The 72,089-nt window shown below is 36.7% G+C and overlaps 1 protein-coding gene, 1 non-coding gene and 1 pseudogene across 2 annotated transcripts in view; 2 read left to right on the forward strand and 1 right to left on the reverse strand.

Moving 5' to 3' along the window:
• Positions 1-4,015, forward strand: part of LOC141652067 (uncharacterized) — a 14,511-nt gene extending 10,496 nt beyond the window's left edge. Inside the window, exons 7-8 of the mRNA XM_074459719.1 lie at positions 3,512-3,639; positions 3,753-4,015. Of these exons, the coding sequence (XP_074315820.1) occupies positions 3,512-3,639; positions 3,753-3,777 (153 nt within the window). The 3' untranslated portion in view covers positions 3,778-4,015. The remainder of the gene's footprint in view (positions 1-3,511; positions 3,640-3,752) is intronic.
• Positions 4,016-8,043: 4,028 nt separating this feature from the next.
• On the forward strand, positions 8,044-21,413 carry LOC141651053 (amino acid transporter AVT1I-like; annotated as a pseudogene).
• Positions 21,414-63,171: 41,758 nt separating this feature from the next.
• LOC141654471 (small nucleolar RNA R71) lies at positions 63,172-63,278 on the reverse strand. Its single transcript, XR_012548030.1, has one exon. It is a non-coding gene; the product is annotated as a small nucleolar RNA R71 (small nucleolar RNA).
• Between the last annotated feature and the right edge of the window lie 8,811 nt (positions 63,279-72,089).

The raw sequence follows: 72,089 nt of genomic DNA on the forward strand, positions 1-72,089 counted from the left end.
CCACCTCCCTGAAAGCTTCTTCGGTCAGGTCCCTATACTGAGCACACATGCGTGGGAGAAGCGTGTTTTGAAGTGTCTCAATATCCTTCTCCCTTTGGGCAAGGATAGCACTAGTCTCCCTATGCGACTCAGCTTGGAGCCGATACGCCCTTTTCGACTCCTCCCTTTGGGCGACAACAACGTCGTAGCCGCCCTTGTACCTGTCCCGTTCCTCCTTCAACTTGGCGGCGGCGAGTCGGCGGCCTCTACCTTGGCCTTCTCGGCCGACAGCAGCTTCTCAATTTCCTCGACCCGCGCTTGTGCGGCAAGGAGGTCATGCTTAGCCTTTCCGGCCACCCCCTTTGCGGCAACAACATCGAGCCTCAGCTGCTCTATCAACGGCCCCGTCTCGGCCAAAGCCTTTTCTTGCTCCCTAATACGAGAGCCGACCAGATCGGACCAAATCCCAACCTTCTTGCTCAGCTTTGTACCCTCCGCTATGAGCCGGTCGTTGGATATCGACGCGAGTACGGAGTCGGCATTTTTTCCCGCCGTCTGCATAGGCCTCTTCTCAACTCGCCGCTCAGTAATTGGGACAGACTGCGCCGGTTGATCTACAAAAAATTCAACCAAAGAGTCCACGTCAACGTTCATGGACATACCAGAGAGCCGGTCATCAGGTATATCTAATGAGCCGGCTAAATCTGAGCCGCAAGTTAGACTGCACCGGAGGGCTTGCTCTTCTTGGCCGATTGATCCGTTTCCTCGCGGCTACCGGCATTAACATGAGCGACGGAAGCGAAGCATCGGTGGCATGGGTAGATCTTTTCCTCTTACGCCTAAGCGGAGATCCCTCAGCATCGGAATCCTCTCCATCGACAATGTCAACGACCTCCACCTCTGGTGGAGGCGGAACAGAGGTTGACACCGTCGCCGCCGTAGACTTGGCTTTTCGGACCCGGCGAGGAATGGCAGCAGCTACCTTGGCCTGGGCCGCCGTATCGTCCAAGCCCTTCAGGAGGTCAGTAGGCGACGGACGGCGGTCATGCACATCGACCTTCGGATTCTTCTCCTTAACGTTTCCGTCTTTGTCCAGCCCCATCTTCTCGAGGAGTTGCTCGACGAGTTCGGGACCAAAGTGCTCGTAAAAGAAACAAAGCAAAACTTAGACAAAGGGACATGTCAAGAAACAAACAACGAAAAACATTAAAGCAGAAATGGGCCTCACACCGACCCCACTCACCCCTGTGCTAGGGCGGTATGAGGCCGACATGGCAAAGCGGCTCATCCATCCGGATGACTTGCGTCGGGGCAACCAAACCTTCGGCGCCCCATCATCATCGACCTCGAAAAGCTTCAGTCTGCTTCTCGTCCTCATTAAGATAGACATTCCCGGCGTCCATCTTATTCTTGCCCTTGGGGATCATCTTCTCACGCTCCCCTTTGCTCTCGCACCGCAAGTTAACATGGTGCTCAAAAGACCGAGGCAACGGATAATCATCTGGGACCTCGACATACACCCACCGTTCCTTCCAGCCCTTGCAAGAGGTGAGCTTAGGCACGGTGAGATAGCCCGACTCGATCGGACGCTATACCACCCCCGGCCACCTTGAACATTCATTCGAAGAAAATGAATTCGGCGGAATAAGTTTACCGTTGGGATCACCCCCCTGAAGCGACACAGCCACACGAAGCCGACTATAGTCCTAACGGCCAAAGGGTGAAGCTGCGCCGCTGCAACGTTCATCGCCTGAATTATGGAAGAGACGTACATATTGAGAGGAAACCGGAGACCATACTCCAGGTGCCTCATATATACGCCGATGTGACCCGGGGGAGGGCAACAGACGGCCTGACCCTCCCCAGGGATGACAATGTTGTACCCCTTGCCAAAAAAGAAGTGCTCTTCGAAAAATTCGGAGCCAGAGCAGCGGACCAACTTATCGATAAAACCACGATCGGCGCCGGTAGTACAGGCATCGTAATGATGCAAGACTGTCGCCCTCTCCGCCCCGGAAGGATTCCTTTCCTCATCATCATCACCGTCATCCACATCGTCATCATCCTCCCACTCCTCCAGAACTCTGCGGTCAACTTCCGGGGAAGGAGACCTAGGGCCCCTCGACCTTAACGGAATTGCGGCTACCACCTCCTCCTCATCAAAACGCGACGGGGAACCCCCCGGCGCACGGGTACTGGGACCGGCATCAGTAGAAGACATGGTTCACAACAATTACTTAAACAAAACAAAAAGTTGAAAAGGTTTTTCGGTTTACCTTGAAGAAAAGTGCTACGCCGACGTAAAAATTCTGAAGATCGGAAGAGAGGGAAAGACTTGGAATTTTGGAAAGAAGAAAATTTTTAGAATGAATGAAATTGCTAACCAATTTCACTTCAAAAGTCTGGTATTTATAGGCAAAAGCCCATAAAGGAGGACCAATCAAAACGCAGCCCATAAAGCGTCAGCCAATCAACGAAGAGACACATGTCAGGCATGCGTACACGGAATGTCAATCGACGCAACAGTTGAATGTCAATCAATGCAACAGTAACCAAGCGTCTTCAACACGCCCCTTTATATCCCTTTGACTATTCATCTTCCTCAGCAAAATCCTAAAGTATCTGTTCTCCGCCGGCAGTATGACTAACAAAGCTAGGTAGCACCGGCCGGGGCAATCAAAAGTACACCGGCACTCTCAACCTTGAGTCCGCCGGCCAGTAACATCTTCTCTTCCACATTTGATGTCCATTACCCATCCATGTGGAGGGGGGATATGGTACGGCCTGCACGTAAGTAAGCCGAGGGAGAAGAAGTCGGGCGTAAAATTTTCACTTGCGCAGAATATACGCTCAACATACATCGGAGCCCATACCACGGCATAGACTACGCTGGGGGCAAATTGATGGGGCATATTCTGCACCCGCTGACCAAGTCAACATATTGAGTGGGGTCAAAGACATCCACAGCAAGCCAATGACTTAGACATCCCAGCCGATGCAGCCTTTCGGCTGCCGGCCACGGGTCTCGGCATGGCAACCTACCGGGGCACATACCCGCGTACTCATATCCAAGAACCCTCGGCATGGAGTCAACCAGGCTCGCCGGCCTGCCATGGGTCCCTCGGCCGAGGGTAGATCAGTCTTTCCACCTGCTACGCCACTTGGCCCACTTGGCCACTACGTGACAAAAGGTGAAAGTCTATAAATACTCCCCAATCCTCATTGAGGAAGGGATCCAGAATCTAACCTAAGAACCACTTAAATTGGTATTATCTCTCTCATCTCTCTACAATACACGTCATCAAGCTACATACTACTTAATCACAGTAAGTTCACTGACTTGAGCGTCGGAGTGAGTACGCTTGGCACAAAGCCAAGCCCTCAGTTTGCTCATTGTTGCAGGAGAGGCCGAGGAGAGCAGTCAAGGCTAGAAGAGGCATTATTCGACAAAGCTAGCGTGGTAAACAAACCTGCTTCGGAATTCATACCCGGAACAGTTATGTTGATCTTTTGTTTTTGATTAATATAATAGCTCTGGAATCTCATGTTTGAGAAAGTTGGGAAGGAAGTTGAGTTGGAAGTTGCTCGTGTTGCTTTGAAGATAGTTCAGACTCTTCGTGTGAAAGTTGGTGAAGCTTCGGTTGATGAGGAAACCTATAGGTATCTTTCGTATTTCATGTTAATACTTGTTTCAGTTTCCTTTATTTTATCTTGCTTGGATTGTTATCAATTTTATACACGGTGTAAAATTTTAACGAACGTCTTTTTGTCAGGTGGTTGCGATTCGATTATGGTTGAAGTTAATGACATTATGATAACCGTAGCCTGTAGGGATTTGACGGTAGTTATTATAGCTTTTGATGTAAATGTTAATGGAAGCTTAACCCGACTTTTGGCTAGAGATCAGATTTGACGGTTTGCTACATTTCCATTTTCAATTTGGATGTAATATTAATGTAGAACTTGAACACAATCTCTGGCTTACATTGGTAATGTATTAACGGTTCATGTTGTATTTGAAACACCTTTATGACTCGAGTAGGTCTTGCTTAAGGCCGTTTTAATTTAATACGCCTCACAAAGTCACAAGTTTCTTTTATTTGCAACTATATTTATTAATTCATTGTGAGAAGCCGTAAGCAATCATCCCAGGGAGAGAGGAATTTGTGTTTTAAAGCATTCATATGATCCTCCATTGGATTATGCATGAAAAGGCATATTTGTTTAACGGCATATGGAATATTGGGTCATTTGGATGTCAAGTACACTCGAGTGCAAGACTATGGTAATGGGAAGGGTTAAGGTAGGGCAGATTAGTGACAAGCCCTTTCGATGATTTCTTCAGCGTATTTCTTATGATAAGAATAAACCATGTTGAGTGCCCGAAATTCGAGCAAGTAGCTTAACGCAAGTTCTTTCATTACAAATTCCAAACTCAGCTTAGACATTATATTTTTTCTTTCATTACAAATTTCAAACTCAGCTTAGACATTATATTTTTGCAAAGTGCGGGCGAAGAAGGTTGTGAATGAAGAAAGATGTAGTTGGCAAATCGTTTGTATAATGACTTGCAGAGGATACAAACATAGTTAGGGTGAATACGATCACGAAAACCATAGTACGGTTTCATGTATATATCTATCACCACGTCAAGTTGATGAATAGACCACCATTTAGATAAGGCGATGCTTAGTACAATGCGAATAGTAGCCGGTTTCACCACAGCCTGCTAGGATAAATGATCCACCAGACCACCACAAATAATACCAACTTGTTGCATTTCCCACGTAGGCAGGCCTTATACCTTTAATCATAATTTTCTTTATGTTTAAAAATAAACATTGAAATATTGAACATAAGACATTAACATTAGGAGGTCGTGGTACCAAATTCCATGTCCAACATTGAAATATTGAACATAAGACATTAACTTGGAGATCTCTATGGTAAAACATTTTTAGTCTGATCGGCATAGGTGAGGCAGGGGTGTTTTGTTAAACGAACTTCATGACATATTATCACCACAAAAGTCCTACATCGGTTTATTATCAAATTCACGACCATGAGCTTATTTGCTCTGGCGTGCTCGTCTAGGAGTTAGGACATCATGGCTCCAATAATTTTAATCTTCTAAGGACAAATAATTAAAGACGTTTATGGCAAACCATCTTTTTTTTTTTTGATAAAAACCCGCAAGGGTTAATTCCTTACTATTAAATTATCACGTACCAAAGACATTAACCAGTTCGGGAGATCGACATCCCAACTACATCTACCAGCTACCCATGGCATCGCGTGAGCTAATCTGTGCGCAACCCTATTAAAGTTTCTACGAACAAAATCAAAGGAAACAAACTCAAAACAATTAGAAATATCCAAAATGTCTTTATAAATTAAAAACAGCTCGTTGCGCCCGCTGCCATGATTCTTCAGATCAACAGCCACCCCACAACAATCGCTCTCAACCACGACTGAAAAGATACATGCTCGCTTTGCTTCCTTGAGGCCCTGCAACACTGCCAAAGCATCGGCCATGGCCCGGGTGGCCTTCTATTTAGACCTAAAACTGCCCACGGACCATGGGCTAGTCTAAAGGGACCTAAAGTAATTTTGGGTCAGGTTTGTGCCATGCTTAGGGCCCATACCAGCCCACATTAATTAAAAGGAAAAATTAAGTTCAAGATATCTTAATGTCGTAAAATCATTTTACTAGGTCAAGTTTGTTTCAAGACCCAATGGACAATCTTGATGAGTTGAGTTTGTTTCGGATGACATTATACAAGTTGTACAAGTACAAAATACGAGTTTGTGTAATTATATACGATAAAACTTGGTTTCCGATGGCAAGTTTGTTTCCGATTACACTATAAAGCTTGTACAAGGATACAAAGTTTCATCTTATAAGGAGAACTAGCTTCTGTAATTATTTACAGGAAATTAATTTTTCTGAAATTGAGTCAAATCCGAGAGACAATATTTCAAGCCTAATTAGAATAATTGATGTAGGCTAATTGATCCGGCAGATCAACGATGGAAATCATGTTGAATAGGCCGCTACCCAACGACATAATTGAAAGTGTGGATCACAAGATAAGGCCCAAGTTAAAATGTTAATAGACCACTAGTATATTTATACTAGTGTGGATCACAAAATCAAGGCCATTGCGCGGTATTTAGAGCTAGGATGGGTAATTCTGTAATGTAATACTTCTTCCGTCTCGGTTAATTGTTGCTTTTTGATTTTAGCACAAAGACTAGGAAAAAAGGAATGAGTCAATTACTAAATGACAAGTGGAACAAATTGAGTGTGAATGGTCAATTGTTCATCAAGTTCATTTTTAAAATAGAAAAGAGAACAATTGATTGAAACACCCCTATGGAAAATGACAACAAATGACCAGGACAGAGGGAGTACTTCTTATGTGCCGGTTAGTTGTTTATCTTTAAAATAGAAAGGACAAATGAGGGAAGGACTAATTATTTGATGACAAATGGTCGAATGGACCAAATTGAGCGTGTGAAATCAAATTGTTCATCAAAAGCATTCCCAAAATAGAAAGGTAAACAATTGACAGAGATACCTAAAATATTTCAAAAAGTATAATATACGGTGCTAGAACTAGCTAGCTAAATATACTACAATAACTAGAATTAGGAAGAATATTCTCTATACTTACTCAACAAGTCTTCCTTACACGTCACAAGCTTGCGACAGATCAAATACAACCCATATGGGTAGATAAGACAAAAGAGAATGCTACTCCCTAGGCAATTTGCTTTTGTCATATCTCCCCATGTGCGTTGTATTTGATCCTTCGCAAGCTTGCGACGGATATGTCCGTCACAAATGAGAATTTGTGATACTTACTACTCATACAGCTGAATTATGATGGTTATGATATGTAACAAGCTCAAATCATTTACTTTCCTTGTATTGTATATTTGTATGGCAATATCGCTCGTGTGACAGCTTTGTTGCGTAACTAGTTAAGTAGAGAAATAGGGGAATAATCACAAGCACATATTCGAAGAACTCAAATCACCCATAAATCAATTAACCCAAGAATCAAAGTACGGACCAAAAGAGCGAGTGAGCTTACCATCATCAGATAGAGCGAAGAGGATGAAATCGTGATGCAACTAATTTTCTTCTGTAGTAAAAATCTACAGACACTTAAATTTGAAATTAATCAACAACCGAGCTCAATCCAAATACACCCCCAGATCATCTGAAACTGTACAAATAATAATGAAGATGTTCTTTAGGAATAGTATCCTATAAAAGCAAAAATTTGGTGAATTTCAAAATAGGTAATTCAACACAAGCAAGTACGAGACCCAATGCAAAAATTTAGACCTTGTTTCGATACAATGATCGAGGTAGGATTTTAAATTCGGAAAGAAAATGATCTTTTTCCCTTCCCTCGGCTTTTGTATATACAAACAGCGGCTAAAGATAAACAAGGCGCAACCGGAATATCCATCTAATCAAACATAATTATTCCAAAAAATAACCAAGAGTAACATCATCATTATCCTACGTAGTTACGGAGTATATTTTATCGTGGCTCCATGCATGCAAGGCTTGTTTCTGCCTCGATCAAGGAATCTCTAAGCATTAGCCATGCAAGTATGCAACTAATAAATATTATTCTTAATTAGCTACATACGTAGTAATTAAAATAATAATTAGTTACTTAGCTATTAAAATAAAAATAAAAAGTCATTAGATAAATCTTAAATTGACTGATGTTCTCAACTACTCTAACGTCTACGTTCAAATGATACAAAGCTCTCTATTTAAGTGGAAGGAAAATGGAAGGCCGCCATCGAGTGACACATAATTTGGGCGTCACCCTTTCACTGTCTCACATGGAGTGAATGAAGACCTCTTCAATTTAAAATGCATGTGAGAGAGTGGCACACAATTTGGACGTCACTCAGTGGCGCCCTATCACTGTCCAGGCTAAGTGGAAATATACAATTTCTAAAGCAAAGTTACAAAATCGAGTTAATCTAGCCAACTAATCGCTTTAATATTTATGATATATAGTTTTTGAAATTATGGAGTTGGAGGCAAATATTAAGCCAACTAATAATGAAGCCAACACTTCGTTTTTCAATACCTTGTTCAATGGTCTCAATTCTATTCTAGGTGCTCTTTCCTTCTCTTTTACATTCTACTTTTCTACTTTTCTACTTTACCATTTCTTTGTTCAATAATAACCTTGACAAACAAAATAACACTTGTAAGGAACGCTACGCAATGTAGGTCTCGGGCTTACCCCTACTTATTAATCGGAAGTAAATTAATAACCTTGACAACATTTTAAGACATGAAAAGTTGTGTTACTCAAATGAACTCGGTATAGTTCTTTAAGTTAGACAACAAGTGATCGAAACGATGAAATATTACTTCTGTCTCCCTTCGTTCTAGTTATTTGTTTACCTTTGATTTTGACATAAAGAACAAAGAAAGGGGAAGGGACCAATGATTGGATGATAAATGACCAGTATGGATGATAATCAAATTGTCCATCAAAGATATTTCTAAAAATAGAAAGGTAAATATAATTAAGTGTAACATTCTAAAAGGAAATAGATAAATGAAATACAAAGTATGCATGCATGCAATTACGTGCGTAAAAGTCAACTTATAGCATCACCTACTCACCTACTACGTAAAAGTTGACTTCTCAGTCGAGCGGATCAAAAAGAATTTTGGTAAATTTTCCGTATTAAACAAGTCATTTTTTCATCCATGGTCTATATGGTCAATATTTCAGTAACTATTGAACAAAAATATTTCAATTAGTGAAATTTTTCTATTGTATTAAGAGACATTTAATTTGACGGTTATAAAAACCCTTTTAATCAATCCAATTGAATATCATTTCGTAAGACACTAAATATCAATAGTTTTTAAATGAATATACTTAAATAAATATAATAGCTCTAAAATGCACAAATAGGATTATACAACCAGTTGTATCATAAACATTGTACAACCAAAGTATAAGAATATGAGCTTATATGTAATCTTTCTGAGCTAATTCAAAGTTTATGTTTTTAATGTGTAAATGGATGAGCTTAATACTTTTTAAAAAATCTCATATTCTTTAACATAAAACTCAGATATTTTATCACAAATCTCAGATTCTACACCGTACAACATATACAACTGGTTGTATAGTACATAAATTGCTCTAAAATGTGTAGACTATAATAATCAAGGCAACTATTATATTATACAGTAAAACAACAACTATTAATTTTAAGAACTTGGAATAAAAAAAATAGAGTATATACTTAATATTTCAAGTGTTACATGATTTTGGGTAAAAAATTTATTTAAAATTTTCTCCTCACGATCAATAACTAATAAAGAGTAAGGAAACACATTAACGGTATTTCTTTATCTTAACAAACCATTTTATATTATTAATGATTGTTTTACTACTCCTTCCGTCTCAGTTAATAATTTATATTTATTTTATTTTTCCCTCAACAAATAAAATAAATGTAAACTATTCACTAGATAGAGTAACTACTATTTTCATATTTTTTGATTATAAAAGACCAAATTTAATTGAGGGCTAAAAGAAGATAAAGAAATTTAAACACAAAAACAAAATACAAGAACAAAGGATGAGTACTTGCCACATATTAATGGTTTTAAGTTTTTAAACCAAAACAGGATAATCCACCTAATGAAAAAAATAAAAGAAAAACAAAAGCAAAAAGTGATAACACATTTCTTAGTGGGCGTACTACTTTCATTTTTAACTGCGCATTCTATTACTCTGTAGTATGCTACGAGTAAATTGCTTTTGGGCCGCACTACCCATTACTTATCCTTTTCTTGCGGAGCTCAATAGCCAGCTGGGGCCAGCCCTTGTTTTGGGCCAATGTCGGGGGGCCTGGCCCCGGCCCACTGATACCAAGATCCGCCGTTGTTCTCAGTTCTCACGTACATTCACAATAGAGATTTGTCAATAAATTTTTGTGCACTTGACAAATCTTTTTATTGTTGGGAATGGGGGTTGAAATTCATAAATGAGAATGGTTATGTATTTGTATACAGGTTTGTGGGATGACATGACTAGAGGTGTTAACGAGCCGAGTTTGGCCTTACTCGGCTTGTGCTCAAGAACCAAAACTCGAGCTCGAGCCGATCTCGAGCTTACATGAACTTGAAAAAAATGCGCTCGATATAAAGTTTGCGAGCTTTGACGCGAGCTCGAGCCAAACTCGAGCCCAAATCAAGCCTATATAAAATTGTATTTTTATTTTTATTTTTTTTCTTTCAATATTTTCAATAACAAGGCTCGAAAGTTATATGTAAAAATATTTGGCAAACTAGTGAGACATTTAATATATGTGATACAAAAAAAAAAATATATGTGATACAAAAATATAATCATGATAAAATATTTTTATAAAATATAAGCAATATTCTATGTAATCACACAAGTTCGAGCCGCTCAAAAGATTTTCGAGTCGAGCCGGCCTTTGCTCGGCTTGAGTCGTTAAGCTCTCGAGTCGAGCCCGAACCCAAGCCGAGCTTTGACCGAGCCAATCTCAAATAGCTCGCGAGCTGTCTCGTCTCATTATTACATGAATGTATGCAATTACATACATATATATACAACTACTATTATGCATGAATGCGTGCGATAAAATCAATTACATATGAATGCATGTAATTAGCTCAATTAATAACGATTATCGTAACGTATGAATTCTTTTTGTAAATGATAAACGTACAAATTACACACTGGCGATTCTATCAATATCATATGGCTTAGCCTCAGGAAGATGGTTAACCTTGATACTATTACTCGTCATCATTATTGCATCAACCTACTCTGGAATTCTCACCAAAAGATGCATGAATTTGTACCCTAACATCAAAACTTACGGCCAAATTGGAGAATTTACTTTTGGAAAAATCGGAAAAACAATTGTTTCCATTATACTATACGTCGATCTCTACTTAGTTTTAACATGTTACTTAATACGGTAAGATATTTCCATAAATCAAATAAGTATTATACTAATATTTAATTAATTTATTTTATGGAAATTAAATTGGTTCATTATATGGTGGAATTTACTTAGGATTCTGTTTCCACTATTGTCTCCCATAACTTACTACTCGCAATTTAGGAAACTGTTCAGTTGACTCTTTGATGGCAAGAGTCTATATAAGGGGAACATATTTACTCTGATTAAGCTTCATCAATCATCGGTAGGGTTTGTAAGCCAAGTCAGATTTGGAGCATAAGAAATTGGATTAGTCATTATGACGGATCAATTATTTCAAGCAATGGCTTGAGGTAAGTTATGAAGTCATAGGACAGCTGTGACTCTATGATGAGCTGTCAAGTTTATCTGTTGACAGTTGTACATAACAGAATTGCTAGTTTGTTGTATATAAGATACATTGTACATAGACATAATTAACTTAATACAATACAATCATTCTATTTACTCTCTCTCATCAAAATATCTTTTTTCTTCCTTCATCAATGGCGACCTTAAGCTCTATCAATGGCGTCCAAGATACTTCATCTACCTCAATTTTACATGGTATCAGAGCAGGCGAGGCCTGACTCTTGATATTTCATTTCTCCGCTGCATTTTTTCTTCTCAAATTCATCAAAAATCAAAAAAATTGGCGTTTTTTTTCTTTCAATTCATTACAAAATTCACAAATTTGTGCTCATTTTTTTTCCTAATTCTTTCATTCTAATTGAATCGATTTCTTCAAGTTCATTTCAGCAAAATGCCTGATTCAAGTTCGGAAATTAATAGTACGGATTACAGTAATCCTTATGATAATCCTCTTTTCCTCTCTAACTCCGATTCTCCTGGAATGAAGCTCACTTCGACTTTCTCTGGCAAAAAATTTTCTTCATTGGAGCAGAGGTATGGTAATGGCGCTCGCAACGAAGAATAAAGCTGGATTTCTTGACGGAACTACAGCGATGCCTTCACAAACCTCCGCGACTTTTCAGCATTGGCTTCGGTCTGACTATATGGTCAGATGTTGGATCTTGAATGTTCTAGAGCAAGGAATCAAGGAAACCTTCATCTCTGCTAAATCAGCGAAGTCTCTTTGGACAGATCTTGGCGAGATGTATGGACAATCGAATGCACCGCTGCTGTATCAGTTGAAGAAAGAACTCAAGAATATTTCTCAAGCTGATAATCAACCGGTTGTTGAGTATTACAACAAACTCAAGCGCAATTGGGATGAAATTGAAGAATTGGAGCCATATCCAGATTGTTCTTGTGGTGCTTTGTCAAAATGTGTGTGCAACATATTGAAGAAAGTTTTGGAGATTGCGTCCAGAGAAAAAGTTATTACTTTCTTGATGGGATTAGATGATGCCTATGAACATCTGAAGACTAATATTCTTTCCATGGATCCATTGCCTAGCATCACTAAGGCTTATTCACTGGTTCAGCAAATTGAGAGTCAAAGATCCTTGTCTAAATTTGTTAATACACAGGCAGAATCAAGTGCAATGGCTGTTAACAGGAGTAGGTCACAAGGACAATGGAATAAGTCAGGAGATAACAAGGCTTGGAATGTTTGGACCAGAGAAGGTTCTGGACAAAGCACAGGCCAGGGATCAAGTCAAGGCCAGGGATCAAGTCAAGGTTCAGGACAGGCTAAGAAAGGCAAGAGATGGTGTGACCATTGCAACAAAAGTGGACACACAAGGGCTACTTGCTTTATTTTACATCCTGAGCTACGAGAGCAATATAATGCAAGGTTTCCGGCTTCTGGTTCTGCTACAGCACATAATGCAAAAGCAGTATATCAGGAAGATTATCCTCTCACATTTGATGGTGAAGCTGTTACTGAAACAAAATCTTATGGTGGCAGTAGTCTGGATATGGATATTGATCCAAGGATTGTAGCTGCGATTTATCAACATATGGTTCAGATCAAACAACAGGAAGGGATGAAGACTGAACATTCTCATTCTGCAGTAAACTTTGCAGGTAATCCTCTAGTTACTAATGCTTTCACAACTGCAAAATCTACTGTGAATACTTGGATTATTGATTCTGGAGCAACAGATCACATGAGTTATTGCATTCATTTGTTTGTTAACAAACGGTATTTGTCTAAACCTATTACTGTGGGGCTACCTGATGGGACAAGTAAGTTAGTCACCATAGTTGGGAATGTACATATCAACAAGGATATTGTTTTGGTTGATGTGTTCTATATAGGAGATTTCAAACACAACTTGCTATCAGTAGGGAAGTTATTATCTACTTCTGGACTGTCATTGCGTTTTACTAAGGATGGATGTGTGATACAGGACCATCTCCATAAGGCAACTGTTGCTGTTGGAATAAAGGAAGATGGCCTGTACAAGCTGAAGTTACAAAAAGACTTCTTAGAGACTGAAGTAATACATAGTAGTTTGCAAGTTGCTGGAAATACTTGTAAACACAATAAAGGATGTAATTCTGAATTAGACCTGATGCATGCTAGGCTAGGTCACACTTCTTTGTCTAAAATGAGACATTTATCTTCTGTCAAATGTGGAAACATTGAGAAATTTGAATGTGAAACATGTGTGTTGGCTAAAATGCATAAGTTGCCTTATAACAGGAGCAATTCTCGTGCTCTTAATGCTTTTGATTTAGTCCATATTGATCTATGGGGACCTTATAGAAGGCCCTCAATTACAGGGGCTACTTATTTTTTGACACTAGTAGATGATCATACACGTGTGACTTGGACGTTTTTGTTGAAAGATAAATATCAAGTGTTTGGTGTTGTTAAGGATTTTCTTGTTCAGACACAAACACAATTTGGAAGGGGAGTGAAAGTGGTCAGGAGTGACAATGGAACTGAGATTGTTCAGGAGAGTTGCTCTAGGCTATTGTTAGATAAAGGTATTATCCATCAAAAGAGTGCACCTGACTCACCACAACAAAATGGTAGGGTAGAGAGGAAACATAGGCACTTGGTGGAAACAGCTAGAGCCTTGTTGCTGTATGCTAATCTCCCTAAAAAATTCTGGGGTGAGTGTTTGCTTGCAGCAACACATATTATAAACAAGTTACCTAGTTCAGTGCTGTCCTGGAAGATTCCTGCTGAGTTGCTGTTTAAAAGACCTACTTCTCATGCAGAGCTGAGGGTAATAGCCTAATAGGTAGTCTTTGTTTTGCTTTATCTCCAAAAAGAGCACGAGACAAGTTTGATCCCAAAGCTAGGAGATGCATTATGGTAGGATATCCTTTCCAGCAGAAAGCCTATAAACTATATGACTTGGAAAGTCACAAGATCATTATCAGTAGGGATGTCGTCTTCCATGAGTCTGTTTTGCCCTTCAAGGATATTTGTTCTCATTCTGATGAACCTTCACAAGTTCCCACATCTGTACTATTTCCTGAACATCAGTGTGATGAGGAAAATGAAATTCTAATACCTACTAAGAAGTTTCATTCTCCTTCTACACAAAATGGAGACAACAATTTGTCTTCAATTCCTTCTACAGTAAACCAGCACAATACAGATATTTCCAACCCAGAAATTATTAACACCTCTTCTGGATTGACACAAATACCAGCAACTGTCATTTCAAATACATTACATGATGAACTTCCTAGAGTTTCTGTTAGAGCTGTTCAGAGACCAGCAAGACTAAATGACTTTGTCTGTCCCATCTTGCCTCATAGACATCAAAAAAATACAACCGAGACTGTTGATCCATCTGTCTCTCCTCATACTTCATCCTTCTCAGCTCATCATGTGCTCCTTATTCCAGAACCAGCTTCTTATTTTCAGGCTAAAAATGATCCTAACTGGGTCCAGGCTATGAACAAAGAGCTGGCAGCTTTAGAAGAAAATGGAACATGGGAAATTACTTCTTTACCTCATGGTTTTAAACCCATTGGCTCTAAATGGGTTTATAAGGTTAAATACAAACCTGATGGGAGTGTGGATAGATATAAAGCTAGACTTGTGGCTAAGGGATACAATCAAGTCCATGGGAAGGATTATAAGCACACTTTCAGTCCTGTTGCTAAGTTTACCACGGTGAGAGTATTTCTTGCTGTTTCTGCTGCTCAAAATTGGCCAATCCATCAGTTAGATATTAATAATGCTTTCTTACATGGTTTTCTTGATGAAGAAATTTACATGACTCCTCCTGAAGGGTATGGTCCTTTAGTTCCTGGTCAATTTTGCAGATTAAAGAGGTCCCTATATGGACTCAAGCAAGCCTCTAGACAATGGAACCTAGAGTTGTCTAGGCTTCTCATTCAGCAAGGGTTCACTCAATCAAAGAATGACTACTCTTTATTTGTTAGGAGTATTGCAGGAAAGTCTACTTTGGTTCTGGTTTATGTAGATGACCTGCTAATATCAGGAGATGATGCTGCTTTTATAATTCAACTTAAACGTGCTCTGGATGCAACTTTTACCATCAAAGACTTGGGGTTAGTCAAGTATTTTTTAGGATTGGAAGTACAGAGGACTGATCAAGGTTTATACTTAAACCAAAGAAAATATGTTAATGACATCTTGCATGATACGGGAATGTACAACTGTAAGCCTACTACATTTCCTCTTCCTAGAGGTTTACAACTATCCACAGATGTTGGAGATATTCTTTCTGATCCTGAGAAGTATAGAAGGCTTATTGGGAGGCTTCTATATCTTAATCTTACCAGACCTGACTTATCATTTGCTGTTCAGCACCTTAGTCAGTTTCTAAGCTCACCCAGACTACCACATTGGCTTGCTGCCTTACATGTGGTAAGGTATTTGAAGCACACCATTGATGCAGTACTCTTCTATCCTACTGATAATCACTTTACCCTTACAGCTTTTTCCGATGCTGATTGGGGTACATGCACCTACAGTTGTAAATCTGTAACTGGCCAGTGTGTTTTTCTAGGGAAGGCCTTGGTGTCCTGGAAAACTAAAAAGCAGAAAACCGTCTCTAAATCCTCGGCTGAGTCAGAGTATAGAGCCATGTCCTACACATCTGGGGAAATAGTTTGGTTACAAAGATTGCTGAAGGATTTTGGTATTGAAGTGCCTACTCCTATTCCGCTGTTTTGTGACAACAAAGCAGCTCAACATATTGCTGCGAATCCTGTTTTTCACGAGCGTACAAAGCATTTGAATATCGACTGTCATTACGTTCGTGAAAAAGTGCAGGAAGGCTTAATTTTTACTACTCACATCAACACAGGTTCACAGCTTGCAGATGTTTTGACGAAACCCTTGGGCCAACAACAACATATGTTTCTTTCTTCCAAGCTGGGCTTGTTGTTCGAGACACCACGCCCATCTTGAGGGGGGGGGGGGGTATGAAGTCATAGGACAGTTGTGACTCTATGATGAGCTGTCAAGTTTATCTGTTGACAGTTGTACATAACAGAATTGCTAGTTTGTTGTATATAAGATACATTGTACATAGACATAATTAACTTAATACAATACAATCATTCTATTTACTCTCTCTCATCAAAATATCTTTTTTCTTCCTTCATCAATGGCGACCTTAAGCTCTATCAATGGCGTCCAAGATACTTCATCTACCTCAATTTTACATAAGTAATCGATCTCTTTTATCGCTTCCGCATTCAGTTTATACATGTTCATTATGAGACTAGAACATGTTAATTTTAGACGATAAAACTTACAAATACTTGATGGAGATAACCTCCATAGTATCTTCCCAGGAGTAAAAATCCATGTGCAAGGACTACACATTGCTGGAAATCAAACCTTTGTGATTATAATGGCGGTCGCGTTGTTACCGACAATTTGGCTAGATGATTTGAGGATGTGCTTATGTTTCCGCAAGCGGGATTGTAGCTTATGTTGTTATACTCGGGTCGGTTTTATGGGTTGGAGTATTATTTGACGGGGTTGGGTTTCATAACAAAGGTGAACTTGTGAATTGGAAAGGAATTCCTATGGCTAATGCCTAATGGCTGTCAGCCAGGGCGGATCCAAGCATTTTCTACTAGGGTTATACTCTATAGCCCTAGAACTTTTCACGAATACAAATTATTACAAGAGCATGTTAGGTAATAATAGTAAATAGCAAAGATGGTAAGTGTGGTGTTCATGTGCTTTCTGTCCAAGAGGTAATAGGTTCGATTTTTCTAATCAACCTTTTCAGTGTTCTCTCCTTTTTTTAACATTAATGTATATTTAATTTAATGCTCTTTTTTTCTCAATCTTAATATAGTTGTTTGTATTCTCTCTTTTTTTTTTAATTTTAACCTTATGGTGTGTTTGGGAACAAAGATTATATTCTTAAATTCAGATTTGGACCAATTTATATGCTTGGCAAACCTATTAGATTTGGATTTCCAAATCCCTACCAAATTCAAGTAAGGCTTAAATAAACTCATTTGAAATCCACTCTCTAACCCCCCTCATTTCAAATCTTTATTTCACTTTGCTAAATTTAAAATGAGACATTTCAAATTAAATTCTTGTTGACAAACACTCTCTTAATGTATATTTAATTTAATGCTTTTTTTTTCAATCTTAATATAGTTGTTTCTATAATTATTTCATCACAATGCTCAAACGTGTACTCTTCCAAACAACTAGCATAAAAAAACCTAGACATGAGTATTATATTTTTGTAAATACACTTTCGTAAAATGTTGAGATAGATTTTAAGAATAGAAAAATCGTTTTACAAAATTTAGAGGTAATAGGTTCGATTCTCCTAATGAACTTTTTCAGTGTTCTCTCCTTTTTTTAACCTTAATGTATATTTAATTCAAGGCTCTTTTTTTCTCAATCTTAGTATAGTTGTTTGTGTTCTCTCCTTTTTTTTAACCTTAATGTATATTTAATTTAATGCTTTTTTTTCCAATCTTAATATAGTTGTTTCTATAATTATTTCATCACAATGGTCAAACGTGTACTCTTCCAAAAAATAGCATAAAAAAACCTGGACATGAGTATTATATTTTTGTAAATACACTTTCGTAAAATGTTGAAATAGATTTTAAGAATAGAAAAATCGTTTTACAAAATTTAGAGGTAAATATCTGAAGAGTCAAGGACGAGAATACCTAAGAGGGGGAGGGGGTGAATTAGGTGTCCAATTAAAAATTTTAAACTTGAATTAAGCTTCTTTGAAATCTAGGACAATAGACTAAACTGATATGGACAATACTTTAAATGATAGAGGTGTTTATACTTAGAACTATTTGAGTTAGAAGTATATACACACGAATTCAAATTTCAAGATATGTCACAAGAAAGTCGATTGGTAATGATTTAAAAGTATGAATGAAAGAGTATTTTTTCTTCAACTTAACAATGAAGATATTAAGTGAATACTTTTTTAAGTTGAATACTCTTAGCAATGAAAATCTTAAGTGAATCCCTTTTAAGTTGAAAACTTGAGATACTTAATCGTTTTAAGTTCACAAGATTGAATCAATCAGTGTCCGAGACACAAGATTGAACACCGTGACACGATAGATTGCGAGATAAACAATAAATAAATAAGGAGAACAAACGTAAAAGTAAATGAACAAACAAGACGATGTTTAAAAAATTGGTTCAGCCTCTACTCCGAGGCCTACGTCCAACCGTTATTTTATTGCTTGTTTAGAAATTTACTCAAACAACTAAACCCCTTACAATGAAAATAACTCGCCAACCTACTCCGGTTGCATTTGCTTGAAGCTACTCCGCTTCAAGACTTTCACTCGCTCAAAGCTACTCCGCTTCAAGACTTAAGTTCTATCTCACAGGTTTACAGAGTCTTTGAATCTCAATCGTTCACTTAATGAACATGGAGATCACAATTAAGACCTAAACACGAGAATCATGGAACAAGCTCATATGCCACAGTGCAGCGAACTGATACATGGAGATTTACAGCCCTTTTGAAAAACGTTTGAAGACTTTTAAAATTGAAAATAATTTTGCAAATAAGTTGAAGAACAAGAGCTGATGTTTTGCAAAGTGTTTTAACAATTAATTCTCATAAAAGTCTTGGGTAATAAATGATGCAAAGGCACCCTATTTATAGTGGATTTGATCATCTAAGTAGTACAACTTAGGTTAATTAAATCCAATATTAAATAGATAGCCTTTGAGTGATTGTAAGTGTTAGGCTATAGGCTTGGAGCACAAGTCATTGATCAAAATCAGAAAACTCTTCCCAAAACACTCAACATGTGACATTTTACCAAAATGGCAAAAAGCATTTCTAGCTTTAAAACTTTGACAAGTTCAACTTACCATTTTAGTAAAAGGTAAATGCACAAATCTAGAGGATTAATCAATGTGGATTTATGACTTAAAATTTCAGATTTAAAACTTCAACACATTTGACAAGTGACAACTTACCACAAATGGAAGAGTGCTTTAGTACTTGACTAAATCAACTTTCCATTTATGTAAAAGTAGATGCACAACTTTAGAGGAGTCACATGTGAGTTTTGCAAATTGATTTTTTTCAGATTTGTTTTCAAACTGGGATAATTCAAATGTAAAATCTTTGAGAATATGAAATTTGTAAAGATTTTGACACTTAAACATTTCGAATAAAAGTCCCTCCATACGGTAGTATCGTAAACCACATCGCGCAAATTAATCGTTGCATGGTTTTGCAGCCACTTGACGTAAATGAGAATGTTACACTTACTCTTACATTTTTCGACTTAATGCTAGGATCATATCATTGTCTTGACTTCTTGTTAACTTCATCTTGATCATGTTAAGTCGTCTTTGAGAGTCAATTTGATTGCTTCAATCACTAAGCATTTGTAATCGTTTACAACATTTGACTAAGGCTAAGGGATTTCTTATCATAACTTTATCTTGATCATTCTTGAATCATCTTTGGAAATTCATTGAGTGCTTCAAATGCTAAACATTATAACTAAAAAGCAAACAATTAAATAACAATGAAACTTGGCATCATCAACCAAGTGTGTTCTAACAATATCATAGTTCGTTTATGTATTTTATGTTGGTGACTAGACTTCTATTTTACCAAATAATTAGTTTTAGGATAATTTTTTATTTATGAAATAAAAACAATCATTTTTTTAGGAAAAGTGTAATTTCTTGTACTACCTCGTATTTTCTCCTCATTTTACTTTCCACGATCTTTAGTGCCACATTCTGAGCGTTTTTGTCTCCATCTATATTTAGTAGTAGTTTTTTTTGTCGAAACTATTACTCCCTCCTATTCTAGATAACCCTCCCTATTCATGGGGGACACTAGAATTAAGGAGATGGATTAAAATAAGGTAAAACTAGTATTGTAGTGGGGTTAGGTAATTAGAAAGAGGGAAGATATTGTGGGGTATTATTGTGGGTAAGATGATTAAAATAAGTATTATTATTGCGTAAGTTGATTAACATAAGTATTGTTGTGGGGTGAAGTAGGGTATTGTTGTGGGGTGAGTTGATTAAAATAAATATAAAACTTACTAAATAAGAAAATAGGGAAGGTATTGTGAATAGATGAAAAATAAAAGGGGGAAGGTTATGTAGAATAGGAGGGAGTATTTTGTAAAAAAATCTTTTAATAATAGATACGAAAATTTTGGTTTTATTTCACACTTTTATATTTACAATATATATTCACGGCCAAAGTTTTTTTTTTTTGACCCCAAAATAATGTGAATTGGGAATAAAATATGAAAATGGGAGTAATCCCCTATTTACTAAAAGAATAGGTGAAGTTTTCATTTTTTCCGCTTAAACCATATTTCCAAAAATAAAGCGTAATATTTTTATCATATATTATAGGTATGCAAGGTGATTATGGCATAATCTTTTTAATATTTGAAACAGTCTATATTATTTCACATTCTACATAAATTTATCTCCTTTATTGTATGATAAAAAACTGTATTCGTTTTTTGTTAAATAATTGTATGATGAAAATTCATTGACTTTTAATGATAAGAAGTTGAACAAAAAATAATAGTAAAAATATTCTAGAAATAACATCATTAATTTCTCGGTAAAAAGAAAATTTTCATTAAAATACTCATTTCATGACTTTTTACAATTTTAATTTTTATTGCTCAAATCAAAATAAAGTGATGAGAAACATAAAAAATAAGTGAATTGTCAATTTAAATTCCATAAATAATACGGAGTACACTAAAAAGTAAAATTTTATAAATACCGTGCATATATTGTACGGGAGCTAAACTAGTTCTATACAAAAAGTTATGGCTCGGTCACCGATCACTATTTCACCCGGATAATACAGCTAACAAGCACCGACTTTGTCAATCTAGCCCTAGGTACTTTTGAATCCTGGTTGTTCATGTTTTGTTATAGTGCTAACCCTGTGTATCCTACCTTGTACACTTCCATGCATAGGAAAAACCATTTCTCAAAGGTACGACTTTTTTATTTACTTCGGTTTAGTTCAGCTTAATTTTGTGGATAAGTAACCTAAAGTAGTAAATACCATCAGTACTATGTAGTATTCCGCTCTTCGCGCGATCTGTTTGAAAATTTTACTATTATAATTGAGGAAAAATAATATGGTTCATATATGACATTTAATATCTTTACTTATAAATAAAAATAAATACTTTATCAGCTCTTATTTTCTTAGGTTTAATTTCAAATGTTTTACAATAAAATACATACAGTTTTAATTATAACTAAGAAGTGATAGTTAGCTATTCATGATAAACATTATATAAATAATTTTGTGACTTATCAAATATCATATTAATTAGAATAAATGTATTCGAATAATGCTACAATAAACATGAAGTTCTTAAGTTAGATCATTTCACGATACGTTATGCTCCAAATCAATTAATATTTGTTCAAAAATTGTGAATATAATTTGATGCATTTTTAAATTTTTAATGTATAACGTGTGATATTTATGTATCAAACATATATGGTCAAAGCTCAACTTATTTAAATGTTTTGGTTCTGTATCTCTGTCTTGCATAACAATTTAATGAAACATGTAAATAATCCAAATACAACTGTCTGACATCATAATATAAACATTTATTGCTGTAAAACATGAGATTATTTAACTCCTTTCTTCCATCTAGAGGTGACAATTATTGACCCAACCCGAAAACACGACACGAACCTGATACGAAGTTAGCGGGTTAGGGTTAAGACTTTGTGACCCATTTAAGTAATTGGGTTGACACGGACACGATACGAAACTTAAATGGGTCGGGTTAGGGTTGAGCTCTTTTGACACGAACTCGACACGAATAACCCATTTATTTAAAACTATCATAATATATTTGAATTTAATCAATAATCCAACCAAACAACATAAAAATAAACATTTTCATTCATCATTTTTGGGATAACAGACTATAAAGCTTAGCTTATCTTGTTAGTTTATTGGGTTAAACGGGTTAAATGGGTTAAAAATGACCTGCTGAAAGATAAATGGGTTAAACAGGTCGGGTTGGGTTATAGAAAAATTAAATGGGTTGGGTTAGGGTTGAGACAAATGACCCGTTTATGTAATTGGGTTGGGTTAGGGTTGGGGTAATGGTGACCCGTTTAAAGTTGACACGGACACGAACACGACACGACTCGATCTGTTTGCCAGGTCTACTTCCATCTATCATAACCTGTTAATCATATGAACATTCTTAAGCATAAAAATCAAAAACAAAATAATGTTAAACCGTATTTATACCCATGTTAAATAACTTGAATAAAAATAGTTATCACCTAATATGCTTTAAGATGATTTATAGTAGATTAAAAAACGAAAAATAAATCATTAAAAAAACCGAATTATACTGAAGAACATCAATGAAATCGAAAAGTAAAACCATTAAAATGGAAGAAATGAAGGAAGTGTACATCGTTTTTCGATGAATAAATAACTTCAAAATTTAGGTTTAAGAATGAGCATCAAAATGGAAGAAAATCACATACCTCTTCAATCTTCATATTCGTATTATTTTATGATAGATCTTGAAAATTTAAATGAGAATTTTTGTATTATTAGAGGAGAGATAAGAAAGACATACTCCCTCCTATTTCCTTATATCTTCCCCTTTCTTTTGGGCACAAAAATTAAGAAAGAGGAAGAAAGAAGAAATAAATTAGAATAAAGTATTGTAAGTTGTGAAATTTATAGGTGAGAGAAAATAATAAAGAATGAATGATGAATAAAGAATAGATAGAGTAATGAGAGTTGTTGATTTTTTAGGAGAGAGAAATTAATAAAAAATGAATGAAACTTACCAAAAAAGGAAAGAAGGAAGATAATCAAACTTGTGTGAAAAAGGAAAGAGGGAAGATAATAGGAAATTGGAGAGAGTATTTGTCAGAGAAAAGAAGGAAGAAAGAGTGATAGGAGTTGTACATCAGAAAAAGAAGAAGAAAGAGAGAAATCTAGGAAGTATAAAACTAACGCTATTTTATTTAGATGGGTTAATGGTATGCAAAATGGGTTTTACTTGACCCGTCTTAACATTTTAGACGGATCCTTCCGTCTAAAATAAGAACTTGTACTTCCTTATTTTCGGACTTTGCTTCACCATGACTTTGCTTCACCATTATTTTCTTCCTTAGTCTATTTTCATCTTTAATCTTACTGCGACATATTCTCGTAAGCGACATACGAGTCACATACTAACAATTCTCCACCTTGACTCGGACTGTCGCATTTAGCAAACGACTTCCAAATCACTCGACCACTATACAAGTCACTCAAGTAGACTTATATCTACCATGTTCCAGCAAATTGAGCACTCACACTAGAACATCATATGCTCCACCTTGAGTCTATAACCATCCAATATACCTTGGACTGGGTCTGCCATCCAATAAGCCCTGGACTAGGCCTGCGTCCATTTAGCCCTTGACCGGGCCGCTCAAGGATGCTCCACCTTAAGCTCAGCACCCCAAAGGGTTAGGAACTTCTTTTGTTTTATGAACACTCTTGCTAAATTTAAATCTGTGTTTCTTACCAAACACACGCTGCTCATTAAACTCAAGGTTACTCATCTTGACACCGTTAAGAATTTCCCTCTTGCATAATATTTTTATCCCTCTATCACCCATATGATCAAGCCGCTTATGCCAAACCTTAGTCTTCTTCTTGAGATTTACGAATGCACAACTTGCAAAAATAGTCAGTGTTTCACCTTGTAATACATACAAGGAATTTTGTTTGACACCTTTCAGCACCAAACTAGAACCCTTCGTGACAGACAAAATCTCTCCTTTACTTTGGAACTCATATCCTAAATCACTGAATAAACCAAGTGATATAAGATTCTTCCCTAAAGCTGGAACCTGTCTCAGATTAGTCAAAGTACACTTCTTACCCTCAGCAGTCTTCATCTTGATTGACCCAATACCCACTACCTCACAAGTAGCATTGTTACCAACAACAACGCGACCCTCGTTAAAGGAATCATAAGTATTAAACCAATGCTTGTGTGGACACATATGATAAGAACACCCCGAATCTAGAATCCAACGATCAATAGGACGAACAGAATCAACCACAAGTGCATAGTCCGCCTCAGAATCGTACTCCAAATTCTTACTTTGAACTACAGCTGCATTAGACTTAACTTTCAACTTACGACAACTAGGTCTTTTATGCCGGGTTCTTTACATAGATAACGGATAACAGAATTATCAGCAGTATTGGTGTCTGGAATATTAGCCTTAGCCTTTTTCTTCCGAGCTCCACTCTTTTTAGTATTATCAACAACTAAACCTACCTCTGATCCGTTTTCTAAGTCAACCGTTGATTTTTGTCGCAACTCTCTAGTGCAAAGTGCTGACTTCACTTCCTCTAGGGTCAATGTTTCTTTGCCAAGAACAAAAGAATACACAAAATTCTCATACGACGCAGGTAAAGAAACCAGCAAAATTAAAGCAGCATCTTCATCCTCAATCTTAACATCTATATTACGAAGATCTAGTAATATAGTATTATATTTGTCTAGATGATCACGAAGTGACATACCTATTTGCATCTTGAAAGAGAACAGACGTTGTTTCAGCAACAACTTATTGGTGAGCGACTTTGTCATGTACAAACTCTCCAATTTCTGCCATAACCCCATTGCAGTCGATTCATCGACTACCTCAGTTAGGACATCGTCTGACAAACTCAACAAGATCGATGAATGAGCCCTCCCCTCCATTGTTAACAAGGCAGGATCTTCAGTCTCAGTCACCCTAGGTTCAGCTTCAGTCGTCGTCACCTTCATGGAGAAACCCGACGTCAAGGGTTTCCAGATGCACCGCTCCTTTAGCAAAGCCCTCATCTTTATCTGCCATAGTGCAAAACTATTCCTCCCGTCGAACTTCTCAATCCTTATAGTGTCAGTTGCCATCTTCTCCTCCCTGGATCTCTTGTGCCAATTGTTGTGCGGAAGCGATACGGAGTAGATACAAAAATAAAAGACACGCAAGATTTACGTGGTTCGCTATCAATGCGATAGCTACATCCACCAGGGCGAGGGAGAATAATTCACTATGTCAGGAGAATTACAGATTACAAAAGATAAGCACAGAGTTTTTCTAGATCTGTCTCTTAAAACTCTCAATGTTTGCCTCACAAATCTCTTCTTAAAAAATAACTAAATTAGGGTAGAGTTTTATATTAAGCTACCCTAACAAAGATTATTCTAATTAGGAATTAGGAAATAATAAATAACAAACTTAATAAACTAAGTCGGAAACCCACGTTTAATGACCAAAAAGTAGGGCTGAGCATCGGTCCAAGACTGGACCGGACCGGACCAAACCGGACCGAAGACCGAAAATAATTTTTTTGTGGACCGAAGACCGGACTTAAAACTTTCGATCTTGGACCGGACCAAACCCGAAATATACGGTCTGGTTCGGTCTTGGACCAAAATTGACCTAAAACTAATTCTTTCACTATTTCGTGTATGATAATTACATTTAAGTTTCACTAAATTAAATGTCGATGAATAATTAGACGATTGTTTTTGAGAAAAAAAAATACTCAATATTAATTTATAATGTCTTGTGAACATAAAATGGTAATTTAGTTTATAATGTTCTAATGATAGTCTTTAGAAACATAAAATTCGGTCCATTTGGTCCGGACCTAAAATATCCGGGTTTGGTCCGGACCGGAACGAAGACCGAAAACTCAAAAAATGAGGCCCGAGGACCGGACCTAAAAAATTCGGTCCAGGTTTGGTCCAGACCAAATGGTCTGGTCCGGTCCATTTTATCGGTCCGGACCTGAACTTGCTCACCCCTACCAAAAAGCCATTAAACTTGGAAAAGTGTAGGGACCCACTAATTTCCAATAACAAGGTCAAATAAACGCGTAGAAAATAATGTACTTCCTGTATTTCTCACGAGCCACGGATGTAGTACGCGACACACCCGTTATTCGGATTTTGCTTCACCATTATTTTCTTCCTTAGTCTATTTTCATCTTTAATCTTACTCCGACATATTCTCGTAAGCGACATAAGAGTCACATACTAACAACTAGAACCGAATCTCCCAACCGGCATATCTCTTACCCCTTCAATTCTGAATAAAGAAATGTCACAATCTCTTTTAGCGGCCACAAACACCGCATTATGCTCGGTACTAGTTGTGCAAAGCGGACGAGCTTTGACAACCAAATTGGACCACTTAGGCAAATTACCATGAGCATTAGTCATGATAAAACCATGTTTCACAGCAAAAGCCGTCTGTCTAGTCTCCATTGACATCCCTCGAAATCGCATTTCATCGTCAAAACCCATACAATGGGTTTCACAAAATTCGTAAAGTTGTTCAGATTCATATTTTGTTAAGTAAATTTGTTGATTATTATGGTTAATATGTGGAAAATGATAAGAGTTTTCTAGTGGGGAGTTGCTATATAAAGTCAGGACAAAAGGGTAAGTTTGGGTAAAAAAACAACGTTCGACTAGGTTATATAACGAGAGTAGTTCTACACTAATAGTTCCACACTTTCACACTCCAACTTTAGTTCAATGAAAGTTAATGGTAGACTACAGCAGAAAAAGCTGTCGATATTTTAATGCTTTATGTGCACGTGAACTCTGCACTAGATTGTTGTTTTAACTCGGTCAAGTATAGAACGAGCTAGGGCAAGTCTTATTCTTTCGGCAATTTTTTTTTTCACAAATCATAGATTATGACGAGATAATCATGTAAAAATTGGTTGATTTTGAATTCCGATCTAGGAGTTATGTGCAATTGAGTTTTTTTAGAGCGACAAAAAGAATATGTTGTGCATTAAAATCATACATAAATGGTATAATGTACACAAACTTAAAAAGTTGGGTACCATATACAAAATGCCAAATTTCGAGGGTACCACTTAAATTTTCCGTAATAATAAAAAAAGAAAAAAAATAGAAAAAAAAAATAATAACAATAATCGCTACAAAACACTAACAAACTTAGCAATATTCGTGACAAAATAATAATAAACTGTGACAAAATTTTGGTAAATTGTGGCCATATATATATAACAATAAATATATTTTGATGATATATTATGACAATGTACGTATTGGTTAATAATATTTCTTTTTCTTAAGTCTCTTTTTGTCCTTAGGGCCCAGTGTTATCGCAAATTCGACCTTGTATAACACCACCACCGTGATAACATAACTAGTCCCGTAAATTTTACGGGTAATAAAACTAGTTATTATTAAGTTAACGTGTGTGTATACAAATATAGGTCGAAAATTTTGTCTAATCTAAGTCCTTAGGTCGAAAATTTCCTCTTTTTTTTTTAATAATATTTTCAAAATTCTCATAGACTCAAAACACATTCTAAACCCTCAAAATAACCCAAAAAATTAAGTTTGGTAAAATTATAGCTCTTCATATGTCTTTTATCTCTTTGGAAATTTCTCCACTTTTTATTTTTCTCTTTGTAGTTAATCTAAAGTATGGCTTAATTTTACGTAACCTTTTTTTTTGTTATTGCAGAAGCTTTATTTTTGACTAAAATATTTCATACTGGCTTTGAGGAGGAATTCAACTTACTCCATGTAAAAGCTCTCAACTTCTTCTACCAATAATTTCTCACAAAATTTTCAATCAAAAAGCTTCTTCCTTTAATTTTGTTCATGTTCTTATTTTTTAATTTTGTAAATATTTATTTTACAGCTTTTTACTTGGATTTTTTACCTTAAAATTGTCTCCATGTAAAAGCTCCAATATATATACCGATTACTAACAATAAATTCAATTTATTTTTTCCAGAAAATGGAAAGAGGAGAGAAGCGTACTTTTGATCAAATCGAAGAGTCTTCGGCTGTTGTATATGAATTATGTACTCTCCTTATCCATATAATCACCAAATTTTACGTATCATTTTGCTTTTGTATGGTTTAATTAAAATTAATTAATAATACAACGTTTTACAGCTGAAAACGAGATTAAATATCTCCAAAAATCTGCTGAGGAACATCCATGTTCAATGGTATTGATAAATTGGATCTCAAGACCAAGACTGCTGTACTAAAGGCAGCGCCTTTTGTTGTTTCTTTGGTTTCTTTTACCGGTAACAAAACTAAAATCTTTAATATTTGGTATATTTGTAACATTATTTTGATTGACAAATTTTTTAACTCCGATGACCTTTTGTTTAGGTGAAGAAGTTGTATCGCAAGGTTGCGGTGCTATTATCGAAAGCGAGGGTAACACTTTTACCGTAGTGACTTCTCTAAATCTTGTCCGAAAGCCATCCGATCCCGAAGCCGAATATGGTGAAAATACCTTGGCGGAAAATTTAAAGGTAAACCGGTTTATTACTAGTGTTAATGGGCGTGTATTTAGAAGTTGTAGAACCAAACCATTTCAGATATTATTTTTTACTTACGTGCAGCAACCACAAATCCCGTCTTGCGCTAATTGTCTGTTTTAATTCTTTTTATAGATTGTTATCCATGCATATGATGACAAATCGTAACAAATCGTACCTAGGAGAAGTTTTTTTTGCTATGATTTCTACTTCAACCTGCTGATTATCAAGTTTAGGTCAGATAACTCGTTTCCATCTGCAAAATTCATGATGATTGATGATGATGATTCTTGTATAGAGAAAGGAGCTTCATCGCGCCGTCATTCCCCGAAAGCGAAAACTGGAGATAGCGTGATTGTCTTGGGTAAATATTTCAATGAGCCATTCAATTTCATGGCTTCTCCGGGAAACCTAAGGTATGTGCAAATATATGAAAAGTTGTACAGAGGAAAGCTTAATTTTCATTGATAACAATTAGCAATATTTATACAACATATAGAGTAAGGAGAATACAATTGCCCTAGCACATCTAGCCGTAGTACAAGTAGAGCAAATACAATAACTAAAAGATATGATAAAAATATATTTACATAATATTATGATGTAATATTCTTATCAATATACTCAATTCCCTACTTGTTTGATTTGATTTCAGTTTGCAGCGGTTTGACCGTGAGGAATATGACTGTAATGAGTTGTTGACAATTAGTTGTCATTTTAACCGGGTATAATCATTTTCTATCCCTAATTTTCTATTTCGTCTTAGTTGATTGCAAATTTTCAAACCGTGACTTACAATTTCTTTCTTACGGTTTTTTTCAAGAAAGTGTGGGGACGGACCCCCGATAATCAGCTGCTCTGGAGAATTGATTGGAATAACATTTTATCATCTAGGTCGTTCTTCCCCTATCTTACCAATAAATGTTATTCATAGGTGGTGGTGCCTTTTCAAGAGCTGCGCGTATTATTTGTTGCCATTACACTTAAACTCTCATTTAGACTTCAAGTTTTATGACGACATATACTGACAAACTAATATTATCTATATGACAGGGAGTTTCGACACCCATCGTATGGTTTTGATAGTAGAAACTTGCATTTAGCTACACTAGTCACCCTTGAGAAGTTTATCAAGTCTTTCTCGGATATTTCCAATGGTGTCCTTGTTGAAAAGGTAGGTAATTCGTGTCTCATTTCTTAATTTGGGGCATCCTATATAAGTTCTTGTGTTTGAAGTGTTGCATATTCATGCATTTGTGCTCTAGATAAAGTTTTTAGTGTCCATGTTCGAACTCTGATGTCAAGTATCCAATGCGGGTTAAGTGTGCTGAAGCTTAGGTTAGAGTAACTATAGTGGCATTGCATTGTTTAGTCTAGAAAGTAATATGGGATAAAGTGTTCTTGTGTCCAAAATTATCTTGCAAATAAAAATCTTTCAATGTGTCGGGATGGGTTAACTTTGATCGGCAGCTGTAGTTTTAGACTTCAATGTTGTATTCTGTTAGCTTTCTGACTGCTAGATTATTATGTACATGAACTATGAATATGAACCGTGCAATGTGACTACTTTGTCTAATGTAAATCTATGATACTATCACATGATAAGTTCTCATTAGATGGGACTTTTGTTTCTTGACAACAGAGCTTATTGATCTGTTTTTTTCACCAGATGTGGCACCATGCTACGGTGGCCATGGTTTTAACTCCTCATGGTGTCTCGATCTCTGAGTTGCAGAATCAACATTGTTTGTTATTTCATATTGTGTTTCACATTGTTTGGATGACATGTTCAATTTTTCTAATGAAACTTGGGATATTGATGTACTTGTTTCATTCTCAGTTGGTATTATGCATTGGCGTTTGTGTTTTATTTCCTTTTTCAGTTTATTCTAATTGAATGGTAAAAACTTTCTCAATAATGTGGATATTAATAGTAAGCAACAACAAATCTGTTTGGCAAATAAAATCAAGCTGGACGTTGGTCTCTCCCATTTTGTGCTTACTACCATACACGAGGTAAGGGGTTAACCATTTAAGTTGTGCTTCCGAGTTTTCAATTAGAATGTCACCCAACATCTTGTGTGCTCTGACATATCTTATTAAAAGACTGACAATCTTACTCAAAACCTGCTTGAGTGCTTGTTACTTTTGACATTGATGTTAGATGCCAAGTATGTAAAATATAAGAGAAGGTTGTATTGTATTAATATTCACAGTGAAAATTACAAGGCTATATATATGCATAGGAGAAGATACTAGAGCCATAAACTAAGGAATAAAATAATTGACTCCATAATATTAGGAGATATACATGGCAACTAATAACCAAATATTGACTAATTATGTACTGGAAGAGAAGAGTTGTTCTCCTTGATTTGTGCCGGTACTTGTTGATTGGTTTGACTAGATATTGCATGATTATCCTTAACACTCCCGCCCAAGATGGACAGTCGTAGACGGAGTCCAATCTTGGATGAAAGCTCGAGAAAACGGGGTTTGTGTAGGGGTTTTGTTAGTGTATCAGCCAGCTGATCTGAACCATTAATGTGTTGAACATGAATTGCACCAGTCCGAACTTGTTCTTTGAGAAAGTGGAAGGAGAGTGTAACACTACGGATTTTTATAAGCTAAGTACTCGACCGAGTAGAGCCTACTCGGCCGAGTAGTGTCAAGAGGGTAGTTTGTTTGGGTTCTGCCGAGGAATACTCGGCCGAGTATGGTGAATACTCGACCGAGTAGAGGATACTCGGCCGAGTATACACTTTACTCGACCGAGTATTCGGCCTGACGGGTATTATTTCCGCGATTTTGGTTAAAATGATTAGAGGATATATATCATCGTTCGTCAGTTTCTAAAATCATTTTCTCCCCAAAAACATAAACTGCGTTCATTACCCTCTAATCATCTTCATCAATTCCAAGTCAAAGGCTGTCGATTGTGGCTTCTAGCATCTCATCCCGTGTCAATCGCCGTAGTAAGTGTCTTATACTTGTTCATCTATTGTCATTCTTATAAGTTATCAAACCCTAATTTGGTTAATTTGGGGGTTTAGGGTTTTGGTCATCATATGTCGTTGATTGTTGATTATCGTTGTTGTAGGTGATGATGTGTTACTAGTTGTACATTTGTATGATTGATTGCAGCGTAGCGGATTGCGAAAAGGTAGGGTTTCCCTACTCAGTTACTGTTAATTGATTTAAGACTGTGCTTGAGTTGTAATTGTTGTTATCTGCTGATCATCGGAGTATGGGTTATGTGATGACGGTGGTGATGTGGTTGTGTTGTGACGGTAGTGGTGTTGTGGACAATTTGTGATCTTTGTGGTGTTGTGTGATTGTGTTGGAGTCACTTGCGGGACTGGCTTCACACCCTAGTTCGCCCTCCGTGGAACCCGTCACGGGAGGGGATGTGCACATTAAGGGACAGGGATTGTTAGTCGCTCGTTGATGAGCTGGACTAGGTGGGGATGGGATGCGGTCACCCACTGGCGGCGAGGATTATCTGTTGCGATGGGTAATCTGGCAGGGCTACACACTTCGGTATGTAGTCGGTTACTGTGTGATATCGATGATCAGCTGGTGGTAATGATTGTTGTCCTATATTGATTGAGTAGTACTGACCCCGTGTTGTTGTTTTGTAAAACCTGCGGTGATCCATTCGGGGATGGTGAGCAGATTGTGACAGGTGATACATTTATTGAGCTTGGGGCAGTCATGGGAGAGTCACCACGCTGGATTAGATGACACCATCACGAGCCTTAGTTATTGTTTTAGTAGTTGTTGCCATTTGGATAATTCGTTTATTAGATTTTGGAGATTATGTAACTTTTATAATTACCGTACATTAATAAATGTGTTTGGACTGTTGCTTTTGATATATACTAACCTCGGGCAACCGAGATGGTAACAACCTTTCATGCTGGGGTAGTCCTGGTAAGGTACCTTGGTATGAGGGGGTGTTACAGAGAGAGCAATGTGCTTCATACGAGAGTGGAATACCGGATTGGCGGAGTAGTGAGTGGCAGAGAGAATACCGGTCGAGTGAGTATAACCGAGCTCAGTGAGAATGGAGATGAGCCAAAGGACTTCGGATGTCGTGGCAGCAACAACCCGGAATTCGGCTTCGGTGGAGGACTGCGATAGGGCTCGTTGCTTTTTGGAGGACCATGAGATGAGATTTGTACCAAAATACACTAGGTAACCTGTTGTGGAGACATAGTTTGCGGGATCACATGCCCAGTCCGCATCACTGTAGGCATGAAGAGTGGGTGGGGTGGACTTGTTGAGGTGCACACCGAGATGGAGTGTGCCATTTAAGTAGCGAAGGAGCCGCTTGAGAGCCGTCCAGTGAGATGAGGTAGGGTGAGTGAGGAATTGGGCGTGTTTGTTAACGGAAAAGGCGATGTCAGGTCGAGTGAGTGAGAGGTATTGAAGACTTCCAACAATGGCGCGATAGTCAGAAATATTTTCGATTGGTCTATGGGGTTCCTTGACTAAGGGTGGATGAGTAATCATGGGTGTGGAGGCAGGGGTGCTTTCGTGCATGTTGAACTTGTGTAGTAGGTCGAAAAGGTACTTTGTTTGGTTGAGGTGGAGACCATGCTTGGTTGGGGTGACCTCTATGCTGAGTAAAAAGGAAAGGGGACCAAGGTCCTTTAGTGAAAATTTGCGAGAGATTTGGTCGATGAATTTGCGAATATGAGATGGGTTGGGACCGGTGACGACTATGTCATCAACATAGACAAGGACATATAAGGTGGTGATAGAGGGGCGTAGTATGAAAAGGGACGGGTCAGAGACAGAATTTCGAAAGCCAAGGGAGAGGAGGTACGACTTGAGCTCGGTATACCAAGCTCGGGGTGCTTTCACAAATTTATTTTTTTTTCTTTTTTTTTTTTTTAAAAAAAAACAAAAATTAAAATGAAACTAATCTTATAGGAGTAATTATTAGATCGGAAAATCCCCCGCCGGTAGGCATCGCCTCATATTTTGCCCACCGGTAAGAAAGCGGAAACGGATTTTTAGAATTCTCGAGGAAGAGGCTCTGATACCATGTTAAGATTATAAGGAGGGAGAGAATTGCATAAGGAAATGTTATTATTGATTGATGATTCTGATTCAATACAAATGCATATATATAATAAACCCTAACCCTAGATAATAGGAGGCCTTAATGGGCCTAATATCCCAATAGATTTAAAATTAACTGGATGGTGCAATTCCGACTGGGCAAAATGTCCACTTTCTCATTGTTCTGTTACGGGTTGGTTCATGTTCTTGGGTTCCTCCCCCGTCTCCTGGAAAACTAAAAAACAACCCACGGTATCGCTCTCATCGGCTGAAGCTGAGTACCGTGTCCTCCGAGCCATTACTTGTGAGATCACGTGGCTTAAGGGTCTGTTACACGACTTGGTTGTGTCTCACCCTAGCCCGTTTTCGATTTTCAGTGATAGTAAGTCTGCTCTACACATTGCTCAGAATCCGGTGTTTCACGAGCGCACTAAACACATCGAGATTGACTGTCATTATGTTCGTGATGCTATCAAGTCTGGCCTTATTGCTCCGTCGTTTGTGTCTACCAAAGTCCAGTTGGCTGATGTTCTTACCAAGGCTCTTGGTGTTTCTCAATTTGTCTCTTTAATTAGCAAGCTGAGCATTTTGAATCCCCATGCTCCATCTTGAGGGAGGGTAATAGAGTCTAATATAGAGTCCTATTGGGTCGTGTGAGGCCAAAGTCCAAGTCCGTCTTGTATTATAACCCTAGTTACCTACTTACCTATTGTACTATATATTTACGATATGTGGAATGGAAGAGGCAGACAATTGATTAACAATCTTAACAGTTTTCAAAGATTATAATGCGAGTTGGCAGGGATGTAAGTTGGTGATGTGATATTTAGCTGTGATGGAACTCAAGTAAAAGGTTTCTTAGAGGTATATTATACATAATTTTTTCTATGTTCTCAGCATGTTGATAAGCACATTATATATTTTTATGTTTGGTTATGTTGACATTTTGTTTTTGATTAATATAATAGCTTTGGAATCTCATGTTTGAGAAAGTTGGGATGGAAGTTGGGTTGGAAGTTGCTCGTGTTGCTTTGAAGATAGTTCAGACTCTTCGTGTGAAAGTTGGTGAAGTTTCAGTTGATGAAGAAATCTACATGTATCTTTCATATTTCATACTGAATACTTGTCATTTCAGTTTCCTTTATTTTATCTTCTTGCTTGGATTGCTACCAATTTTATACACGGTGTAAAATTTTTACTTTTTTTTGTCAGGTGGCTGCGTTTCGATTGGGGTTGAAGTTAATGATGTTATGATAACTGTAGGGATTTGACGGTAGTTATTATGGCTTTTGATGTAAATGTTAATGGAAGCTTAACCCGACTTTTAGCTAGAGATCAGATTTGACAGTTTGCTACATTCCCATTTTCAATTTGGATGTAATATTAATGTAGAACTTGAACACAATATCTGGTTACATTGGTATGTATTCACGGTTAATGTTGTATTTGAAAAGCCTTTATAACTCGAGTATGTCTTGCTTAAGGCCGTTTTAATTTAATACATCTCACAAGTTTTTTTCATTTGCAACTATATTATTAATTCGTTGTGAGAGGCCGTAAGCAATCATCCCAGGAGTGAGGAATTTGTGTTTTAAAGCATTCATATGATCCTCTCATCCTCCATTGGATTATGCATGAAAAGGCATATTTGTTTGACGGCATATGGAATTTCTTAAGGTAGGGCAGATCAGTACCCATAGCTTTGCACAATGCCACACCAGTGACCGGCCTTTTCGATGATTTCTTCAGCGTATTTCTTGTGATAAGAATAAACCATGTTGAGTGCGAGTGCCCAAAATTCGAGCAAGTAGCTTAACGCAAGTTCTTTCATTACAAATTCCAAACACATCTTAGACATTATACTTTTGCAAAGTGCGGGCGAAGAAGGTTGTGAATGAAGAAAGAGTGGTTTCACTTGCTATGTGTGAACCCAATAGCGAAGATGTAGTTGGCAAATCGTTTGTATTAAGTTCGTGGAGCTTGCTTGAGACCGTATTATGACTTGCAGAGGATACAAACATAGTTAGGGTGAATACGATCACCAAAACCATAATACGGTTTCATGTATATCTATCACCATGCAAGAAGCATTTATCAGGTCAAGTTGATGAATAGACCACCATTTAGATAAAGCGATGCTTAGTACAATGCAAATAGTAGCCGGTTTCACAACTAGCCGCTAGGATAAATGATCCACTAGACCACCATAAATAATACCAACTTGTTGCGTTTTCCCACGTAGGCAGGCCTTATACCTTTATCATAATTTTCTTTATGTTTAAAAATAAACATTGAAATACTGTACGTAAGACATTAACATTAGGAGGTCGTGGTTAGAGGTGGCAAACAATGACACGACAGGAAAACATGACACGAACCCGACACGAAATTAACGGGTTTGGGTTGAGACTTAATGAGCCATTTATGTAAGTGGGTCGACACGAACACGACACGATATTTAATTGGGTTGGGTTAGGGTTGACCTCTCTAAACACGAACCCGACACGAATGACCTGTTTACTAAATTAATCCTAATTTTTCTTAATCCTCCATCACATAAATATACTTAAACTTTCAAAATATGGACGTGACACGAAAACAGGACACGAACCCGACACGAAATTAACAGGTTAGGGTTGAGGCCTTATGACCCATTTATGTAAGTGGGTCGACACGAACACGACACGAGATTTAATTGGGTCGGGTTTGGGTTGGAGGGATTGTGACCCGTTTACAAGTGACACGAACACGAACCCGACACGATCCGATCTGTTTGCCAGGTTTAGTCGTGGTACCAAATTTCATGTTCAACTGTTAATTAGAGCTTTATATACATCTAACATATATTGCCAATTTCCAATTTGGGTCACGAAGAAGGGCCGACATAGGTTGTTGGTGAAGGGTGTTTCGTTGGGCTGTTGGTTATGTGACCTGGGATATTTGGTGGGATTTGGTCGATCAATGGATGGACACCATTCAAAGAATTATATGTATGTGGTTTGGGTTTGTTAAGTGAGACGTGCGTGGTTACATGGCTAGCCTAAATAAACACGAGGTGTAGACGTGGGTCGGAGTTTGTGTATAGTTGTGCTAGGAGTTGATGGACAACTAAAAACTTGGAGATCTCTATGGTAAAACATTTTTAGTCTGATCGGCGTGGGTGAGGCAGGGGTGTTTTGTTAAACGAACTTCATGACATACTATCACCACAAAAGTCCTACATCGGTTTATTATCAAATTCACGACCATGAACTCATTCGCTCTGGCGTGCTCGTCTAGGAGTTAAGACATCATGGCTCCAATAAATTTAATCTTCTAAGAACAAATAAAGACGTTTATCGTAAACCATCCTTTTTTTTTTGATAAAAACTCGCAAGGGTTAATTCCTTACTATTAAATTATCACGTACCAAAGACATTAACCAGTTCGGAAGATCAACATGCCAACTACGTCTACCAGCTACCCATGACATCGGGTGAGCTAATCTATACGCAACCCTATTAAAGTTTATACGAATAAAATCAAAGGAAACAAGCTCAAAACAATTACAAATATCCAAAATGTCTTTATAAATTAAAAACAGCTCGCTGCGACGATTCTTTAGATCAACAATTACCCCACAACAATCGCTCTCAACCACGACTGAAAAGATAATGCTCACTTTGCTTCCTTGAGGCCCTGCAACACTGCCAAAGCTTCGGCCATGGCCCGGGTGGCCTTCTATTTAGACCTAAAACTGCCCACGGGGCATGGGCTAGTCTAAAGGGGCCTAAAGTAATTTTTGGTCAGGTTTGTGCCATGCTTAGGGCCCATATATACCAGCCCACATTTATTAAGAGGAAAAATTAAGTTCTAGATATCTTAATGTCATAAAACCATTTTACTAGGTCAAGTTTGTTTCAAGACCCAATGGACAATCTTGATGAGTTGAGTTTGTTTCCGATGACATTATACAAGTTGTACAAGTACAAAATACGAGTTTGTGTAATTATATACGATAAAACTTTGTTTCCGATGGCAAGTTTGTTTCCGATTACACTATAAAGCTCGTACAAGGATACAAAGTTTCATCTTATATGGAGAACGAGCTTCTGTAATTATTTACAGGAAATTATTTGTTTTGAAATTGAGTCGAATCCGAGACACAATATTTCAAGCCTAATTAGAATAATTGATGTAGGCTAATTGATCCGGCGGATCAACGATGGAAATCATGTTGAATAGGCCGCTACCCAACAACTCGTAACATAATTGAAAGTGTGGATCACAAAATCAAGGCCCAAGTCAAAATGTTAATAGACAACTAGTATAGATCCCGCGTCATTGCGCGATATTTAGAGTTTTTATTTTTTTTAGTGTATTACTTATATTTTTTAAATTTGAACCTTGCTATTACTTAATATTTCACTCCATTGTATTTTAATATGAAACAAAAAAATTGAAATAAAAAACTAATTAAAAGAATTAAGTTAAATTTATACTATTGCTTTTGTCATATCTCCCCATGTGAATTGTATTTGACACATCGCAAGCTTGCGACGGATATGTCCGTTACAAATAAGAATTTGTGATACTTACTACTCATACAATGTTTCTTTTGCAGGAGTTTTGTAAAATTAATAACGATATTATTACCGAAAAGGTCTTATTAGCTTAGCGTAGTCATTACAGTTGAATTATGATTGTTATGATATGTAACAAGCTCAAATCATTTAATTTCCTTGTATTGTATATTTGTATGGCATTATTATGAACTAATGATGATGTAGTGCTGATGTAAGCACTAGAGTAGTTAGAAGACAGTTGCTATATAAGAGCATCCACATCCAAGAGGATGATTTTCTCCTCTTATATTTTCTCTTTCCTTCTCTAATTTGGACACATCACTTTCACCCATATTCCACTATTTCCATCCTCTTCTTTTTACTCTTCTTAAAAAATCTCCACATCAAAGAGGATTCTCTTATCCTCCTCTCCCAATTTTTTTATAAGCAAAAACTAAAAAAAAAATGAATTATATGCCACATGCTAAATAATGAATGATAAGTGGTACAAGGCCAATGTTGATATCTCTAAAAATAGAGGAAGTGTTCCTCTTCCTCCTTCAAAGAGGATATGTAACAATGGTTCCACATTGAAGAGGATATCCTCTTAGATGAGAGAGAGTGTTAAGAGGATGTTTCATCCTCTTCAATGTGGATGCTCTAAGCAATATAAACAGAATTATAATAACAACTTCTCTCTCTTACTTCTCTCTATAACAAACTCTCCTAAATCTTATTACCGAAAAGGTACATCTTCACAATTATCGCTCGTGTGACACCTTTGTTGCGTAACTAGTTAAGTAGAGGAAATAGGGGAATAATCACAAGCACATATTCGAAGAACTCAAATCACCTTTGTTGGTAACTAGTTAAGTAGAGAAATAGGGCCATGGGGGAATAATCACAAGCACATCTTCGTAGAACTCAAATCACCCATAAATCAATTAAATCAAGAATCAAAGTGCGGACCAAAAGAGCGAGTGAGCTTAGCATCATCAGATAGAGCGAAGAGGATGAAATCGTGATGCAACTAATTTTCTTCTGTAGTAAAAATCTACAAACACAATTAAATTTGAAAATAATCAACAACCGAGCTCAATCCAAATACACCCCAACCCCCAGATCATCCGAAATTGTACAAATAATAATGAAGATCTTGTGCTTTAGGAATAGTATCCTATAAAAGCAAAAATTTGGTGAATTTCAAAATAGGTAATTCAACTCAAGTAAGTACGAGCTGAGGTAATAGAACAAGCTAGTGATGCTCTAACGGAAAAGACATAAAAATTTAGACCTTGCTTGTTTTGATACAATGATAGATCGAGGTAGGATTTTAAATTCGAAAAGAAAATGATCCTTTTCCCTTCCCTCGGCTTTTGTATATACAAACAGCGGCCAAAGATAAACAAGCAACCGAAATATCCATCTAATCAAACATAATTATATTCCAAAAAATTACCAAGAGTAACATCATCATTATCCTACGTAGTTACTCCCTCCGTTCCGGTCATTTGTTGTCCTTTGGTTTTGGCACAAAGATCAAGGAAAGGGGAGAGCGCAAATTACTAAATAACAAGTGAAATGAATTGAGTGTGAATGATCAAATTACTCATCAAATTCATTTTTAAAATAGAAAGGACAACAAATGACTGAGACATCTCAAAATAAAAAAGGATAACAAATGACCAGGACAGAGGAAGTATATTTTATCGTGGCTCCATGCAAGGCTTGTTTCTGCCTCGATCAAGGAATCTCTAAGCATTAGCCATGCAAGTATGCAACTAATAAATACTCCCTCCTATTTCCTTATATCTTCCCCTTTCTTTTGGGCACAAAAATTAAGAAAGAGGAAGAAAGAAGGAATAAAGTATTGTAAGTTGTGAAATTTATAAGTGAGAGAAAATAATAAAGAATGAATGATGAATAAAGAATAGATAAAGTAATGAGAGTTGTTGATTTTTTAGGAGAGAGAAATTAATAAAAAATGAATGAAACTTACCAAAAAAAGAATGAGGGAAGATAATCAAACTTGTGTAAAAAAAGTAAGAGGGAAGATAATAGGAAATTGGAGGGAGTATTATTCTTAATTAGCTAATACGGAGTAATTAAAATAATAGGAAAATAATAAGTTACGTAGCTATTAAAATAAAAATAAAAAGTCACTAGATAAATCTTAAATTGACTGATGTTGTCAACTACTCTAACGTCTACATTCTGGTCACGTAATTAAACACAATAAGATACAGAGCTCTCTATTTAAGTGGAAGGAAAATGAAAGGGCATCACAATACATGTGAAAGAGTGACCCCAATTTCAACGCCACCCACTAGCTCCCTATCTTTGTCCTGGCTAAGTGGAAATATACGATTTCTGAAGCCAAGTTACAAAATCAAGTTAATCTATGTACCAATTAAAAACAAATCGAGTTAATCTAGCCAACTAATCGCTTTAATATTTATGATATATAGTTTTTGAAATTATGGAGTTGGAGGCAAATATTAAGCCAACTAATAATGAAGCCAACACTTCGTTTTTCAATACCTTGTTCAATGGTCTCAATTCTATTCTAGGTGCTCTTTCCTTCTCTTTTACATTCTACTTTTCTACTTTACCATTTCTTTGTTCAATAATAACCTTGACAAACAAAATAACACTTGTAAGGAACGCTACGCAATGTAGGTCTCGGGCTTACCCCTACTTATTAATCGAAAGTAAATTAATAACCTTGACAACATTTTAAATGACATGAAAAATTGTATTACTCAAATAAACTCGGTATAAGTTCTTTAAGTTAGACAACAAGTGATCGAAACCGATGAAATATTACTCCCGTCTCCCTTCGTTCTGGTCATTTGTTTACCTTTGATTTTGACACAAAGAACAAAGGAAGGGGAGGGGACCAATGATTGGATATTAAATGACCAAATTGAGTGTGGATGATAATCAAATTGTCCATCAAAGATATCTCTACAAATAGAAAGGTAAATATAATTGACCTTAACACTCTAAAATGAAATAGATAAATGCAATACAAAGTAAATGATATGGAGGAAGGGAGTATATAATATAAATAGTGCCCTTGTGAAGTTTTACTCCCTTAATAGTATTCCGTAAAAGGAAAATGAATCTTCTCCATTTCCTTCCCATTTTCCCTCTTAAACTCATTTAATAATATTTTTCTTACCAAATCTTATTATCCCTTTATTTTTACCCATAAATTTTAAATCGTTTGATGATACTAGAATACGATCTGGACCATCGAAAAAAATGGCCTCTCCGTTTCTGGAAAAGTAGAAAAACTCTCCTCCCGTAAAAGTATGAATGCATGCATGCATGCAAATATGCAATTACATACGTAAAAGTCAACTTATAGCATCACCTACTCACCTAGTACGTAAAAGTTGACTTCTCAGTAAAGGCGGATCTTGAACAAATTTCCGGGGACCAAGTCAGTTTTAAGCTAAACTGATTTTTTTTTTTTAATATGCTTCAAAAGAATATTGGTAAATTTTTCGTATTAAACAAGTCATTTTTTCATCCACGGTCTATATGGTCAATATTTCAGTAACTATTGAACAAAAATATTTCAATTAGTGACTTTTTCTATTGTATGAAGAGACATTTAATTTGACGGCTATAAAAACCCTTTTAATCAATCCAATCGAATATCATTTCGTAAGGCACTAAATATCAATAGTTTTTAAATAAATATACTTAAATAAATATAATAGCTCTAAAATATACAAATAGGATTATGCATCCAGTTGTATCATAAACATTGTACAACCAAGGTATAAGAATTTGAGCTTATATGTAATATTTCTGAGCTAATTCAAAGTTTATGTTTTTAATGTGTAAACTAGTGTAGATCATCGTGCTACAACACGATATTTTTTAGTTTTGTTTTATAAAGAGACATTCTCATTAAATTAATTGCATAAATAAACTGTACCTTTAATGTTATAATGTACTAATATAATCTTAGTAAGAGGTAGAAAATAAAAGTTTATTACAATTAAAAAACACTTTAAGTTAAGTTATTTTTGTCTTAAACTATTTTACTTTACTATAAAAATTAACTCTATAATGCTATATCATTGCATGAAACTAATTTAATGAGCTTAATACTATCTAATAAATCTCATATTCTTTAACATAAAGTTCGGATACTTTATCACAAATCTCAAATTCTACACGGTACAACATATACAACTGGTTGTATAGTACATAAATTGCTCTAAAATGTGTAGACTATAATCAAGGCAACTATTATATTATACAGTAAAACAACAACTATTAATTTTAAAAACTTGGAATAAAAAAAATAGAGTATATACTTAATATTTCAAGTGTTACATGATTATGGGTAAAAAAATTTGTTTAACATTTTCTTCCTCACGATCAATAGCTAATTAAGAGTAAGGAAACACATTAACGATGTTTCTTTATCTTAACAAACCATTTTATATTATTAATGATTATTTTACTACTCCTTTCGTTTCAGTCAATAATTTATATGTACTTTATTTTTACCTCACCAAATAAAGTAAATGTAAATTATTCACTAGATAGAGTGAACAATAATTTAATTAAGGGCTAAAAGAAGATAAAGAAAATTAAACACAAAAACAAAATACAAGAAAAAAGGATGAGCACTTGCCACATATTAATGGTTTTAAGTTTCAATTAGTCTTGCTGAAGACGGGTTGGAGCAAGTGACGGATAATGCTACTCACAAAACGGATATGGGGACAAGGTGGAGCACCCCCATGTGTTTCCCTCTCTCCTTTATTTGGGTCATTTGTGAGAGAAAATGATATACGTCACTCCAAAGTGACGAATACGTGCCGTCACAAATGAGAGATTGTGTTTAAGTTTTTAACACCACAAAACGAGATAATCCACCTAATGAAAAAAAAATAAAAGAAAAACAAAAGGAAAAAGTGATCACACATTTTAGTGGGCGTACTACTTTCATTGTTAACAGCGCATTCTATTACTCTGTACTTTTGTAGTATGGTACGAGTAAATTGCTTTTGGGCCGCACTACCCATTACTTCTCGTTTTCTTGCAGAGCTCAATAGCCAGCAGGGGCCAAGTGGCCAACCCTTGTTTTGGGCCGATGTCGGGGGGCCTGGCCCCGGCCCACTGATACCAAGATCCGCCGCTAATCTCAGTTTCACAATAGAGATTTGTTAACAAAGTTTTGTGCATTTGACAAATCTCTCTATTGTTGGGAATGGGCTTTGAAGTTCATAGATGAGAATGATTACGTATTTGTATACAGGTTTGTGGGATGACATGACTAGAGGTGTTAACGAGCCGAGCTTGGCCTTGCTCGGCTTGTGCTCAAGAACCAAAACTCGAGCTCGAGCCGATCTCGAGCTTACCCGAGCTTGAAAAAAATGTGCTCGTTATAAAGCTTGCGAGCTTTAACGCGAGCTCGAGTCCAAATCAAGAATATCTTCTTGTTAATATTTAGTCAACATGTATAATTGTATTTCCTATAATTTAGTAGATATCTTAGGAATGATTAGATTGGTATTCCTTGTAATTAGGAAAGGATTTCTCTGACTCTTTGTACAAATACCAACGTAATTACGTTGAATGAATCAAGCACAATATTATCATCTTTCACATGTGGCCATTTGACTTGAACAATGTTACTAGATGTCTATTTTAAACAATAAGATAATTTTTTTTTAGCGAAAACGAGAAACATGTTACCATTTTTTTGTTAACAACCATGGTTGTATGATGATGATAATATGTTATCATTCTGTAGAACTATGTAGCCAATTTTGTTTTTGTTAAAATAAGGTAACCATATTATAAAATCAGACAACTGTATTATGTTAACACTTTTGTTGGTCATGTTACCAGTTAAAATTGTTGTTGTATATCATGGAAATAATATTGTCATTTGACTTGAACAATGTCACCGTTTTTTTTTTTTTTTTTTTTTTTTACTGTTATCAGTTATTAGTTCTCTCGATTATGAAACCACATATTTGATATATGTGAGCATTTTAAAAACAGTGACCAGTGACTTTAAATTGGTTTTATATGTGATAAATTGGTGATGATTTATACTTTTCTGTTGAGTTTCAGCTAAGCAAGTTATGTTATCATATTTTTGGTTATAATACCGATAATCTTATTTATACTTTTTCGCATTATGTACTAAATTCTAGGAAATATAATTGGAAGGGTTGAGCACTTTGTCATTTTTTTTCGTTTTATGGAACCCATATGTATAATACATTGGTGAACAATAATATTGCAGGCCTGTGTTCTTAAATGGATGGCCACTAAACGAAATTTGGAGCTGGTTTCTCGATTCCACAACGATATGATGAAGGATTTGGAAGCTTGTGACAAAGTAGTTGTTGATAGTGTGGTGCAACCGGAAGGTGGTGATAATGGTGGGCAACATATGGGAAGCGCACATAGGAAGGCCTGATCAAAGCTGGGGTGGGGATGCCTGGTTGCAAATGTTTTTGGGGGTATTTATGCATCGTTTGAGATGTTTTGTAGACATAATTATATATTAGCATAATAATGTTACCATTTTAGTGAGACTTTGTATCCATTTTACAATATATGTATTACAATATGCAACCATATTAGTCAGAGAATGCAACCATTTTATGATTATGTTTTAATTAGATTTGGTTAAAATGGTAACATATAAGAATACAAATGATAACATTGGCGCATGTATATAAAATGTTACTAACTTAGTCAGGATATGTAACCATTTTACAATATGTTTGATTTGATTGGAAAGAATCTTAAAATAATGACATATATGAATACAAATGGTGACATGAGAGTACGTATATAAAATGTTACCATCTTAATCAGAAGATGTAACCATTTTACAAAATGTTTACAATATTTAACAATATTAGTTAGAATGTTACCATATTACTGGGTATATGTAACCATTGTACAATATGTTTGATTAGAATTGAAAGAATTTTAAACTGGTAATATTTAAGAATTCAAATGGTGACATAGGAGTATGTGTATAATATGTTACCATGTTAGCCAGAATATATATAATTATTTTACATTATATTTGATTTGATTTGATTTTGGGCGTTTGTTTGCATGTTTCTATAATTTATAGTCATTTTATTTCTGAACATAAATGGTAACATAGTAGACGAAGGGTGATGAAATAAAGCATCAAAGACTGATGTCGAATATCTACCGTTAGACGTAATTTCCAAAACATCAATTTCTGATCTAGCTCGTAACAATGGTCACAAAATAGATTGTACTGGCCACAAATAAATTTTTACGCCATTTTATATAACTCGACGGTTAACACTATTTTAACAACTTTCGAACCTCAATAAAAAACAATATTAAATAAAAGTATCCCATAAAATTTAACATGTGATTATAATATATACATCAAACCAATAAAAATATAGTGACAATTTAATTAATCATGATAACAATTTAATCAAACATGTGAATAATCCAAATACAATTGTCTGACATCATAATATAAACATTTATTGTTGTAAAACATGAGATTGTTTAACTCCTTTCTTCCATCTATCACAACCTTTTAATCATATGAACATTCTTAAGCATAAAAATCAAAAACAAAAGAATGTTAAACCGTATTTATACACATGTTAAATAACTTGAATAAAAATAGTTATCACCAAATATGCTTTAAGATGTTTTATAGTAGATTAAAAAACGAAAAATAAATCATTAAAAAAACCGATTTTTTTTTTTTTTTTTTTTTGGTGAAAGAGAAGCGGGGTTTAACCCAAACAAGAAAAAACAGAAATTAAAAACAAGCTAACAAACTAAGAAGCACTACATAAGACCGAACGAGGCCAAGAAACCCCTCTAGCATTCTGCTCCAGCAACGTGAATAGCTGACCTGGGATGTTTCCACCCTCAAAAATTTGCAATCGATGATCTTGCGCAACTCAAGGTTAGCCAACCAATCCGCACAGCTATTCGCTTCTCGATAAATATGTGTAATCTTTGCTTCCCATGCCGAGTCTTGAATGAAAGACTTACAAATACGGATCATATGAGAGAATGCCGTAGGGAGTGCTTCCTCCGCCTTCATAAACCCCTCTATGACAAGAGAATATGTTTGGATAAGGATTCTTGGAAAATTCCGTTCCAAAGCAAGTGCCAAACCTCGTTTTAAAGCCATTAACTCGGCCCTTGTGACTGTAGCAACACCCAATTTTTTATTAGCAAAAGCAATAAGTACCTATCCGGAGGAGTCCCTAATTATACCTCCAGCTCCCGACATCCCCGGATTACCCTTTGACGCCCCATCAATATTCAATGTAACCCACCCAAATAATGGTGCAATCCAACGCACCATCACTTCCTTCCTCCTATCCGTCATCCCAATGCTAATAAGGTCCTTCGAGTCCTTTGCATTAACCACATCTCAAACTCGCTGCATAATTATCGAATATTTATTAGTGGGTATAACCTGCGCCCTATCAAACACTCGACAATTACGCCACCTCCACAACCACCATACCACAACCGAGAATGTCGTTGGCCAATTGTCCATCGCTACTTGTCTTCTAGGCGTGATGTTCAAAACCACTCAGTTCCGGATAGTCCCTGCTGCCCAGAAACCCGACAACCAAGTCAAAGAGAAGGATTGCCATACCTTCTTTGATGCAGGACAGTCTCTCAAAATATGCAGTGCCGACTCCTCAATACCATTACACATCATACAACAAGGATCTTCAGTAAACCCACGACGATCACGGTTAACATTTGACATAATCCTATCATGTAACAAAAGCCAAAGGAACAGCCTCATGCGCTGGGGAGCCCAAGTTCTCCACGGCAAGTTCCAGAACGATCCCGTTTCAGCACATGGTGTATCACGTATAAGTCGAACATCAGACTTAATTGAGAAAAAACCCGACGCTGTTTCAGCCCAATAAAACTTATCCGTATTATCATCACCAGGCAAAACCTCAAATGAAGCCATAGTTTAGAGTACATTATTTGGAAAAAAAATCCGCAAACAACTCCCATTTTCAACCAGTCGACATGTCCCACATATCAACCACTAAAGCATTCGAAATTTCCTCTGGAATAATCAAATGCGTATGCGTCTCTGGGGGAGATTCAGTAGCCCATTTATGTTTCTAAAATAAGGTATTATGCCCATTGCCAACCGTTGAGCCCAACCCTTTCTTCATAATATCGACTGCCTCAACAATACCCTTCCACGCATTAGAGCTTACTTGTTTCGCCTCAAACATTTCCGCATCACATCGTCCTCTACAAAACTTCTAACGAAGGACTCAAACTCAGAGAGTGTTGGGTCCAGTCAACATTCTCCATCCCAACTTAGCCATAAAAGCAACATTCACCTGTCTCATCGAACGAATTCTCAATCCTCCACAACTTTTCTCATTAGTCACCATATTCCATGAGACCAAACTCAACCCACGAGTTTCATGATCACCACCCCATAAAAAGCGCCTCGATTTCTTCTCCAACTCGTCACACACTGACCGAGGAATCCGGGTTGTCTGCATTGCATAAGTAGGGATAGAAGCAAGGGTAAATTGTACTAACGTAGCTCTGCCACTCATAGAAAGACCCCTCGCCTTCCAACCTGATAGACGTTTATCGACTTTCTGTATAATGAAATCGAAAGTGTCCTTAGTCACCTTTCCATTAATAGTAGGAATACCCAAATACACCCCAAGATTATCCGTGCAATTAATACCCAGTTCATTCGAAACCGCAATCCTAATATCATTGTCAACATTTGGCGAAAAATAAACCATGGACTTGAAACGACTTACCCTCTGCCCCAATGCTTTACAAAAAGTGTTGAGGCATCTATTGATTGTTTGAGCTTGTGATACTGATTCTTCTCCAAATAGGATAATGTCATCCGCAAAAAAAAAGTGCGTCAATATTGGTCCTCCTCGACAAACCGGGAAGCCCTGCCACTCACCTGATTCACTTCCCTGAACTATTAATTGACTAAGCTTAGCTTTTCCATACAAATAGTGAATAAATACGGAGAAAGCGGGTCGCCTTGCCGGATACCTCGAGTTGGGGCAAAAAATTCAGTCTTTTCACCATTCCATAAAACATTTAAAGAGACCGACTTGAGCAGCGACATAATGACCCTCACTAACTTGAAGGGAAGACTCATATTCAACAAAGTATGATTAATAAAAGGCCATTCTAATTTATCATAGACCTTTTCAAGGTCCAATTTCAAGGCCATTAAAACCATTAAAATGGAAGAAATGAAGGAACTGTACATCATTTTTTGATGAATAAATACTTCAAAATTTAGGTTTAAGAATGAGCATCAAAATGGAAGAAAATCATATACCTCTTCAATCTTCATATTCGTATTATTTATTGATAGATCTTGAAAATTTAAATGAGAATTTTTGTTTTTTTAGAGGAGAGATAAGAAAGACATATTTGTCAAAGAAAAGAATGAAGAAAGAGTGATAGGAGTTGTACATCAGAAAAAGAAGAAGAAAGAGAGAAACTTAGGAAGTATAAAACTAACGCTATTTTATTTAGATGGGTTAATGGTATGCAAAATGGGTTTTACTTGACCCGTCTTAACATTTCAGACGGATCCTTTTATCTGAAATAGGAATTTGTGGCGACACACCCGTTATTCAGACTTTGCTTCACCATTATTTTCTTCCTTAGTCTATTTTCATCTTTAATCTTACTCCGACATATTCTCATAAGCGACATACGAGTCACATACTAACAATTTTCCACCTTGACTCGGACTGTCGCATTTAGCAAACGACTTCCAAATCACTCGACCACTATACAAGTCACTCAAGTAGACTTATATCTACCATGTTCCAGCAAATTGAGCTATCACACTAGAACATCATAGACTCCACCTTGAGTCTATAACCATCCAATATACCCTGGACTGGGTCTTCCATCCAATAATCTCTGGACTAGACCTGCGTCCATTTAGCCCTTGACCGGGCCGCTCAAGGATGCTCCACCTTAAGCTCAGCACCCCGAAGGGTTAGGAACTTCTTTTGTTTTATGAACACTCTTGCTAAATTTAAATCTGTGTTTCTTACCAAACACACGTTGTTCATTAAACTCAAGGTTACTCATCTTGACATTGTTAACAATTTCCCTCTTGCACAATTATTGTATCCCTCTATTACCCATATGACCAAGCCGCTTATGTCAAACCTTAGTCTTCTTCTTGAGATTTACGGATGCACAACTTACAAAATTAGTCAGTGTTTCACCTTATAATACATAGAAGGACTTTTGTTTGACACCTTTCAGCACCAAACTAGAACCCTTCGTGACAGACAAAATCTTCCCTTTACTCTGGAACTCATATCCTAAATCACTGAATAAACCAAGTGATATAAGATTCTTCCCTAAAGCTAGAACATGTCTCACATTAGTCAAAGTACACTTCTTACCCTCAGCAGTCTTCACCTTGATTGACCCAATACCTACTACCTCACAAGTAGCATTGTTACCAACAACAACGCGACCCTCGTCAAAGGAATCATAAGTATTAAATCAATGCTTATGTGGACACATATGATAAGAACACCCCAAATCTAGAATCCAACGATCAATAGGACGAACAGAATCAACCACAAGTGCATAGTCCGCCTCAGAATCGTACTCCAAATTCTCACTTTGAACTACAGTTGCATTAGACTTAGCTTTCAACTTACGACAACTAGGTCTTTTATGCCCGGGTTCTTTACATAGATAACAGATAACAGAACTATCAACAGTATTGGTGTCTGGAATATTAGCCTTAGCCTTTTTCTTCCGAGCTCCACCTGGCCTTTTTAGTATTATCAACAATTAAACCTGCCCCTAATCCATTTTCTAAGTCAACAGTTGCTTTTTCTCGCAACTCACTAGTGCAAAGTGCTGACTTCACTTCTTCTAGGGTCAATGTTTCTTTTCCAAGAACAAAAGAATCCACAAAATTCTCATACGACGCCGGTAAAGAAACCAGTAGAATTAAAGTAGTATGTTCATCCTCAATCTTAACATCTATATTACGCAGATCTAGTAATATAGTACTATATTTGTCTAGATGATCACGAAGTGACATACCTATTTGCATCTTGAAAGAGAACTGACGTTGTTTCAGCAACAACTTATTGGTGAGCGACTTTGTCATGTACAAACTCTCCAATTTTAGCCATAACCCCATAGTAGTCGATTCATCGGCTACCTCAGTTAGGACATCGTCTGACAAACTCAACAAGATCGATGAATGAGCCCTCTCCTCTATTGTTAACAAGGCAGGATCTTCGTCCCAGTCACCCTAGGTTCAGCACCTGCAGCCGAAGCTTCAGTCTTCGTCACCTTCGTGGAGAAACCCGACGTCAAGGGTTTCCAGATGCACCGCTCCTATAGCAAAGCTCTCATCTTCATCTGCCATAGTGCAAAACTATTCCTCCCATCGAACTTCTCAATCCTTATAGTGTCAGTTGCCATCTTCTCCTCCCTGGATCCAAAAACCTAAACTCTGGTGCCAATTGTTGTGCGGAAGCGATACAAAGTAGATGACAATCAATATTTACGTGGTTCACTATCAATGCGATAGCTACATCCACCGGGACGAGGGAGAATAATTCACTATGTCAGGAGAATTACAGATTACAAAATATGAGCACAGAGTTTTCTAGATCTGTCTCTTAAAACTCTCAATGTTTGCCTCACAAGTCCCTTCTTAAATAATAACTAAATTAGGGTAGAGTTTAAATATTAAGCTACCCTAACAAAAATTATTCTAATTAGGAATTAGGAATTAGGAAATAATCTCCCTTATTACTAAGAGAATAAAATTCTCAAGTAGTTTTCCCGCCTAACTTAAACTACTCTTTGATGGGCCAATCTAAGTTGGGCCGTCGACTTTTACTAAATCAAATTTGCTTTTGGGTCAAGTCTAACGTATGATTTGAATCAATTAAAAACCTATACATGGAAACAAATGTATGCTTTGACTTTTCGAATAAATGCAATCCTATACATGGAAACAACCTATCAAATTATGCAATCTTTACAATATTATCCCAAAAATATGCAATCACAATCAACTACCCCCTAATATATTATGCAATTTTACAACATATCAATTGCACTCTCGGATTATGAAATCTTTATTTTAGTAATATGGAGTATATGGAGTATGGAGTATTTTTTAAATAATGTAATAACAATTTTTATGTATTTTCTTATAGGAAATAAAAAGTGAAAAGGTTAATTTTAGTAATTTGTAAATCGTCTTTCTAGACGCGTAGTATATTATTTTTACCAATTTTCTTAATAAGGCTAATAGGTTTTTTAACTAGATTTTACATCTAACTTAATTTCATAAATTAGTTCCCCTTATCGATTTCACATTATAGTGTTATTATTAATAGTAACTTTCTTTTCTATCTCCTTACTATTATTATATTTAGTATATTATAACATTAAATTAAAAGTAGCTTTAATTTATGCAAATAATTTTATTAAAAATTCCTCTTTATAAATTCCATTTTAAAAATACCGTGCTATAGCACGGGAACTACACTAGTAAATAACAAACTTAATAAACTATGTCGGAAACCAACGTTTAATGACGAAAAAGCAATTATAACTTGGAAAGTATAGGGACCCACTAATTTTCAATACCAAGGTCAAATAAACATGTAGAAAATAATGTACTTCCAGTATTTCTCACGAGCCACGGATGTAGTACGCGACATACCCATTATTCGGACTTTGCTTCACCATTATTTTCTTTCTTAGTCTATTTTTATCTTTAATCTTACTCCGATATATTCTCGTAAGCAACATACGAGTCACATACTAACAACCGGAACCGAATCTCCCAACCGGCATATCTCTTACCCCTTCAATTCTGAATAAAGAAATGCCACAATCTCTTTTAGCGGCCACAAACACCGCATTATGATCGGTACTAGTTGTGCAAAGCGGACGAGCTTTGACAACCAAATTGGACCACTTAGGCCAATTACCATGAGCACCAGTCATGATAAAACCATGTTTAACAACAAAAGCCGTCTGTCTGTTCTCCATTGACTTTCCCTCGAAATCGTCATTCATCGTCAAAACCCATACAATGGGTTTCACAAAATTCGTAGAGTTGTTCAAGATTCATATTTTGTTAAGTAAATTTGTTGATTATTATGGTTAATAGGTGGAAAATGATAAGAATTTTCTAGTGGGGGTTGCTATATAAAGTCAGGAGAAAAGGGTAAGTTTGGGTAAAAAACAACGTTCGACTGGGTTATATGACGAGAGTAGTTCTGCACTAATAGTTCCACACATTCACACTTCAACTTCAGTTCAATAAAAGTTATTGGTAGACTGCAACAGTAAAAGCTGTCGATACTTTAATGTTTTATGTGCGCATGAACTCTGCACTAGATTGTTGTTTTAACTCAGTCAAGTATAGAACGAGCTAGGGCAAGTCTTCTTCTTTCGACAATTTTTTTTTTCACAAATCATAGATTATGACGAGATAATCCTTTAACGAAAAAAAATTGGCTGATTTTGAATTCCGATCTAGGAGTTATGCGCAATTGAGTTTTTTTAGAGCGACAAAAAGGATAAATTGTGCATTAAAATCAAACATAAATGGTATAATGTACACAAGCTTAAAAAGTTGGTTACCATATGCAAAATGCCAAATTTCGAGAGTACCACGTGAATTTTCCGTAATAATAAAAAAAGGAAAAAAAATAGAAAATAATAATAACAATAATCGCAACAAAACACTAACAAACGTAGCAATATTCGTGACAAAATAATAATAAACTGTGGCAAAATTTTGGTAAATTGTGGCGATATATACATAACAATAAATATATTTTGATGATATGTTATGACAATATACGTATTGGTTAATAATATTTCTTTTTCTTAATCTCTTTTTGTCCTTAAGCCTAGTGTTATCGCAAATCCGGCCTTGTATAACACCACCACCGTGATAACATAATTACCCCCGTGAATTTTACGGGTAATAAAACTATTTATTATTAAATTAACGTGTGTGTATACAAATATAGGTTACTAATTTTCGGTATGGTTTATACATTTGATACATACCTGTTAACTCAACTCGTACAACCTGATTTTTCTGGTTTAAGACTCGTATATAAATCTTAAACCGCAAATTAAGTGACCCAAACCCAACACCGCCTTTTAATTTAGGTTAAAACGCGGGATATATACCTCGATTTTGGTGAATTATTTCGGAGTGTCACCGTTGTCGTTGTTAGGATTCATTTCGGAAGTTGGCGGCGGTGAGTCTAAGAAGTTATATATAAAATGGTGCATTAGTTATATCAGTTTTACCTACATGAAGCAACCTCAATGTTAGTATAATATAAAAGAGATTGTAGGTTATTTTTATTCATCTAGGCTTGTGCTAATTGTTTGTTCTAATTTTTTTATAAATTGTGATCAATGCATATGATGACAAATCGTACATGGAAAAAGTTTTCTGCTATGATTTCTACTTCAACTTATTGGTTATCAAGTTTAGGTCGAATAACGTGTTCCATCGACAAACTTCATGATGATTGATGATGATTCGGATATGGAGAGAAGAATTCCATTGCGCCGTCATTGCACGAAAGCAAAGACCGGAGATAGTGTGATTGTTGTGGGAAGATATTTCTACGAGCCCTACACTTTCATGGCTGCTTCTGGTTTGTTGAGGTATATATTATAGTTATTTGAACAATCTTGTACTCTTTTAGTATGTGTAAATATACTCAGATTTCATATTCATATTCGTTTAATCTCAGTTTGCAGCGTTTCGACCATGAAAAATATGATTGTAATGAGCTATTGACAATTAATTGCCGTTTTAACAGGGTATAATCTATTTTCTATCCTTAATTTTCTACTTCGTTCAAATTGATTGACAATTTTAAAACCACATTACTCACATTTTCTTACTTACGGTTTCTTATGGAAATGTGGAGATGGAGCTCCGGTTATTAGCTGCTCCGGGGAAATGATTGGAATAGCATTTTACCATCTTGGTCGTTGTTCCCCTATTTTACCTATAAATATTGTTCAGAGGTGGTGGTGTCATTTCAAAAGTCATGGGTATGATTGGTTTAGTTGTTTATCTTTCTTGTTTTCAATGCCAATACACTCACTCTCTTTAAGTTTTTAATGACAATATATATTAACAAAGTGATACTATCTATATGAAAGGGAGTTTCGTCATCCAATTTATGGTTTTGATGGTAGGAACTTGTATTTAACAAGTCTGCCCACCCTTGAGAAGTTTCACAAAAATTTTCCGGATATTTTCAGTGGTGTTATTGTTGAAAAGGTAAATTTTTTGTTAAGATTCATCACACATTTCTTTATTTGGACTTCAGTGTTGGGTTTAAGAAGCCTTATGACTGCCAGATTATTGTGTACATGACCTATGAATATGAAGTGTGTGATGTGATTACCAGTTAAGACAATTTTACCTACCAATCTCGTGTAAATCTGTGAAACTGTCACATGATATGTTCTCAGTAGATGTGACTTCTGTTTCTTGACAACATAGCTTCTTATTCATCTGTTCTTTTCACCAGATGTGGCACCATGCTACACTGGTAATGGATTTAACTCCTCATGGTGTCTAGATCTCTGAATTGTGGAATCAACATTGTTTGTTATTTCATATTCTGTTTCACATTGTTTGGATGACGCACTACTACAAATCCAGACAACCACAACGGCCCTTTAACAACGCTTATTCACGAAAATCACCATAAGACAGTGTAGAATGGATAGCGCGAAATTTTACTAAACTTAATTACAACGGTTATGTGTTGTTAACCGTTGTTATTGGTTTTAACAACGGGTCAAACTTGCAATACTGTTGTTAATATAAAAACTAATAACAACAGTTTACTCTGTAATACATTATAACTGTTGTTAATAATTTGGCGCAAAATTAGTGAAAAGTAATTACAACGGTTATATTAGAACCCGTTGTTAATACTTTTTAACAATGGTTGTCATGTCAAAGGAACCGTTGTTAATATATTATCTAATGACAACGGGTTTATGTGTAATAACCGCCACACAAACACAGATTAGCTACAACCACAAACACAAACACAAACACAAACACAAACACAAACACAAACACAAACACAAACACACAACCACACTCTTTCCCATCGCCGCTTATTGGTTATCAAGTTTAGGTCGAATAACTCGTTCCCATCGACAAACTTCATGATGATTGGTGATGATTCGGGTATGGAGAGAAGAATTTTATTGCGCCGTCATTCCACGAAATCAAAGACCGGAGATAGTATGATTGTTGTTGGAAGATATTTCTACGAGCCCTACACTTTTATGGCTGCTTCCGGTTTGCTTTGGTACATATTATAGTTATTTGAACAGTCTTGTACTATTTTTTACTATGTGTAAATATACTCAGATTTCATATTCGTTTAATCTTTGTCGTTATTCCCCTATTTTACCTATAAATATTGCTGAGAGATGGTGGTGTCATTTCAAAAGTCATGGGTATGATTGATTTAGTTGTTCATCTTTCTTGTTTTTAATGTCATTACACTTATTCTCTTTAAGTTTTATGACGATATATATATTAACAAAGTGATAGGTAGTTTCGTCATCCAACTTATGGTTTTGATAGTAGAAACTTGTATTTAATAAGTCTGCCACCCTTGAGAAGTTTCTCGAAACTTTTCCGGACATTTCCAGTAATATTATTGTTGAAAAGGTAAAATTCTTGTTAAGAGTTCATCACACCTTTCTTTATTTGGGGCATCCTATATAAGTTCATGTATTTGAAGTGTTGCATATTCATGCATTTGTTCTCTAGATAAAGTTTATTAGTGTCCATGCTTGAACTGTGGTGTCAAGCATCCAATGTGGGTTAAGTGTGTTGAAACTTCGGTTAGAATAACTATAGTGGTATTACATTGTACGTTTAGTCTAGAAAGTAATAGGGGATAGAGGGTTCTTGTGTCCAAAATTATCTTGCAAGTAAAAATCTTTCAATGTGTTGGAAGGGGTAACTTTAATCGGTGGTTGTAATTTTAGACTTTAATGTTGTGTTTAAGAAGAATTATGACTGCGAGATTATTGTGTACATGAACTATGAATATGAAGTGTGCGATGTGACTATCAGTTAAGATATGACTTGTGTTTCTTAAGATGTGACTTGTGTTTCTTGACACATTCACCTGTTCTCATATTGTTTAACACAGGTGGAAAAACTAACTATTTAATCTCATAAGAGAAGTTTTTCAAATATGATCATTTTTCAGAAATTTGAGCAACAATCCATGCTACTCCATAAAATACCATCAGAAAAATAAGGTAGACTTTGATAGGTTGCCCCCATTACCTAACCGCAATATGTGCATAAACAAAATTGAAGCTTCTGTATGAGGTAAAACAATTTATTTTAAAGTCCAATACGATGTTCAGTGCATTAGTCATGAAATTGTAAAGAAAATGGTAGGGACGACTCAAAACTATGGTCCTCAATATGGTGTTGTTAAAAAATTAAATGGTAGCCAGTGGGTAAATGATTTCAACCAACAATTAATTACAAAAACCACTAAAATACACCCTATAAAGAACCATATTTGACAAATTCATTATTGTTATCTGCAAATTAATGTAGCTGACAATCCAAAATCCAAAATTTTGATAAGTCATTAGTGTGAATTAATAAGGAGTATCAAGATCTCTATACCCTATATTATTATTAGTATATATGAATTTATCAAATTTCATCCCCAAATTTTGCGGTTAACCCGAGAAAACACACAAAATAAAACACTACTATCCTCAAGGTCCAAACTTATCATCTACAACCAACTATTATATGTGAAAACAGTTATGAAGAAAGCCGTATAAAATTCAAATCAATCAAAAAGGGAGAAATCACGGTACAACATTGAAAAGAAAATAACTTAGAAATCAAATAAAATAAACAGATTAAAATCAAAACTCGAGAAAATTACCGGATAAATAATCATACTCGTTTAAAGAGTAGAGAGTTTGTATAATCAAAGAGAAGCATTGATAGGCGTTCATCGTTCTTCAATGTAGAGGCTAAGATCCATGCGAGAGTTTGTAAAATCATAACTCGCATGGATCTTAGCCTCTACATTGAAGAACGATGAACGCCTAAATTAGTAGGATAAGTAGTATTGTGATCTTACATTTAAAAAGTGAAGAATTGGGGTAAAACTATCTCCGACTATCATCAGCCTTTTCTTTCCAGAAAATTACGTAGTCGAATGCCATCGGACTTTTCTTGCATACAAATAATCAATAATCAAATCAAATTCAACATGTACAATAATAATTGATCCGCAAAAGAGCATATATTACCTTAAATTTATGATTATGTACATCCAATAATCACAAGAATGTCGCCATCACAAAATTTTAAGGACATGTCAAATATGAAATATCAAGTATGAAATCATCATTGTAAAATTGTATGAAACATAAGCGGAAGCGAAATCACCACTAAATTGGACTTGTAATAACAATTGAAGATTACTGAGAAAATAATGAAACATTTAATAAATCAAAATTAAGAAAAATAATTACGTACTTACTTCTTCACAAATAATACAGAGTAATTTATTCAAGTCTCCGCAAGCGGGAAAATTGACTTCAACGCTAATTACTCGTACATTAATCATATGATTATCTAAGGATATATGGAGAATGGATGAATTTGACAGTGGAGTTTTTTTTTTATTTTTTGTTTTGAGAATATAATTTAACATTAGAGACGTATAATAAGAGGAAAGGTATTACAAAGGGTGTAAATTGGAATTTTAGAGCGACGGTCGCATATTAGTTTAGATAGAATTATTGTGTAGGGTGTAGAGTCTAGGGCTAATAGGATGATGTCATGATGATGTCAGGATTATGTTAAGTGGTTATTTTTTATAAGTTTAATATATATTTAATATAGAAACCCTTTAATTAGTATTATTCCACCAATAATAATTGTCCTACTCAATCTAAACTCCATCTGTTACCTGATCTCCAACCTTGACAAAGTTTTCCCAATTCAATTGGAATTCAACTAATTTTATTCACTTTTTTTGCCCTTGAATTTCATCTTTTGGTTATAATATTTGGTGGATCAAAGGTAATTTTGTTTATTTGTTAAAATTACAAGTTGGTTTTGCTCATTTTTCAACATTGTTTTGTATTGAGTAGTCAATATTTTGGTGGAAGTTGTATAATTTGATGGGTAATTTTTTTATACTCCCTCCATTTTTTTTATTTCACCTCATTTCTTTTTACAAGGTTATTAAGAGAACCGATTAAAGAATATAAAAATAATGAAGGAGATGTAAGTGAACCTTGTTAATAGTAGAAAATGGATTGAAGAATGAAAAAATAATCTACATAATGGTTTTTTCTATGGTTTCTGATTGGCTAATGGATTTGAAAAAAATTGGCTGCATATGGGACCCCCCATGATTTATACAACATTTAATTACTCTCTCTCCTCTCCTCTCATCAACTCAATTCTATTCTGATTAATCTTATTCATAATTTCATAATTTCATATGTTATTCATATTCATATGTTTAAAAATCTTATGATAAAAAAATTAAATACATTCAATCTTACACTAAAGATAAAATAAATGGAAAATTGTACAGAAAATTAATACAAACTGGATAGTTCATTTTCTTCAGAAGTTTTTACTTTCATTTTTTCTAAAACAAATCTTCATTGAACATTCCTATATGATATTTATGACAGATCATATTTTTGTCATTAATTAAATTATTAAAAAATAATTAAAATATTTATTTTATTTTTCTAAATGATAAAATATTTAATAACCAGCAAAAAAATTAAAGTTGCGTATATAAGCCATTCTTTATTTAAAATAAAAAATACCAGAAACATTTTAAAGGAAAAAAATTTAAAAAAATTAAAAAGAATGAATTTTTTTGTTGAAATCGAAATAATTTAATCATGTAGTCAAAAAAGAAAGTATATTTAAATTGAAAAAAAATACTAAAGTACCTCATTAATATAGAAAAAAAACTAAATATAAAAAATGTTAAAAAGGAAAAAGTCTTAAAAACAGATTTTAATAATAAAAAAAGAATATTTTCTTGGAACACAAATACAGAGATGAATACTAACAAGAGCATCAGATCTACAATAAAGAGTATAATAAAAGTAGTGAAAATATATTAAAACAAGAAAAAAGATATATAATAGTGATTAAAGTGTGAAAATATAGTTAAAAAAGAAAATTTTAACATAAAATAATACACCGCCTCCTTTGAAATTAACTTTTCAAAAATTATGGAGACCCAGATACAATTAGCAATAGATCTACAAATTTCGAGGCACAACAACGCAAATATATGATTATTCGCATTGATCACGCTAGAATCGTGTTCTAATAGAGTGAAATGGGAAATAGGTGCGATTGATTTGAAATGTTGGATAAGTAGTAACCGTCTTATGTTACTGTGGAGGCGGAATGATTGGGGAGGGAGAAGGGATGTGGAATGTTGTGAAGTAGTGGACAAATGCGTACAATTAGACTAATTAAAGGACAAAGGCCGAATAACATTATAGGTAGGGGATAACATTAGTGATATGTTCATTTTATATATACTTTTATCCCTCATTTTAGCTCGGTTTCTATTGTTTATCATACTTTAAATAGTATATTTTTGAGCTAATCTTGTGTTCTAGGTGTATTGTTGTGTTTGTTACGTGTTTGTAGGAATCTAAGCATTTAGAAGCTTTTTCCTATCATTTTATACACCAAGTTCACTAAGCTAAATAAAACCAAGTATTGGACTAAGCATGGAGTATTGTAATGGGTTTTGCATGGAGAAATTGAGGATCAATATGTGTAATGTAAATGTTGCCAACAATCATAGTCAAAGCCCAATGTTCAAGTCCAAGTCAAGGTGTAAAGCATAAGATTCCAACATGCATAGGATACTTTTTGGGAGCTCTAAAGATGATAGATGAAGCATTTACCCGGGTGCATTAAGGGTCATTAATCACATTCTTTGGATTCCTCAACAATTAAGTGAGTAATTAAGTGGAAAATACCCGGTTGACTACGGCCTCGATCGGTGTTGGCAACCCCGATCGGGGCTGGCTGCTTCTTGGTCGCTTACGTTTCTTTTCCCTCTCCTATAAATGGGAGAGGCACTTCATAGCTTAGGGTATCCAATTTTTACGTCTCATTTTCATATATAGCCTTAAGCACTACAATTTCTCAATAGTTTTCATTTTTTTTTTTGAGAAAAGATCATTATCATTAATAAAAAGGCATACGACATCTACAACATATGCCAAGCTCAATCGGATACAAATCGATTACAACCATAGGAGATAAATTCTTGTTCAAAGAATGAAACACTGCAACAAAGTCTCTATCATCGATTCGCCGCAAAAGGCTTTCATCCATAAGAGGGTCTCCGAATCTTCCTTGACGAGTATCCATTTTTTCTGACGTGATTGATTGTAGCCATGAATCGGACAAAATATGTAAAACCATATAACGATCTATAACAACGCTGATCTTCTGCTGACTTATTAGAAAACTGCAAACGAACCAGAAAATGAAAGCTCTCAAACTGAGAGAAGGACACCACCGATAGACGGGGACAGAGCCCTCAGAAAGAGAGACGAAACAAAAACGAAAGCGGAAATTAAACAAAAACATAAAGGAAACAAAGCGGAACACAGGAAAAAAAACGGAAGCCACCGCCTCCCTACCAACCCACAACACCGCCAGATCCAAGCACCACCCTGCCACATCACCTCAACAAACTCGTCCGATAAGACACGAACAACCCACATACACCACGCAGACCGAGAGGAACGGACAGACCCGTACGATCCAGAACCGGGTGTGGGTAAGAAAGGGGAGGAGGGTTAATCGGAAGAGAGGAGACGGGTCGCCGGAGAAAGGTCTTGAGAGACCCCATCCCCGGCGACATGGTAGGGGGTTGATGGGTGGCGGTGGAAGGAAGGAGGAGAACGGCGGCAGCAAAGGGGGAGGATTTAGGGTTTTGTTTTTTTAGAGGAAGGAGGAGAACGCCGTAGTGTTTATCTACCTCAATAGTTTTCATTTTAGATTTCATTATAAGTTAATCTTGTAGTCATCAACATTTGGTTCTTAATAAACTTCAAGCATTTGGTTATTATTTGTTTCTTCCATACAAGTTCATCTCTTTTAAGGTATTTCTATTTCTAGTTTATAATTTTACAATCTATTTAGTTTATACATAGTTTATAATTAAGTATTTTATTTATATTACTCTAGTTTTATTTCTTTCACATGTTATATCACCTAAATTATTTAAATCACATAATCATGCCTAGCATTTCTTATAATAAAGTTTGCAATTTATATTCCAACATGAGTAGCTAAATTTCCTAGTCTAAGGGCTAGGAGAGCCATGCAAAAATCAAATATGTAACATGTTTAAATAAGTTAATAATAATGTTGTTCAATTGTTTCTATCACATGTTTGCATTGTCACGTTTAATCTTTGGTTATCGGCCGTAATCGTAGATTAAGTTTGTTCATTCGTTCTAAAGTCGAGAGGCACGGAATTGAATTAGATTAAGTATGTGTAGTAGGACGACCTAGTCATGGACGAGAGTTTCTTTAGGACCCGGTCTATGGTTGATACTAATGCCGTAAGGTGGGTATCTCTAAGCCTAAACAATTGATAATGTTATTAGTACCAAATTCATCATGATCATATGTTTACCTTTGCATGTGTGACCCGAACCCTTTAGACTCCCTTTTTAATTATATAATTTACACCATAGTTTTTATTAGTCATTAAACAAACAAACCAAACCAAAAACGAAATCGACCTTGATAAGAATCTTTCCATAGCATTTCACAACGTAATTCCCGTTTCCTTCTTTTCGACCCCTATTGCTACATTAACTTGTTGTTTAGGGTAATTATCTTTGCATAGGTACACGATAAGCCTATCAAATTTTGGCGCCGTTGCCGGGGAAACGGTTTTATTGCATTTTGAATTGTCGATTTTTATCTTGTTTCCTTTTGTCTTGAGGAACACTTGTTCCTTGAGACTGTTACTTATCATTTCTCTAGAAATTGTTGTCTTATACCCTGGTCCTCTCGTAGTGCAGAATTGCTTTCACCGGATTCCGATCCCGAGAAAACCTTTAGGAGAAGACGACGTTTTTGGAAGGAAGTGAAAGAGGCCTCTTCTCCCGTACAAGTTGAAAGTGCTAGAAAGTCTTACTTAGATGATCTAGAAGCCCTTGAATAGGAGGAGGTTTCAAGTTCATCATCTCCTCCACCACCACCATCTACTACCAAAAAGATGGTGAAACTTTCCGATCACTCAAAGGCCACCGTGGCCATGCTTCCGGCCGGTACCACAACCACTCAAATCATCGCGTCAGACTTCGAGATCAAACCGGCTTTTATTAGCCTTGTGGAGAGGAAGCAATTTGGGGGAAGTCCTTTGGAGGATCACAATTTGCATGTGCAAAAGTTTTGTGATTATTGCTCCATGATCCGACAAATGGGCGTCACTCAAGCCCAAATAAGTGAAATACTTTTTCCTTTCTCTTTGAAGGAAAATGCCAAGGTTTGAATCAATAGCCTCGACCGCATCGCCATGGGAATCACCAATTGGGAAACATTGGCTCTTGCTTTCTATCAAAAGTTTTTTCCACCGGAGAAAACTCAAACTTTGAGGAGCCAAATCACCGGATTCCGTCAACAAGCTCTTGAGAGCTTATATGAGGCTTGGGAGAGGTACAAGGAGCTTCAAATACAATCCCCACATCATGGGCTAGATGATTGGTTTCTAGCAATAACATTCTACAATGGATGTTGTGCCGAGTCCCGAAGGATTCTTGATTCCGCCAACAATGGGCGGTTTGATCAAATTGACACCGACCTTGCTCATGCCACGATCGAATCTATGGCGGTTTATGATGCACAATATGTCAATTCCCGAATTGTGCCACCCAAAGGTAAAGAAGAATCCTCCAACAACTCTGTTTTGCTAGCTCAAATGGCCTTGCTCCAACAACAATTGGCGGAAATAGATGCTAAAGATTCTCTCCAACAACTCAATGCCGTGTCTTCAACGAGCCAAATCGTTGTTTGTGATGGTTGCGGAGGTGCGGGTCACTACGACGCTCATTGCCGAGCCCCTATCGAAGAGGTAAATGCTTTTCAAGCTTTTAGACAAACTTCATATCCACCGAGTACATTTTCCAATACTTATAACCCGAATACAAAATTCCATCCGAACTTGTCTTACACTAGCAACAATATGCTTAACCCTCAACCCCCACCACAACAAAATGCCTATGTCACTCAACAACAAAACTATATCCCTCCACCGGGTTATCAAAATCAACAAAGGCCCCCACAACACAATTACCAACAAAATCCACCACAAAATGGCCAACAAAACAATCAAGGAGGAGGTAAGCTTGAGGGCTTGATAGTATAAATGCAAAGGGAATTATTGGCTCAAATTCAAAAGAATGATCAAGCTCATAGTGCCGCAGTCAAGATGTTGGAACAACAAGTGGCTCAATTAGCCGCTTCTAGCTCTCAAAGGAAAAACGGTCAACTACCTCCCCAAGGTACGCCACCACACGAGATCGTTAATTCTATCTCCTTGAGAAGTGGTACAAGCTATGATGGCCCATCCATGACTTTGGATGACGAAGTGGTTGTTAAAAAGGCCAAGTTTGGGGAAAATGACAAAAAGAAGGCTAGTGAAGAGCCTATTGTTAAGGATCGTGTGCAATTTCCCCACCGGTTGTTGATGCTAAAAAGGAAGAGCAAGCTTGATGCCAAAGTTGTTGAGCACCCTATGCCTAGGAAAAGTGATGAGGTAATTGTTGAAAAAGTCTCTCCCAATGCTAAGGAGGGTGATGTTGTTTCAAAGAAGGTGGATGCTCCCAATGAGAAAGAGAAAGTGAAAGATGTGGAGGATGCTCCTCCCAAGGAAGTTGTTCAAATACCATTTCCCCATCGTTTAGCAAAGCACAAGGAGGAAGGTGAGTTTGGTAAATTTTTGGAAGTTTGTAAAAATTTACAAGTCACCATCCCGTTTATGGAATTGCTTACCCAAGTCCCTTCTTATTCAAAGTTTATGAAGGAGATTCTCTCAAAGAAGCGATCCTTCAATGAGGTTGAGACCATTGCTTTCACCGAAGAGTGTAGTGCACTCTTACAAAATAAGTCTTCCCCGAAACTTAAGGACCCCGGTAGCTATTCTATTCCTTGCGCTATAGGCACATATACCATTGAAAAGACCCTTTTGCGACCTAGGTGCTAGTGTAAGTGTCATGCCCTATTCCCTTTGTGAAAAACTTAACATGAGTGCTTTAAAATGCACAAGTATCACATTTCAAATGACGGACCGTTCTTTAAAGCGACCCTTAGGTGTCTTAGAAGATGTACCCGTCAAAGTTGGCAAGTTTTTTATACCTGTTGACTTCCTCATACTTGATATGGCGGAGGACTCACAAACCCCAATTATATTGGGTAGGCCATTTTTACGCACCGCGGGTGCGCTAATTGATGTGAAAAACGGGAGGTTGACGTTGGAAGTGGGTGATAACCGGGTTTCCTTTAGCAAAAACAACACCATTAGAAGCCCGATGTTACAAGAGTCTTGTTATTTATTTAGTACTGTGGACTCTTCTCTTGCCTTTACTACACTTGGCTCCTTACTAATGGATCCGTTGGAGGACGGTATTGGTGTTGGTTGTTTTGTAGGTGACGATGCTAAGGGCACTAATGCCAAGAGTGCCAAAAAGAAAGGGAAATTTTATTTGAAGAATTTCAAATGGTTGCGGAATGCAAGAGGAGCTATGAAATGGAGTTTAGTTGGTGGCAAGCTCAATGACGAGACTTGAATCAAATAGCTTTTTACGTCGTGCGGGACGTTAAACCAGCGCTTTTTGGGAGGCAACCCAAGCTTTTTATTTGTTTTTGTTTTTATTTTCTGCAATTGATTGTTTTTCGTAGATTAGAAATAAAATGCTCGACTTGACGATGTTTCTTTTTGTGATTTTTAGGTGAAAATGAAGAAGGAAGAGACTATGACACGCTTCCCCATGTAAGAACCCCGTTCGGGGATGCGGTTTTCGAAATACGAGACGGAATTAAAAGAAATAAGGAAGCAACTCAAAAATGCGATTTTCATAAAAATCCGATGTCCATTGATCAAATAGACATCGGTTTTCCTAAAAATCCGATGTGCAAATTTTAATGGACATCGATTTAAAATTCGGTGTCCATTAATCCACAATGGACATGACCAAACTCTACATCGGTTGTGTATCCGATGTCAATATAGCGAAAAGTCCGATGTCCACCACAAGTTTTGTAGTAGTAATGTTAAAGTAGTATGAATTTTTTTTTAATATTATAGACCACATAGCTGTTCATCATGCTTTAAAAGTGACTGAAACTCGGACCCGCGGGTAGACCCAGACCCGACCCTTACCCATAGGGTCCGGGTATGGGTCCTCAAATTTTAGACCCTTGCGGGTCTGGGTCGGGTACGGGTCCAAAGGGAAAATCTCGGGTCCGGATCCGGGTGGACCCTACCCATTGTCATCCCTACTTGGGTGTCATCACCTTAGGATCAGGGAGCCTAAGCGAAATCAGAGGAACAACTTTCACCCCAGGGTCCTTCACCTTTGGTTGCCAAACCTTAACCACTTTTTGTTTACTTCCCTGAACAGGTTTAGACTTTTGACAAGCTTTATCAGCAGGGTGCCCCATACCACCACATGCCTGACAGAGGATAGGCAGCCATTCATACTCAACTACAATACACACCACATCACCTTCCTCCTCCAAGAACTTAATCTCCTTAGGTGGTACCTTTCCAAAAGGCACATAAATTAAAACTCTAGCCCAACCTAACCTAATACGATCCTCTGTTGGTCCATCACATCTGACAAACTCACCCAACAAACCCGCAATTTTGGGTATACATTGTGGACAGCGGGCCGCCCACGGGGGCGCTTGGTGAAAACGAAACAAGCGTTTGCATTTTGTATGGAGTCGCCACCAATTTTTATGGGAAATTGGAACCGTTCGAATACCTCGTGCCATGTCAAGACACAAAGTAGTGACATGAACACTAAGCAATCGTTACCCTTAGCATTCTATGTCTAGAATGACTCTCGTGGATGCCAATGAACACGGGTGCTCATGGAGATCTGGAGTAAGGGGTGAGGGTACGTATTAGGAAGCTCTTTTGATCGAACACCTAATCCCGCCCGCCTCGATAGCGGCCTCTACTAATGATTAGGGAAGTTATTCGTACTTGATGTATCGTCGACTATATGTATGCAATGCAACATCCATTAGATTAATCCTAACATGTGAAGATTTAACTAAGTCGGTGAAACACGTAATTAGCATACAATTAATGTCGAAGTAGGATTTAATGCTCATTTTCATGTGAAAACATACAAACAATAAAAGAAATACAATAATTGAAAAGAAAATTACAATAATGAAAGTTACAATAATTACAATGGATTAGGCGATTTATGTCGAAAATACCTTTAAAACGGATAATTTGAGAAAAAAAGAATAAAGGAAGGAATTACGAACAGAACAGAAGTGATAATACGGATAATAGTCAGTTAATTACGAAAGCTAATTAATTAGGTCAAGGCAGAAACGGAGTTCAGGGACAGAAATCATCTCGAACAGCGCAGCAGATCGCGCCCTGAAGGAAGAGCGCGGCGATTCTTTGCGTCTGTCATTCAAGGGTGAGTTCTGGGTGAAGCGAAGCGCAAATCGTTAATGTCGATTGGTGAATTTAATGATGGATTAGTAATATTTACTCGGATGAAAGTGATTAACAGGTTAATTACATGTGAATGATGATCATGAAAGCGATAAACATGGATAGGACGAACCGGAAACGGATTATTTACATGAAATAAATGATGAAAATATTAATGAGTCCTCTATTGAAATAAGTCAATTAGACTAAATACGACGGATATACAACGAATATGTGACGAACACGCGAATAAACGGATTAAACTATATCAAAGATGAATTCCAGAAACCCAATATGAACAAATTGAATCTCTAAAATCCGGGTTTGAATTTAATGACGAAAACCCGTAAATATTGGATTATTTAGGATTTAAGTCGGACTTATGATGATTTAAAATATGCTAACGATGAATGATTATAATACATGTGGATTATATGATATTGAGACGAAGAATTAACAGACGAAACAAACAAAGGAAAGATTTGAAAACGAATTACAGAGGACAAACGAAGAAGAAAGGAAGCAGGAACTGCGGCAGCCTCACGAAGAGGCGCAGCAGGAACTGCGCTCCTTCGAAGAGGCGCAGCAGTTGCTGCGTCCTTTCTCGACAGTTATCTACTGGAAATCCGCAAAAACAGGTTTTAAAGCATGGTTTTAGAAATCGGTTTCAACGGTATTTTCGACGTAAACCTTACAATTGATGATACGAAAAGTAAAATACAATAAATAAATAAGGATTATACACCCTCAGACTTACATGTTGACGAAACGAGAAGAACTAAGATATCGATTAGTGATGCTCGACGCGAATGCAAAGAGAGTGCCCTCGTAAGAGGAAAACGATTGATTTAATTAAGTTGATTGATGTGGAGTTGGTCAAATTGGTCGGTCATGCAACGGAGAGGCTGGTACCCGGAAAGATCCGAGCTTACGTGGTCGAAAGTTCAATTACGTAGGCGCCAATAAGTAAGAACAAAGTCTAGAATGCAAAGGGAGAAGAGAAGGGCGGACACTCGCGTGAGAAATATGAGGAACGAAGGCTCCTATTTATACTAATCACGCGGAGGGAATTATGGTAAGACTAGGATACGGAAGGAAAGATCCGGAAATAACCGACTTAGGTTAAAACACGGAAACTTGGACAAAAAGAAATACGGGAAAAGGCGCAGCAGAGCTGCGTCCCTTGGAAGAGGCGCAGCACTTGCTGCGTCCTTTTCCGGGTAGGTTCCTCTGCGCGTAGAAAACGCATTTGACAGCCTGTCGTATTTTAGGCATAACTTTCTCTACAAGACTCGGATTTAGGTGATTTCGGTGGCGTTGGAAAGCTAAGAAAGAGATCTAGAACTTTTTGTGAAATAGGCGTGACCCAAAAAAGTCGTTATAACCTTGTAAAACGGGCCTAAAGCTCGGGTTGTCATTTTAGCTAAATGAAATGCACATTTTGTAATGTAAACTTTTAGTTTAGCCCAATGAAGTGACATGGGACTCAAAATGAGATATAATCTCAACATTTTATGACATCCTAACCTTAGGTAGACAAGCCCATTGCTTTGACTCGGGATTTGACGGTTTTAGGAAATGAAGACGGTTTTTTTGACCCGGACTCCAAATGTACTCTAATTACTGCCAAAACGACCGTATCGGCACGAAGATGACAACTAAGAGGTAGACATTAATATTTGAGCAATCACTTGACGATAAACTTACGAACTGTCACAAATCGTTCCGCGTACCAAACATGCGGCCCAATCATCACCGGGTGTTTGGCGAGGGGTGCAGAAACGAGGTGTCTACAGAGCCCCACTTTGACTGAGGCTTGGACAAGGCGAAAGTCAAAGTATAGCCATCAGGTCAATCGAAGATTACAACCTGACGACTATGGCGACGCGAGGCGGCTCAAGGGGTATGAGCCAAGGACGTCGTCGGGAACATTTTAGAGTCCGTCGACTTAGGGAGGGTCGTTTAAAGTCCATTAGACTACGTAAGGAAGCTCGCCTTGACCATAAGAAGAGACCATACCTGAGATACCCCTGGGTGAAACGGAACTGAAGACGCTTCGGCAAAACTCTTTGGTCTGAAGATAACTTGGTGTCTGAAGGCATTAGGGGTCACAGGGATTATGAAGAAACTTCTTAATACTTCTGAAGGCTTAACTCTGAAGGCTATCTCTCACTAAAGGAAAGGACTGAAGGGATAGTTCTCTATAAAGGGAAGGCTGAAAAGATAATTCTCTCTAAAGGGAAGGCTGAAAGGGGACTTAACTGAAAAAGGGGTTATCTGAAGGTTACTGAAAGGATAAACATATGAAGGATTATCTTGAAGGGATAAGGCTGAAATAAGGATTATCCTGAAAGGTTATCTAAAGGGTTGTCTGAAAGATTAAGGTAAGTTTCTGAAAGATCTGAAGGGTTTATCCTGAAAAGGGCTACCTAAAGAGTTGGGTGTATGAACCTGGGTATATGAAAGGCTTGTATGAGAACTTAAAGGATTGTGAACCTAAGAGGATTTGGGATCCTAGGGTTAAGTTTAGGAACTTACTGGGTTACTAATTCTTGTTTTGAACGCATGCACTTAAGCTTTCTGAGGTATGAGAACTCCAAAAGGATTTACGGGTTTATGAACCTAAGGACGTTTGGTATGGGATCTTAAAGGTTTATGAACCTATGCCATTTTGGGATCTAAGAATCTAGGGTAAGAATCCTAACTTTGGGTCTACGAACCTAAGGAAGGAGGCTTTGGTTTTGGAACTTCTGGAGAACAACACCTTTGCCGAACTCCGCGAGGAAACAATAATATTGAGGGTAGCAGGACGTCGGTAGAAACTGCTGAGGAATCTGCTTGCATCGGTCTCAAGCGAACTCTGGCAAAAACTTGAGGTTGAATCTGCTTGCGTCGGTCTTAAGCGAACTCTTGTTGGGGAATATATTGACGATTAGGAACATCTTGATCGCCATGGAAGAAATCTTGAGTGAGCAATACTACAAAATATCACTCTTTTGGGACAAATATTTTGACGACTAGGAACATCTTGATCGTCATGGAAGAAATCTTGAGTGAGCAATACTGCAAAATACTGCTGCGCTGGGGAGAATGAAGACTTGGGTGAAGCGCCTAGTCGGAGCAAGCACTGCTTCTGATACTTACCTGCATGGATATTAGCCACACAAGAATGCAATCTAATATGCAAATAGAACATAAACACATATGCACGTAAGCAATTATCACATGGACCTCGAATGGGGAAACACATAGGTTTTGCAAAAGGCGTTTTTTTTATAAAAGTTGTTTAAAACGTGTTCAAAGAAGCTTGTCGTTTGTAATGCGTTATGCATATTCAATGGGCTTTAGACATAGGACTTGACATGACATAGACCTTATGCGGACGTGAAAATATAGACTTAGGTATGACTGACGCGACACTAACTTAGATTTGACGCAACACAGGGATAACTTTGACAGACTTTGCCTAAGTGTGCGCAACCCCTAGCCAAGTGTGGGTGATAACGCGTATCAATTCCAAAGGTAGAAGAATCGCAAGAATGATGAAGGCATATAAAGGCAGGACATGAGCCATGGATCATCTATCTGCTTAGACATTTTTTGACACCGTTTGCTGTAAAAGGGACCCCTTTGAGGCACGATGACTTGGAGAATTGATCTAAGATCTTTGTCATTGTCTGGACCGAGTAAAAGCTAGACTTAAAATAAGAGAGGAATAAAGGAAGGGTGGCATCTCAGAAGAGAAGCCCCCAGGATGGGAGGCTGATTCTGGAATTTGGTGAACAAAGAGGTTGGGTGACAATAAGGAGCCCCCAGTATAGAGGTGTTGGTTGTAGAAGGGATGTTAATTGAGGTTGGATGGTTGAAAATAGAGGTTGAAAGTTGATGGTGGTTGATAATTGAGATTGAAAGTTGGAAGTGGGGATGGTTGTGTCCTTGAGGACTGCCTACGTATTCACGTGAAGTGAAATCAAACCAGATCGTAGTTCAAGGTTTGGTTAATTTTATTTGGGTGTTGTGGTTGTATCCTTCTTGGGTAAGAAAGGACTGCCTACGTATCCACCTAAGTAGGTGAAATCAAACCAGATCGTAGTTCAGGTGTGTGCCTAAGCTATTTATGTTAGGACCTTAAAGTGCAGGGGTCACAAGGGTAATTTCCTTTGGTGACTCGAAGAACTGATTTGAGATAACTCCCTTTGATCATATATCAAAGAGGTATAATTAATTTTGTAAAAATTTCCTTGTCGTGTGAGCACACCTAAAAGTGGACCCTAAGGATGATATGGGTACGTCCCGTTCTAGGTAGCAAAGTATTTGAAGACTCCGTGTCTGGGTCAAGGTGAAACTGGATTGGATATTTGGAATGTGGAGCTCGGACATAAGAGGTTTTGATGAACAAATCTCTGGAGCTTGATTTTGTGGAGTTAAGGCTTGATGGGATTATGTCTTGTTATGTGGCTTGGAAATGGAGTCTCTTGGCTTGATGTAGCCTGAGCACATAAAGGTGGGTTAAAATGACGTGGGTTCAAGTTTCCATGTCGTGGCCCTAAAGGATGGGTATATTTGACGAGCTTGAGAGGATTCTCAAAATTCCTAACTATCTCCCCGTAACGGTCTCGAGAAGGACTTAGTGTAACACCCCAAGTTATTGAGAGTAATGTTGTCCCACATCGGGGAATTGAGGAGGTTGTGATATGTTTATAAGGGATTCCACCCACCACTTAGTAACAAGGCCTTGTGCTTTTGGGCTTAAGTGAGGACAAGTAATGAGCCCAAAGGTACATATCCCATCTTATTGGGTTGTGTTACGACCGTGGTGGGTCGGG

Source organism: Silene latifolia, chromosome 4 (assembly GCF_048544455.1).
Source record: "Silene latifolia isolate original U9 population chromosome 4, ASM4854445v1, whole genome shotgun sequence".
In the NCBI taxonomy this organism is placed as follows: Eukaryota; Viridiplantae; Streptophyta; class Magnoliopsida; order Caryophyllales; family Caryophyllaceae; genus Silene; species Silene latifolia.